The sequence below is a fragment of the Rattus norvegicus genome, chromosome 8 (genome assembly GCF_036323735.1).
Source record: "Rattus norvegicus strain BN/NHsdMcwi chromosome 8, GRCr8, whole genome shotgun sequence".
Taxonomy (NCBI): Eukaryota; Metazoa; Chordata; class Mammalia; order Rodentia; family Muridae; genus Rattus; species Rattus norvegicus.
In genome coordinates this window covers 8,614,518-8,686,606 of record NC_086026.1, presented here as the reverse complement: position 1 = coordinate 8,686,606, position 72,089 = coordinate 8,614,518, and the positions used below count along the sequence as shown (strand labels likewise).

General features: G+C 37.6%; 1 pseudogene; it reads left to right on the top strand.

Moving 5' to 3' along the window:
* Positions 1–37,859: 37,859 nt before the first annotated feature.
* Positions 37,860–63,124, top strand: Vmn2r116l-ps31 (vomeronasal 2, receptor 116 like, pseudogene 31; annotated as a pseudogene).
* Positions 63,125–72,089: the final 8,965 nt, after the last annotated feature.

Here is a 72,089-nt window from a genome sequence, read left to right as displayed (position 1 = left end):
TCCCAACCTAAGAGATTCCTACAAACATACAAGAAGCTCATAGAACACTAGACTAGGTCAGAAAGGAAAATATCCCTGTCACATAATAATCAAAACATAAAATCTATAGGACAAGAAAGAATATTAAAAGTAGCAAGAAAAAAGGGAAAGGTAACATACAGAGGCAGACCTATTAGAATTATACCTGACTTTTCAAGATAAACTCTACTATCTAGAAGAGCATGGAAAACACAGAGGCAAAATTCTAATTCATTCTACATGGATTAAACAAGATATTTCTCAAAAAATCCAAATTCAAACAATATCTATATACAAATCCAGCCCCACAGAAAACACTGTAAAGAAAACTCTAACTAAAGAATGATAGCAGTGTTCAAGGAAACACAGAAAATAAATTATTCCATACCAGCCAAGAAACAAGTAGGAGTAGCTATTCTAATATCAAAGAAAATAACCTTTCAACCAAAATTAACCAAAAAAAAAATACAGGGGTGAACACTTCCTACTTATGGAAGGAAAAATCTACCAAGATGATATCTCAATTTTGATCACTTGCCCCAAACATAAATAAGGGCATACACATTTGTAAAAGAAATATTCCTAAAGCTTAAATCACAATTCAAACCCCACACATTAATAATGGAAGACATCAACACTCCATTCTCACCAATTAACAGGTCATCCAGACAAAAACAAAGCAGAAATAATGAAACTAATATACAATATAAATGAAATGGAACTAACAGAAAACTATAGAATATTTTGCCGAGACACAAATATAGAAACATACAAATATATATCTTCTTCTCAGCATCTTAAGGATACTTCTAGAAAATTAAATATATAATGAATCACAAAGCAATTCTCAACAAGTTTAAGAAAATTGAAACAATGCCTTGTATCTTATCAAATCACCATGAATTAAAGTTAGACTTCAACAACTGCAGAAACATCAGAAAGCATAAAGACTCTACTCAATGATTATTGGATCAGGGAAGAAATAAAGAAATTAAGACTTTCTACAATTCAGTGAAAACAAAATCACAATATATCACACAAGTTTATGGGAAACAATTAAGGCAGTGCTAAGAGAAATATTTATAGCACTAAGTCCATCCATAAAAAAATCACAAAGTTTTCATACTAGGAATTTTTTAAAGTGTGCATAAAAGCTCTAGAAGAAAATGCAAGCACACCAAATAGGAATAGACGGCAAGAAATAATCAATATGAGGGCTGAAATAAATCAATTACAAACAAAGAAAATAATATACAGAATCAAGAAAAGCAGCAAGATAGACAAACCTTAGTTAAAGTAACCAAAAAACAAAGAGACAGTTTGCAAAAAGTATCAGAAATGAAAGGTGAGGCATAACAATAAACACTGAAGAAATTCAAAGATTCATAATGTCTTACTTGAAAGGCCTATTTTCCATAAAACCATAAAATCATAATGACACTGGCAATTTTCTAGACAGATTCCACTTTCCAAAGTTAAATCAAGAACAGGCAACTATATGAGAAGACCTATAACCCCTAAATATATAGAAGCAGTCATTAAAAGTCAAAAAAGCTCAGATCCAGATTGTTTTGCTGTAGAATTCTCCCGGACTTTCCAAGAAAAGTTAACTCCGATAATCCTCAAACTATTCCACAAAATAGAAAAAGAGGAACACTGCCAAAATCATTCTGAAGCCATAGTTACTCTGATGCCTAATGTACACAAAGACTTAACAAAGAAAGATCACTTTAGACTGATTTCTCTTATGAACTTTGGTGTAAAACTCCTCAGTGTAATACTCAAAAACCAAATGCAGGACCACATCATCATCCATCATGATCGAGTTGGCTTCATACATCAAATGCAGGGATGGTTCTATATATTATATTCCATCAATATAAACCACCATGTAAACAGCCTGAAAAAATCACATGACCAGCTCTATAGATGTTGGAAAACCTTTTGACAAAATCCAATACCCCTTCATGTTAAAAGTGTTATGGAGATCAGGGATACAAAGCACATATCAAAAAATTAAGGCAATATAGGGGACGCTAATAGCCAACATTAACTTAAACTGATAGAAATTTAAAACAACGTTACTTAAATCAGTGCAAAGACTAGGCTACCTATTCTCTCCCTATTTATTCAATATATTACTTGAAGTTGTAGTTAGAGCAATAAAACAACTAAAGAAGAGACACTGGCCGGATTTGAAGAGACCCAGTCAACAGCTTCCTGCACCCAATTCCTATGGGAGGGAGAGCTAAACCTTCAGAGGGGCAAACACACCTGGGAAGCCAGAAGACACTACACTCTGCCCACATTTCTGACTCCAGAGGAAAACAACTAATGCAATATGGACCCCTCTGCACAGGGACCCGGGAAAAGGTGAGCCAGGGCCTTCTGGTTGCCGTCCTCATGGAGAGCTGAAACACAGCCCCCCAGGAGCAACTTCAGGCCCAGGAACACAGGTAAGAACAACTTTTCTGCTCCAAGTGACCTGCATGGTGGACTCAGGACACACAGAGGCAAAATTCCTCTGGGACCAGATATTTCCAGTTTTTAGCTGGACCCAAACCTCGCTGATTTTGGCCCACAGTTCCCTGTTCCCAAACCCCATGGGATAGAGAACTCACTGCCCAGATTTCCACTTTTCCCAAGACTGCAGAGTGGAAGATACCACCAATACCACCCACCTTGCCCACATCCCTGGCCCAAGAAGAAATTGTATAGGGCCTCTGGGAACAGGAAGATAGGGACACTCAAGTGGCAGGTTCCCTGCAGTCCAGACACCACCCAGATCTGAAGGGACCCAGGCAACAGAACCCTGCACCCAAATCCCGTGGGCGGGAGACCTAAACCTTCAGAGGGGCAGACACTCCTGGAAAGCCAGAAGAGACTACACTTTGCCCACATTTCTGACTCTAGAGGAAAACACCTAATGCCATCTGGGACCCCTGTGCACAGGGGACCGAGAATAGGCGAGGCAGGCACTTCTGATTGCTGCCGTCATGGAGAGCTCATATGCAGCCCTCCAGGAGCAACTTCAGGCCCAGGACCATAGATAAAACCAACTTCTCTGCTCCAAGTGACCTCCCTGGTGGACTCAGGACACACGCCTACAGGAACAGCTGAAGACCAGTAGACAGGAACAACTATACAACTAAAAGGAGAACATTCTGTTCCCATAACTGATTGAAAGAGAACATGAAAACAGGTGCAAAGCACTCCTGATACACAGGACTATAGGACAGTCTAACCACTGTCAGAAAAAGCAGAACAAGGTAACACCAGTGCAGGAACCCAAGCAACAGAAACCAAGACTACATGGCATCATCAGAGCCCAATTCTCCCACCAAAGCAAACACTGAATATCCAAACACAATAGAAAAGTAAGATCTAGATTTTAAATCACATTTGATTATGATGATGGAGGACTTCAAAAAAGACATAAAGAACTCCCTTAGAGAAACACAGGAAAACATAAATAAACAAGTAGAAGCCTAGATAGAGGAATCACAAAAATCCCTGAAAGAATTCCAGGAAAACACAATCAAACAGGTGAAGTAATTAAAAATCGAAATAGAAGCAATAAAGAAAGCACAAAGGGAAACAACCGTGGATATAGAAAACCAAAGGAAGAGACAAGGAGGCGTAGATACACACATAACCAACAGCATATAAGAGATAGAAGAGAGAATCTCAGGAGCAGATGATTCCACAAAAATCATCAACACAACTGTCAAAGTTAATGTAAAACAGAAAAAGCTACTGGTCCAAAACATACAGGAAGTCCCGGACTCAATGAAAAGATCAAATCTAAGGATAATAGGTATAGAAGAGAGTGAAGACTCCCAGCTTAAAGGACCAGTAAATATCTTCAACAAAATCATAGAAGAAAACTTCCCTAACCTAAAGAAAGAAATGCCCATAAACATACAAGAAGCCTACAGAACTCCAAATAGACTGGACCAGAAAAAAACTATTCCCATCACATAAGAGTCAAAACACAAAATGCAGAAAACAAAGAGAGAATATTAAAAGCAGTAAGAGAAAAAGGTCAAGTAACATACAAAGGCAGACATATCACAATCACACCAGACTTCGCACCAGAAACAATGAAGGCAGAAGATCTTGGACAGATATCATACAGAACCTAAGAGAATACAAATGCAGCCCAGGTTACTGTATCCAGCAAAACTTAACATAGATGGAGAAACCAAGACATTCCATGACAAAACCAAATTTACTCAATATATTTCTACAAATTCAGCCCTACAAAGAATAATAAATGGTAAAGCCCAACACAAGGAGTCAAGGTACACCCTAGAAAAAGCAAGAAACTAATCATCTTGGCAGCAAAACAAAGAGAAGTAAAGCACAAAAACATAATCTCACATCCACATATACAAGTATAACAGGAAGCAACAATCACTATTCCTTAATATCTCTCAACATCAATGGACTCAACTCTCCAATAAAAAGACATAGATTAACAAACTGTAAGACTCTGCAGTTTGTTGTAGTTATGTCTCCCTTTTCATTTCTGATTTTTTTAATTTGGACACACTCTCTGTGTCCACTCATTAGTCTGGCTAATGGTTTATCTATCTCATTGATTTTCTCAAAGCACCAACTTTTGGTTCTGTTGTTTCTTTATATGGTCCTTTTTGTTTCTACTTGGTTGATTTTAGCTCTGAGTTTGATTATTCCCTGCCTTCTACTCCTCCTGGCATAAAAGGACCCTGCATTCTGCTGCCTACAGGAAACACACCTCAGAGACAAAGCCAGACACTACCTCAGAGTGAAAGGCTGGAAAACAACTTTCCAAGCAAATGGTCTGAATAAGCAAGATGGAGTAGCCATTCTAATAGCGAGCAAAATCGATTTTCAACCAAAAGTCATCAAAAGAGATAAGGAAGGACACTTCACATTCATCAAAAGAAAAATCCACCAAGATGTCCTCCCAATCCTAAATATCTAGGCTCCAAATACAAGGCCACCTACAAACATAAAAGAAACCGTACTAAAGCTCAAAGCACACATTGCACCTCAGAAAATAGTACTAGGAGATTTCAACACCCAACTCTCATCAATTGACAGATCATGGAACCAGAAATTAAACAGAGACACAGACAAAGAGAAGTCATAAAACAAATGGACATAAAATATATACTTTCTCTATAATTGGCCATATAATTGATCATGAAACAGGCCTCAATAGATACAGAAAGATAGAAATAATCCCATGCGTCCTATAAGATCACCACAGGCTAAAGCTGGTCTTCAACAACAGTAAAGGAAGAACGCTCACATATACATGGAAGTGGAACAATACTCCACTCAGTGATAACCAGGTCAAGGAAGAAATAAAGAAAGAAATTAAAGACTTCTTAGAATTTAATAAAAATGAAGGTACAACATACCCAAACTTATGGGACACAATGAAAGTTGTGCTAAGAGGAAATCTCAAGGCTCTGGTGCCTGCAGAAAGAAACAGGAGAGAGCACATATAAGCAGCTTGACAGCACACCTAAAAGCTCTAGAACAAAAAGAAGCAAATCTACCCAGGAGGAGTAGAAGTCAGGAAATAATCGAACTCAGACCTGAAATCAACCAAGTAGAAACAAAAAGGACTATATAAAGAAACAACAGAACCAAAAGTTCACTGTTTCAGAACATCAACAAGATAGATTAACCATTAGCCAGACTAAAGAGAGGACACAGAGATTGTGTCAAAATTAACAAAATCAGAAATGAAAAGGGAGACAAAACTACAGAATCAGAGGAAATTCAAAATCATCAGATCCTACAAAAGCCTATATTCTACAAAATTTGAATATCTGGAGGAAATGGACAATTTCCTAGACAGAAACCAGGTAACAAAGTTATATCAGGAACAGATAAACCATTTAAAAAACCCCATGGCTCCTAAAGAAATAGCAGCAGACATTAAAGGTCTCTCAACCAACAACAGCCCATGTGCAGATGGGTTCAGTGCAGAATTCTATCAGACTTTCATAGAAGATCTCATACCAATACTATCCAAACTATTCCACAAAATTGAAACAGATGGAGCGCTACAGAATTCCTTCTATGAAGCCACAATTACTCTTACACCTAAACCACACAAAGACCCAACAAAGAAAGAGAACATCAGAACAATTTCCCTTATTAATATTGACGTACAGATACTCAATAAAATTCTTACAGACCGAATCTAAGAGCACATCAAAACAATCATCCAACATCATCAAGAAGGCTTAATCCCAGGCATGCAAGGATGGTATAATATATGGAAAACCATGAACGTAATCCACTATATAAACAAACTGAAAGATAAAAACCACATGATCATTTCTTTAGATGCTGAGAAAGCATTTGACAAAATTCAACACCCCTTCATGAAAAAAGTCCTGGAAAGAATAGGAATTCAAGGCCCATACCTAAACATAGTAACAGACATATACAGCAAACCAGTTGCTAACATTAAACTAAATGGAGAGAAACTTGAAGCAATCCCACTAAAATCAGGGACCAGACAAGACAGCCCACTCCTCCCTACTTATTCAATATAGTTCTTGAAGTTCTATCCAGAGCAATCAGACAACAAAAGGAGATCAAAGGGATACAGATTGGAAAAGAAGAAGTCAAAATATCACTATTTGCAGATCGTATGATAGTATGTTTAACAGATCCCAAAAGTTCCACCAGAGAACTACTAAGCCTGATAAACATCTTCAGCAAAGTGACTAGATATAAAATTAACTCAAATAAATCAATAACCTTCCTCTACACAGAAGAGAAAGAAGCCGAGAAAGAAATTAGGCAAATGACACCATTCCTAATAGTCCCAAATAATATAAGATACCTCGGTGTGACTTTAACCAACCAAGTGAAAGATCTTTATGATAAGAACTTCAAGCATCTAAAGAAAGAAATTGAAGATCTCAGAAGACGCAAACATCTCCCATTTTCATGAGTCGACAGGATTAATATAGTAAAAAGAGACATTTTACCAAAAGACATCTACAGATTCAATGCCATCCCCATCAAAATACCAATCTAATTCATCAGAGAGTTAGATGGAACAATTTGCAAAATCATCTGGAATAACAAAAAATCCAGGATAGCTAAAACAATCCTCAACAATAAAAGGACTTCCAGGGGAATTACTATCCCTGAACTCAAGCAGTATTACCGAGCAATAGTGATAAAAACTACATGATATTGGTACAGAGACAGACAGATAGCCCAGTGGAATAGAATTGCAGACCCACAAATGAACCTACACACCAATGGTCACTTGATTTTTGACAATGGAGCCAAAACCATCCAGTGTAAAATGATAGCATTTTCAGCAAATGGTGCTGGTTCAACTGGAGGTCAGCATGTAGAAGAATGCACATCAATCCATGCTTATCACCCTGTACAAAGTTTAAGTCCAAATGGATCAAGGACCTCCACATCAAACCAGATACACTCAAACTATTTGAAGAGAACATGGGGAAGAATCTGGAACACATCTGCACTGGGCATAATTTCCTGAACAAAACACCAATGGCTTATGCTCTAAGATCAAGAATGGACAAATGGGATCTCATAAAACTGCAAAGCTTCTGTAAGGGGAAGCACACTCTTGTTAGGACAAAACAGCAACCAACAGATTGGGAAAAGATCTTTACCCATCCTACAACTGATAGAGGGCTCATATCCAAAATATACAAAGAACTCAAGAAGTTAGACTTCAGGGGGACAAATAACCCTATTAAAATGGGGTTCAGAGCTAAACAAAGAATTCACAGCTGAGGAATGCCGAATGGCTGAGCAACACCTAAAGAAATGTTCAACATCTTCAGTCATAAGGGGAATGCAAATCAAAACAACCCTGAGATTTCACCTTACTCCTGTGAGAATGGCTAAGATCAAAAACTCAGGTGACAGCAGATGCTGGCGAGGATGCGGAGAAAGAGGAACACTCCTCCATTTTTGGTGGGATTTCAGACTGGTACAAACATTCTGGAAATCAGCCAGGAGGTTCCTCAGAAAATTGGACATTGAACTACCTGAGGACGCAGCTATACCTCTCTTGGGCATATTCCCAAAAGATGCCCCAACCTATAACAAAAACACGTACTCCACCTTGTTCATAGCAGACTTGTTTATAATAGCCAGAAGCTGGAAAGAACCCAGATGCCCTTCAACAGAGGAATGGATACAGAAAATGTGGTACATCTATACAATGGAATATTACTCAGATATCAAAATCAATGACTTTATGAAATCCATAGGCAAATGGATGGAAGTGGAAAATATCATCCTGAGTGAGGTAACCCAATCACAGAAAACCACAGATGGTTTGAACTCATTGATAAGTGAATATTAGCCCAAATGCTCGAATTACCTTAGATGAACAGAACACATGAAACTCAAGAAGGATGATCAAAATGAGAATGCTTTACTCCTTCTTTAAAAGGGGAACAAGAATATCCTTGGGAGGGTATAGGGAGGCAAAGTTTAGAACAGAGGCAGAAGGAAGATGCATTCAGAGCCTGCCCCACATGTGGCCCATACATATACAGCCACCAAACTAGATAAGATGGATGAAGCAAAGAAGTACAGGGTGACAGGAACCAGATATAGATCTCTCCTAAGAGACACAGCCAGAACACTGCAAATATATAGGTGAATGCCATCATTAAATCACTGAACTGAGAACGGGACCCCCGTTGAAGGAATCTTAGAAAGGACTGAAAGAGCTTGAAGGGGCTCGAGACCCCATATGAACAATGCCAACCAACCAGAGCTTCCAGGGACTAAGCCACTATCCAAAGACTATACATGGACTGACCCTGGTCTTCAACTGTATACGTAGCAATGAATAACCTAGTAAGAGCACCAGTGGAAGGGGCAGCCCTTGGTCCTGCCAAGACTGAACACCCTGCTCAAGACTGAGCCTAGAAAGACTGACCACTGTGGCCATTCAGTAACCACAGTGGAGTGATAGGGACACCAATCCATCCTGAAAACTTTTGACCTATAATTTATCCTGTCTACAACAAATGCAGGGGTTAGGGATGAAGGTGGTGATTGTTGCAGGGAGGGTGGTAATGGGGGGAGGATGGTGAGGGGGAGAGTTTAGGGGGATGTTGGCCAGGAAACCTTGAAAGGGAATAATTGAAATGTAAGTAAGAAATATCCAAGTCAATAAAGACGAAGAAAAAAGAACGTATGGCAAGGAGCAAGGAGAACACTGCTCCATTTATGTTGGGAGTGCAAACTTGTGTAATGATATTGGACATTAATTTGACATTTTGTCAGAAAACTGACAAGAGTTTTACCTTTAAATCTAGCTGTACTATTCAGGGGCATGTATCCAAAAGATGCTTCATTATCCCACAAAGATACTTGCTCAGCTCATATATGTTCATAATACCTTATTTGCAATACCAAAACTGGAAACAACCTAAGTGTCCCTCAACTAAAGAATGTTCTTAAAAATGTGGTAATTTATGCAATGCAATATTACTTAGCTATCAAAAACAAAAAAATCATGATTTTTTTGACAAATAGGTGGAAATTGTGTCTATCATCTTGTGTTAGATAATCCAATCCCCAAAAGACATGCATACTATGTACTTCCTTGTATATGGATATTAGCCATAAAATACAGGATGCCCATGCTACACTCCGCAGCTCCAAGGATTCTGGACAAGAAGGAGGGCAGAAGGAAGGTTGCTTGAGTCTCACTTGGAGGAAGGGATAGACTGGTCATGGAAGGCAGATGGAGGGAGGGAACTGCATAGGAGTACATAAGGGGTCTGGCATGAGGAAGGGAAAGGAAAATGGCCAGATGGCCATGAGAATAAATGGAAACCTTTAACTGATTGGGAATAGGAGATAGCAGTCATTTCTAGGAAGAGACAAGGACCTTGATTAGGGCTGGTGCCCAAGTATCAGTGTGGATGTCCTTAGTTGTTACTAATAGTATTGGGGATATGGAGCCTAGAAAGACTGACCACTGTGGCCATTCAGTAACCGCAATGGAGTGATATGGACACCAATCCATCCAGAAAACTTTGGACCTATAATTTATCCTGTCTACAACAAATGCAGGGGTTGGGGATGAAGCAAAGACTGAGGGAATGGCCAACAATTAATCAGGCCAACTTAAGACCCATAGCATGGGTAAACAACAATCCCTGACTATTAAGGATAATTTGTTATGCTTGCAGACAGATGTCTAGCATGGCAGTCCTCTGAGAGGCTCCACACACTAACTGACTCAGGCAGATGCAAACACCCACAGACAAATACTGGATGGAGCTTGGGGACTCTTACAGAGGAATAGGAAGAAGGGTTGAAGCTCCTAAGGGGATAGGAAATCCTGAGGAAAACCAACAGAATCAACAAACCGGAATCTTTGGGACTCTCAATAACTGAACCGCCAAACAAAGAACATACATTAGCTGTACCTAGCCCTCCTCAAACATATGTACTAGATTTGCACCTTTGTCTCCATATGGGTCCCAAACAACTGGAGAATGGCGCTATACAAAATGCTGTTATCTGTATATGAGATATGTTCTTCTAGCTGGGCTGCCTAACCTAGCCTCAGTGTCAGAAAAAGTAGCCACAGAATGAAAAGGTGCACAGAAACTTAAAGTGCTAGCATAGGGGGAATACCTAGGGTGGAGAGGAACAGCTGCTGAGAAGAGAATAGGAGAGGGGGATAGATAAAGGACTGTGGGCAGAGGTGAACTGGAAGTGGGTGCACTGAGTAGAATGCAAAGTAAATAAAAAAGCAAACCAAATAATTCAAAAGGGTGCAATTTTAAAATATATAAATTTAGTTTTTTTAATAAGTAGTAAAATTATTCATGTATAAGAGTCTTTTTGTCGCCCCCTTTGCTAAGCACTTTTGAAAACACTTAAACAGTGTCAACCTTAGACAGAAATGTGCCTTATTTAATAATGTTGTGGTAGTAACTCAGATCAAAGTAAAATTTCACACAAATCAAAAAATTCTGGGTGCATAAATTGTTATCTCACAGAGAGTTGCAAAGTAGATTTTCAGGATTTCTCACATTTCTATAATCTTTATTTTACATATGGTAGAAACTTTAAATTATTTTCAATAAAATAATATACCCAGGAAATTTTTATTACTACTCTAAATCAGTGTCAGCTTGGAGATATGTAAAGTAGCAAATCGTCAAAATCCTCATGTTTTGTCCATTTATACTTCAGTCACAGACCATACAAATGATCTTTTCTCCCTATCCCAGTGGAATGCAAAGCATGTTTTTAAATCACAGAGATGGGTTGGGGAGAGATATGGCATAGATTTGAATCCATAGAGATAAGAGAAGGAAGATAAAGGAAGAGATATTTATAATAAAGAAAGGCATTTTAAATTTTGATATAAAAACAGATAAATGTTACATTACTTCAATATTTAAACCTGAAAGCAACAACATACCTTGTAAGGACAAGGAATAGTGTTTTAATACCATAAGAAGTGGTTTTAAATTTTTTTCTCCCTTTCAATTACTGTCTAAGAGAAGGGTTACCAGATCTGAGTCATCTGTTATCTTTCATATCATATGTGATATATATCAAGATGACCAGAAAGTTTAAAGATGTTTATTGTAGTAATATTTAATCCCAATCCAGGTTTTTTAACCTGCCTATGAGTATTTAGTTCCTGGATAAAAAACTCATACAACCTTAATATTTATAAGAAGCCTTAAATAGCAGTGAAGTTCGTCAAATTATCTACCATCTATACTACTAGAATCTACTTTCCTATCAATAACCCTGAGATACTATGTTCTATGTTTCATCTGGACTGCTCTTCAATATATTTGGCCAGCACTCAGGACCATGTTTTCTAGACTCTTAATCCATGGTGTTTCTGCCCGATTCACCTTCATCTCCTCCCCCCCAACCCCCATGCTCTTTTCCAATCCCCAGCCTTGAAACCACTGTCAGCATCTTTATTGACTGTCCTACCTGGAAATTCATCCGATATACAGACACCAAAACCAGTCACAATGGCAAATAACAAGTAGTGCTTGCGAATAGGAGCCTGATATAGCTATCTCCTAAGAGACTCCAAAAGTAGCAAACAAACCCTCAAAGAGTAGAAGGGAGGAAATAATCAAACACAATGCTGAATTCATTGAAATAGAAACACAGAGAAAGATACAAAGAGTCAACAAAACCAAGAACTTGTTTTTTGAAAAACTCAGTATGATAGAGAAACCTTTAAACTAACCTTTAAACTTTAAAAGGTCTGGTGATTGTATCCAAACTAACAAAATCAGTAAGGGAAAGGATAAAATAGCAACAGAAAATGAGAACATTCAAAAAGTCATGTCTCAGTAGAAAAGCTTATACTCAACAGAACTGGGAAACCAAAAAATATGAAATTATAGACAAATACCATGTATAAAGTTAAATCAATTCACTAAGTCTCTAATGTGGAAGGAGAGTGTACAAAATATTTTTGAAGCCTTAAAGACAGATGATTTGGATCCAATCCTAGAACTTCTATATGTCTCCAAACATTTTCATCCGTATGATAATAAAAGAAATGTTACTACGAAATGTGTCTAACCACTCACTGTAGTGACATGAAATTGCTGTATAATGTACCTTTCCAAGTGAATGAACACTGCAGCATCAGACTGGCCCACTTCTAAGAGCTGCGGTTGCTACCACTATTAGAGAAATTAATTCTGGGTCAGAAATTTAAACTCATATAACACCATGCTGTTGAGACTCTCCTCAAAGGAACAAAAGAACATTGGATTTTTATTGCATGTGTGAAAGAATAGCAGGTTCTATTCCTGAACCATCCTGGAATCTGGATTGAAAACCCACTGCCATCAATCCTGCTACGCTCTTACCTGATGTTGACACAAACTTGCTCATCAATGATTATATGATGAAACCAACATGGTCTAAATAATCTGTCTAGATGTAATGGACAACGTACATCCTATGAAAGGTTCAAATGCAATGCTCTACATGGACGTTAACAATTTCATTAAATATGGAACCAGGTACAAATTGGCTTTGGCAGGTTACTGCAAATGAAATGATACTCAAGAGTTAGAGACAGAATACAAGGTAAAAATGAATACCTGTCATTGCATGCAAAAACGTCACTATCCTTTTGTTACTCCCCATGTGCATGGTATAATCTAAAGGTAAAGAGGTGTCTTCACAGCTTCCAGAAGGACATTAAAATCAAAGAGTAATTCTTAGCTTTCCTGGTGAATATATGCATTCCTCCATGAGTTCCTTGGTTTCAGGGCTTAGGATAACAAGTTTTTGTCTGCATAGAGGCCAAAGGGTAATATGGCACTGACTTGTCCCAAAGAACAGCGGAATGTACTGACACTGTGCTGACATACTGTGACCCACGGTTGCCTGAGACTCCATAGTATAACTTTAGGAAAATTGAGAATGTACAAAGAACAAAAGGAGAGCTTGAACCCAAAGATTTTTGGTAGACACCACAGGAAGGATCACTGTTCCAGAAAATATTGGCAGGGCTCTGGTAACTAACCTTCACCAGGCTCCCTGTCTGAGGTCCAAAATACTGAGTTGCTCACACTTAAATATGTTGTAACTAGACTTGATAAGCAATGTGTCAGGTTTGTAGTAATGTAAATCTAAAACAGTGATACTTCTTTCAGAAGTGGGCAGATATGAGGGGCTGAAACTATGGTCAAGACTGGAAAACTGACTTTACTGATATCTGCCAGATAGGGGAGCTTAACAGTACATGATCGTTTTTAATGAAGCCTTTTCTGTGTGGAAAGATGCTCAAAAAATAGCTACAAGTTCGTCCAGGTACTGTTCCAAGCATTTTACCACTCCCTCAAGATTGTTTCAGATACTAGCTGAATGTTCATAGTCAAAATTGATTAATTAAAGATAATGATAAATGTATAGATAATTAATTGTGCATGCAGACTTCAGAAGTCTGTTCCCATGAAAATAAAGAAAAGGACATTACAGGCTACAGTACAAAACTCTCACTACTGTCCAAGAAAGGGTGCATAGGCCTTCTACTTACCTTGGGCCTATTGTACCATATACAAGGAAGGATTCATTCATATACTTTTATGTTTGAAATAGCTCCTTCATTGTTTCTCAGGCTCATAGGTAAGAAGTTGGCCAAAATCAATAACCAGTTCTCTTTCACTATCCAGGCCCTCTAGTTCTCCATAAAGGCTATTCATCAAAGTATTTCAGAGATCTATTGGATTTCTGACTTCCCCCAAATCCCCCCAGTTCCCATTTTGAGCCTTGTCATTGTGATACTACCTGCTCAAGTGGGTAGCCAAAGGTAATTAAATCAGTTTGGAAAGGATTTACATAATTTTTCCATTCTTACATCTGTGTGGTTCAGCAGCATTTTACCATGGCTTCTACAGACCCTTGTCAAGAAGGCAGAAGCCCCAGATGACAGTGTCTAAGGGACTCCCTCAGGCACTTAAGAGCACATGAAAATTGAGGTTTCACTAGATCTGAGGCTTTTTCATTCCCTATCGATCCTTGTTAGTCTTAGCTATATTATGAATACAGGATCATGGTCCAACTCCCAATTAACTCTGGTCTGGACCTGGGAAATCAGAAAGGTAGATATTGGAGAAGTGATAGTTGATGAGACCACACAGCAGCAAACAATTTCTGTTGAACTTTGCTCACTGATGTCTACTTTAATTTTCTGGTTGCATGGGAGATTGTGAGGATGTGGGACTTTAACTTTTTTTTTCTTACTTATGCAAAGATAAATTTACTAAGATAAAAAAGACAATGAAACAGGGAAAAACATGGAATCTGTTGGTTGTGTCTGCTCATGTATAATCTCAGCACTTAGCCTGAGTGAGTTCCAGGCAACCTTGCTTAGCTCCATAGTGAATTCTAGCTCAGCATTTGCTAAAATCTATAACCCAAACCAATTAAACAAAAGCCACAGGCTAAAAACAAAATGACAACCATTTTCTTGAGTAACAAGGCTAATTATAATTATTTAGTGTGGTTCCAATTTATACTCCTGGTGATTATAATATCATTTAAGTGTTCATGGACTTCTTGAGATATTGTTTCTCTGGGTCTTTGCATTTATAGATGTTATCAGGTGGAACCCATGCAGATTCCTGCACTTGAGGCATAAAAATAGCCATCAGAACAGTGGTGGCCAGATTCCTGAGAAGGCCTTCATATGGTTTTCTCTCCTGAACTGATGTTCAGACATGGCAACTTGATATATATGGAAGATTGGAGTAATGTGATGTTCACATTTCAGTTTTTAGCAGTTTTTAACAGCTCAGATAGATCTTGAACATGAGAGAATGACCTCAGCTGAAAGGTCATACTGGGTTATCTGGCTGAATAGTGCTGTTTTGGGTTGGATAACTGACATGGCAGGTCCCCTCCAGGTTTTTTCCTCCTTTAGTTCTGAAATACTCCAACAGAAGCTTGCACAGTTCACAGACCAGAACTACAGCTCTCAGAGACAGAACTGTCCACTGGGAGCACCGAGTGTGCAAATAATGTCAACAACTCGCCATTTCAGTCCTAATAACCATGGCAATCTTAGGCTCCAGTTTGTTCCTTTACTTTGGTTTCCTACGTGTAACAAGGCCTTTATTTTGTCTAGTATGTGGCCCTGCAAGGGTCATTTTGGAGGTTTTCAGAGGACTGCTGAAGGACATCAAGGACTACTGGGCATCCAGGAGGAGTCTTAGAGTGACAATTTTTGCTAGTCCTGATGGGTCATCCAGTCTAATTTCATGGAGCTCAGTCATGCAAATTTAAAAGACCTTGAGATATCCCCTGTAACATGTCTCATGCTTAACCTTGGGAGGAATTGTCCATCAACAACCAACCACCCCGAATAAGGCATGTCTACATTCATCTTGAAGAGATTATTACCATTTTGCCTGCCTTTTTGTTATGTTTGCAAGGCCAGCAACAGGCTGTAAGTATATGTGCAAAATATGCAGCAATTGAATGCTGCTTAACTTATACGTTTTATTTGTGTTGAAGTTTTATTGCTTTATGTGTTTGGTTTTGTTTGTTTTCATTTGAAATTTTGTTATTTATTTACCTTTTATTGTAATTAATTTGCTATATTCTTAAGGATATATACATTGAACTCATTGTAAGATGTTGAATAAATTAATATGTGCATATAAATAAAAATATAATCTCTAAACCTTCAATCATAAGAACCTCCTGTATTTATGTGAGGTTCTCTGTCCTATAACAGCACAAGCATCAGGCAACAATGGTTTTCTGCAAGTCTCATTCAGCTTAGGCTTCATAATCATTTCACAGCCAGCCAGACTCACATAGGAAACTGTGCTCTCAATGTGCACAATGTGTTGTACTCTGTTCTTCCCAAATTCATGATGAAAATGTATCCTTGTGCTCATAAATTTAGTTACCCTTATAATGTACTACTGTGTAGATACTCATGTTGGACAAACAAAGGAGAAACACAGCAGTATTTCTGTAATACATTTCAGGAAATAAAAACGTTCAGTTAGGGAGTATAAATGAAATCAAGAAACACAGAATTGTTTGCCTCTGGTTTTCTTGAAATATAGCATCAGCTATAACTAGAGAACAAAGATAATGAATTCCAACACCCTTGGCAAGACAAATATTTTTATTATCATTGTTGGTGGTGGTTTGTTTGTTGTTCTTCTTGATAATGATAATTTTGTGCCACACTCTTCTCAATATATTTGATAGATTCTTTTTTCAGAGGCATAGTGGGAGATTTTTGTTTAGGTTTTTGCATTATTTATTTTTACTTCTTTATTTCATATTCAATCCTTTCTTTATCTACATTTTAAATATTATCCCCCTTCCCCATTACCATCAGGAAATTTCCTATCCTATCCCTCTAACCCCGCCTCCATGAGGGTGGTCCCCAACCATCCCACCCATATTCTCCCAACTCTGCATGTTTGTTTTCTTGCATTACCACCAGAGGCCAGCAGAAGTCACTGGATTTCTCCTGCAACTGAAATGACAGAGGATTGTAAATTACCCTTCAGGTTCTCTGGGATTTAAATATTTTTTTTAATAAAATTTACTTTATTGGGTATGTTTTTATTTATTTACATTTCAAATATTATCCCCTTTCCCAGTTTCCCATCAATAAACCCCCTATCCCATCTCCCCTCTCCCTTATTCTATGAGGGTGTTCCCCACCAAACCAGCCACCCCTATCTACCTCCCTGCTTTCACATTCCCTAGACTGAAGGGTGCATCCTTGGCAAGATCAAATGTTTCATTTCTCATTAGTATTGAACAAGGCCATCCTCTGCTACATATTCTCCTGAGGCATGGGTGTGCCATATGTACACTTTGGTTGGTGGTTTATTCCCGGGGAGCTCTGGTTGGTTGGTATTGTTGTCCTTATTGGGATGTGAACCACTTTAGTTCCTACAGTCCTTCCTCTAACTCCTCCAATGAGGACACTTTTCTCAGTTCAATGGTTGGCTACAAGATTCTACCTCTGTATTTGTCATGCTCTGGCAGAGACTCTCAGAAGACATCAATATCAGACTCCAGTCAGCATGTACCTCTTGGCATCCCCAATAGTAACTGGGTTTGGTGGCTTTATGTATGTAGGCTGGATCCCAATGTGGGCCAGGCTTTGAATGGTCATTCCTTCAGTCTGTGATCCAAACTTTTTCTCCATATTGTCTCTAATTAATATTTTCCCCTTCTATGAAGGACTGAAATATCTGCACTTTGATCATCCTTCTTCTAGAGTTTCATATGGTCTTTGGATTGTATATTCGGTACTCTGACTTTTTGGATGAATATTCACTTATCAATGTGTGGGGTTTTTTTTTGTGATTGGGTTACCTCACTTAGGAAGATATTTCTTTGTTTGTAAAAACTGAGTAGTACTCCTTTGTGTAGATGTAACACATTTTCTTTATCCATTTCTCTGTTGAGGGACATCTGGGTTCCTTCCAACTCCTAGTATAAATAAGGGTGCTATGAACATACTGATGCATGTGTCCTTGTCATATGTTGGACCATCTTTTGGGTATATACCCAGGAGTGGTATAGCTTGGTCCTCAGGAAGTACTATGTCCAATTTTCTGAGGAGGAGCCAGAGTTATTTCCAGAGTGTTTATACCAGTTTGCAATCCCACAAACAATGGAGGACTGTTCTTCTTTCTCCACATTCTTGCCACCATCTGAGGTCACCTGAGTATTTGATCTTAGCCACTCTGACTAGTGTGAGGTAGAATCTCAGGGTTGTTTTGTTTGCATTTTCTGATGACTAAAGATGCTGAACATTTTTTTAGGTGCTTCACAGCTATTCAATATTTTTTTCAGGTGAAAATTCTTTGCTTAGCTCTTTACCCCATTTTTAATTGGATTATTCAGCTCTCTGGAGTCTAACTAAATCCAAGAATACAACAAAATGAACATTCAACATGATTAAGTAGGCTTCATACCAGGAATGGAGGAGGGATCATTCAAAATATGGAAATTCAACTGCATGAACCACTATATAAACAAAGTCAATGAAAAAAATAAATGATCATCATATTAAATGTAGAAAAAGCATTTGAAAAAATTCAACACCCTTTCAGGTTAAGTCTTGGAACATCAGGATGTTGTCTCCTGGGAGGTTTTGCAAGAACGTGGCCAGTAGAATGAAATGCTCATAGCCAATCTTTGTACCCAAATGGAGGAGTTCGGGAAAGTACTAGAGGAGCTGAAGGAGTTTGTAACACTATAGAGAGAACAAAAATATTAGCCAATCAGACCCTCAAGTTCTACCAGGGACTAAACTGCCTATCAATGAATACACATGGAGGGAACTATGGTTCTGGCTGCATAAGTAGCAGAGGATTGCCTTATCTTGCCTCAATGGGAGGAAAGACCCTTGGTCCTGTGAAGGCTCAGTGCCCTAGTATAGGGGAATTCTAGTGAGGTGAGGATGGAGTTTGAGACTGGATGAGACCACACTCTCATAAAAGCATGGGGGAGGGAGGACAGTATGGGGAGTTTGTGGAGAGGAAACAAAGAAGGTATATAACATTTGAAATGTAAATAAATAACATATCCAACAATAGAAAAAACATTTCTAAGCGGATTGCCCTTCCTGACCTCAAGCAATACAACAGAGCAATAGTGACAGAAAAACTGCTTGATATTTTTACATAGATAGACGAGTTGATCAATGGAATAGAGTTTAAGACCTAGAAACACAGCCAGACTCTTATGGACACTTAATTGTTGACAAAGAGACCAAAAATATGCAATGCAAGAAAAGATCAGTAAATGGTACTGATCAAACCTGCAGTCAATATGTAGAAAAAGGAAAACAGATCCATATCTGTCATCTTGCACAAAGTTCAAGTCCAAGTGAAACAAGGACCTCAACATAAAACCAGATACCCTGAATCTAATAGAAGAGAAAGTAGGAAAGAGCCTCAAACTTATTGACACAGCAGAAATTTACTAAACAGAACTCCAATGGCTTACTCTCCAATATCAAGAATTGATAAATGGGATCTCATGAAACTGAAAAGCTATTTTATTGGATATTTTTACTTACATTTCAAATATTATTCCCTTTTCTGGTTTCCCATCCATAGATCCCCCAACCAATTTCTCTCCCCCTTCTTTAATAAGGGTGTTCCCCTTTCCCAACCAACCTTCTTCATGCCTCTGTGTCCTGAGATTCCACTACACTGGGGCAGATCCAAAGGTATTTTTAAGTCAAGGAACTTAGTCAATAGGGCAAATTGGCAACCTACACGTTGGCCAAAAATGTCATTAACCCTACATCTGATAGAAAGCTAATATCCAAAATATATAAAGACATCAAGAAGCTAGCATCCAAAACAAGCAGAAAAACCACCAAAAATGAGTGAATTCACAATAGAGGAATCTAGAATGTCTGAGAAGCATATAAAGAATTTCAAAGTACTTAGTGATTAGGAAAATGCAAGTCAAAACAATGCATTGCAAATCAAATGCAAGCCTGTGATTATACCTTATACCAATCAGAATGGCTAAGATCATAAATTCAGGGGATGGCAGGTGCTGGTTGGAATGTGGAGAAAGAGGAACACTCCTCCATTCCTGGTAGGATTGCAAACTGGTACAACCATTTTGGAAATAAATCTGGAGGTTTCTCAGAAAATTGGACATAGACCTACCTTAAAACCCAGCTATATCACTCTTAGGCATATACCCAAAAGAAGCTCCACAATCCCACAGGGGTATGTCCTTCACTATATCCATAGCAGCTTTATTTGTTATAGCCAAAAGCTAGAAAAAACCCAGATGTCCCACAAAGGAAGAATAAAGAAATAAAGAATAAAGATAAATAAAGATAAACCACAATTATGTGGTTCATTTTCACAATTGAATACTATTGAGCTATAAAGAACAGGGACATCATTAGTTTTGCAAGCAAATGGATGAAATTAGAAAATATCATCCTTGAGTGAGGAACTCAGACCCAAAAGAACATGAAAGGTGTATATTCCCTAAAGTGGATATTAGTCAAAATCCTACAGAATATCTAGTAATACAGTATCTAGAGAATTCAAGAAGGTTAACAAGCCAACAGGCCAAAGTGCGTATGTTTCAATCCTACTTGGAGGAAGATGTAAACAATCACGGGAGGAAAGGGGAGAAATGGACTTGACTTGGAGAGAGAACAGAAAGGGGAAAGGAGTATTTTGGAGTCATAACCAGAACAAAGCCCTGAAGGCCAGCAGAAAGAATGAAAACAGGCAACTTCAAGAGGTAGGATTTGGGGCAACCCTCTAGAATTCACCAGAGAACTTGGAATTGATAAAGGCTCAGGATTCAAAGGGAAATATCTTAGCAGAAATGCCCAACTTGGGGAAAGAGTAGAGTCCATCTCCATTAGAAAGACATAGCCTCTGGAAGTCCCACACCGGCGGATCCCGACCTGAAGCAGCTCTCTGCTCCCAAACCCCGTGGGAGAGAGACCCCACGGCCTGGTCAGGTGGGCACTCCTGAGGCTGCAGAGCGGAGGAGACCACCAACACTGCCCACCACTGCCCACATCCCTGGCCCAAGAGGAATCTGTATAAGGACTCTGGGTTCCTGTAGGGGAGGGCCCAGGAGCGGCAGGACCCCTCCACCTGAGACACTGCCGGAACCTGAAGGAAAAAGACCGGATAAACAGTTCTCTGCACCCAAATCCCGTGGGAGGGAGAGCAAAACCTTCAGAGAGGCAGACACACCTGGGAAACCAGAAGAGACTGCACTCTGCGCACATCCAGACGCCAGAGGAAAACACCAAACGCCATCTGGAACCCTGGTGCACGGAGGCTCCCGAAAAGAGCGGCGCAGATCTTCCCGGTTGCTGCCCCAGCGGAGAGGACTTAGGCGGTACCCCACGAGCAAACTTGAGCCTTGGAACCACAGGTAGGACCAACTTTTCCCCTGCAAGAAACCTGCCTGGTGAACTCAGGACACACAGAGGCAAAATTCCTCTAGGACCGGGCACTTCCTGTGTTTACCGGAAGTCCCACACCGGCAGATCCCGGCCCGCAGCAGCTCTCTGCTCCCAAACCCCGTGGGAGAGAGACCTCACCGCCTGGTCAGGTGGGCACTCCTGAGGCTGCAGAGCGGAGGAGACCACCAACACTGCCCACCCCTGCCCACATCCCTGGCCCAAGAGGAAACTGTATAAGGACTCTGGGTTCACGTAGGGGAGGGGCAAGGAGCGGCAGGACCCCAGCACCTGAGACACCGCCGGAACCTGAAGGAAACAGACCAGATAAACAGTTCTCTGCACCCAAATCCCGTGGGAGGGAGAGCTAAACCTTCAGAGAGGCAGACACGCCTGGGAAACCAGAAGATACTGCACTCTGCGCACATCCAGACGCCAGAGGAAAACACCCAACGCCATCTGGAACCCTGGTGCACGGAGGCTCCCATAAAGAGCTGTACAGATCTTCCCGGTTGCTGCCGCCGCAGAGAGGAATTAGGCAGTACCGCACAAGCAAACTTGAGCCTCCGGACCACAGTTAGGACCAACTTTTCTGCTGCAAGTGACCTGCCTGTTGAACTCCAGACACAGGCCCACAGGAACAGCTGAAGACCTGTAGATAGGAAAAACTACATGCCCGAAAGCAGAACACTCTGCCCCCATAACTGGCTGAAAGAAAACAGGAAAACAGGTCTACAGCACTTCTGACACACAGGCTTATAGGACAGTCTAGCCACTGTCAGAAATAGCAGAAAAAAGTAACAATAGAGATAATCTGATGGCGAGAGGCAAGCGCAGGAACCCAAGCAACAGAAACCAAGACTACATGGCGTCATCAGAGCCCAATTCTCCCACCAAAATAAACACGGAATATCCAAACACACCAGAAAAGCAAGATCTAGTTTCAAAATCATATTTGATCATGATGCTGGAGGACTTCAAGAAAGACGTGAAGAAGTCCCTTAGAGAACAAGTAGAAGCCTACAGAGAGGAATCGCAAAAATGCCTGAAAGAATTCCAGGAAAACATAAATAAACAAGTAGAAACCCATAGAGAGGAGACACAAAAATCCCTGAAAGAATTCCAAGAAAATACAATCAAACAGTTGAAGGAATTAAAAATGGAAATAGAAGCAATCAAGAAAGAACACATGGAAACAACCCTGGATGTAGAAAATCAAAAGAAGAGACAAGGAGCTGTAGATACAAGCTTCACCAACAGAATACAAGAGATGGAAGAGAGAATCTCGGGAGCAGAAGATTCAATAGAAATCATTGACTCAACTGTCAAAGATAATGTAAAGCGGAAAAAGCTACTGGTCCAAAACATACAGGAAATCCAGGACTCAATGAGAAGATCAAACCTAAGGATAATAGGTATAAAAGAGATTGAAGACTCCCAGCTCAAAGGACCAGTAAATATCTTCAACAAAATCATAGAAGAAAACTTCCCTAACCTAAAAAAAGAGATACCCATAGGCATACAAGAAGCCTACAGAACTCCAAATAGATTGGACCAGAAAAGAAACACCTCCCGTCACATAATAGTCAAAACACCAAACACACAAAATAAAGAAAGAATATTGAAAGCAGTAAGGGAGAAGGGTCAAGTAACAAATAAAGGTAGACCTATCAGAATCACACCAGACTTTTCGCCAGAAACTATGAAGGCCAGAAGATCCTGGACTGATGTCATACAGACTGTGTCATAAGAGAACACAAATGCCAGCCCAGGTTACTGTATCCTGCAAAACTCTCAATTAACATAGATGGAGAAACCAAGATATTCCACGACAAAACCAAATTTACACAATATCTTTCTACAAATCCATCACTACAAAGGATAATAAAGGGTAAAGCCCAACATAAGGAGGCAAGCTATACCTAGAAGAAGCAAGAAACTAATCGTCTTGGCAACAAAACAAAGAGAATGAAAGCACACAAACATAACCTCACATCCAAATATGAATATAACAGGAAGCAATAATCACTATTCCTTAATATCTCTCAACATCAATGGCCTCAACTCCCCAATAAAAAGACATAGATTAACAAACTGGATACGCAACGAGGACCCTGCATTCTGCTGCCTACAGGAAACACACCTCAGAGACAAAGACAGACACTACCTCAGAGTGAAAGGCTGGAAAACAACTTTCCAAGAAAACGGTCAGAAGAAGCAAGCTGGAGTAGCCATTCTAATATCAAATAAAATCAATTTTCAATTAAAAGTCATCAAAAAAGATAAGGAAGGACACTTCATATTCATCAAAGGAAAAATCCACCAAGATGAACTCTCAATCCTAAATATCTATGCCCCAAATACAAGGGCACCTACATACGTAAAAGAAACCTTACTAAAGCTCAAAACACACATTGCACCTCACACAATAATAGTGGGAGATTTCAACACCCCACTCTCATCAATGGACATATCATGGAAACAGAAATTAAACAGAGATGTAGACAGACTAAGAGAAGTCATGAGCCAAATGGACTTAACAGATATTTATAGAACATTCTATCCTAAAGCAAAAGGATATACCTTCTTCTCAGATCCTCATGGTACTTTCTCCAAAATTGACCATATACTTGGTCAAAAAACGGGCCTCAACAGGTACAGAAAGATAGAAATAATCCAATGCGTGCTATCAGACCACCACGGCCTAAAACTGGTCTTCAATAACAATAAGGGAAGAATGCCCACATATACGTGGAAATTGAACAATGCTCTACTTAATGATAACCCAGTCAAGGAAGAAATAAAGAAAGAAATTAAAAACTTTTTAGAATTTAATGAAAATGAAGGTACAACATACCCAAACTTATGGGACACAATGAAAGCTGTGCTAAGAGGAAAACTCATACCGCTGTGTGCCTGCAGAAAGAAACAGGAAAGAGCATATGTCAGCAGCTTGACAGGACACCTAAAAGCTCTAGAAGAAAAAGAAGCAAATTCACCCAGGAGGAGTAGAAGGCAGGAAATAATCAAACTCAGAGCTGAAATCAACCAAGTAGAAACAAAAAGGACCATAGAAAGAATCAACAGAATCAAAATTTGGTTCTTTGAGAAAATCAACAAGATAGATAAACCCTTAGCCAGACTAACGAGAGGACCCAGAAAGTGTGTCCAAATTAACAAAATCAGAAATGAAAAGGGAGACATAACTAGAGATTCAGAGGAAATTCAAAAAATCATCAGATCTTACTATGAAAGCCTATATTCAACAAAACTTGAAAATCTGGAGGAAATGGACAAATTCCTAGACAGATTCCAGGTACCGAAGTTAAATCAGGAACAGATAATCCAGTTAAACAACCCCATAACTCCTAAGGAAATAGAAGCAGTCATTAAAGGTCTCCCAACCAAAAAGAGCCCAGGTCCAGATGGGTTTAGTGCAGAATTCTATCAAACATTCATAGAAGACCTCATACCAATATTATCCAAACTATTCCAGAAAATTGAAACAGATGGATCACTCCCGAATTCCTTCTATGAAGCCACAATTACTTTTATACCTAAACCCAACAAAGACCCAACAAAGAAAGAGAACTTCAGACCAATTTCCCTTATGAATATCGACGCAAAAATACTCAATAAAATTCTGGCAAACCGAGTCCAAGAGCACATCAAAACAATCATCCACCATGATCAAGTAGGCTTCATCCCAGGCATGCAGGGATGGTTTAATATACGGAAAACCATCAACGTGGTCCATTATGTAAACAAACTGAAAGAACAAAACCACATGATCATTTCATTAGATGCTGAGAAAGCATTTGACAAAATTCAACACCCCTTCATGATAAAAGTCCTGGAAAGAATAGGAATTCAAGGCCCATACCTAAACATAGTAAAAGCCATATACAGCAAACCAGTTGCTAACATTACACTAAATGGAGAGAAACTTGAAGCAATCCCACTAAAATCAGGGACTAGACAAGGCTGCCCACTGTCTCCCTACTTATTCAATATAGTTCTTGAAGTTCTAGCCAGAGCAATCAGACAACAAAAGGAGGTCAAGGGGATACAGATCGGAAAAGAAGAAGTCAAAATATCACTATTTGCAGATGATATGATAGTTTATTTAAGTGATCCCAAAAGCTCCACCAGAGAACTACTAAACTCAGTAGGTTAAATTTTTTCTAGTAGTCTTTGAATTAAAATTTATACGTGATAAACATCATTCTAAAATCATCTCTACTCCATTTATATGTTCATCTCTCTGGACAGAGACAAAACAATTTTCAGACTTTTTCAACAAAACCATACTTTTGTTATGCCTCAAAACTATGAATTTATTCTAGCTGATCTTCAGATAATACATAGAAGCCTTTTGTACATCAAGAATTTCAATGTAGTTTCCAAAAATGGTAATATAAACTTCAGGGAGTAAAATAATTTCTAAACTTTGGATCCTCTTACCCCCCAACTTTCAAATTGACTACAAATTAGCACTTGGACTCTTTATTCTGCTTTCTTGTGTGGAATACTCCAATTATAAGAATTTCCTTTTTAAAATTTTAAATTTAACTTCTACCTCTAGTTTTTTTCGTTCATCAACAAATTCTACACAGTTGATAGAAATGAAGTAATTTCTACAAAGATGCTCTATACTATGCCAGCCCCAGTTAGGATTCCTACACCAGAAACCCCCAACTTTGTAAAAACTGATGTAATTGAGTATCATTGATGTAAATATTCTCAGTCTATTCAAATGGGATAGCAAACCAAATGCTTCTGATGAAAGCCATATAGTTTTTATTTCTCCCTAATATTGCCTAGTATACTATTTAGAGACCAAGACAGTGAAGGAGAAAGCATCACCATTGGTTCTCAACAAACTGCTAGAATATTATATACAATACAAAACCAAACCAAACCAAACCAAAGCAAAACAAAACTCTCTGGCAAATGGATAATATAACTAAATATATTACCTATTTTTATACAAAGATTAAAATAGTATGTTCTTCTTATTCTAGCCAAGCCATCAAAATTTATACATGCCTCCTTTTATGAATTACAAGTTTTTATCCCTTCCCATTTAAAGAATTCTGAGACCATATCAAAAATTTCAGGAGGACATATAAGAAAAACTGGGAATGCAGAATCACTCTTCCTCCATCTTAGTCTTCAAAGACATCTTATTGTAAAGACAAACCGAGTTTACTCTTCTTTATGATAAACCTGTCTCTTTAAAGAATTGATTTATGCCTCACTTGTAGTCTTAACTGCAAATATTTTTATCCTTCTTGTTCCAGGAAATGACAAACATGACTTTGCTTCAAAATAAAATAACACTCTCTCAACTGTAATTTTATTTCAAAAGCTGTTATGACTATTTTATGATAACCTTGCAATTAGGCATTTGATTCAGGAGGTCATTATGATCAACATTACTTACGTTTTTCTCATGTACTTCCACCTATATTGCTGACCAAAAATTTCAGTAAATGGTTTATATTCTTCTTTCTTAGGGATTAAAATAAAGCATTCATCTCCCACCCAGAAAATAGTTATCATATTCAACCAAGAATATTTACCTTGAAACTTCTATATAACAGAAAGTATATAATATTCATGCCAATCATTGTACTTTCCTGGTTTATATACCAGAAAATTATAATGCTATTTGTAGCTTATAACTTAGAAATTCCCACATAATATTTAACAGGACAGAGCTTCAGCTTTTTCTCCAATGATACTGTACACTGAAGCATTGTAAATGAAATACAAGAAATGTATATCAAGCAAATACAAACAAAATATGTGTTATACATCATGAATACACTTAGAAACAGTACAGTATAGAGCAGCAGTGATTGCATCATTTATGGATTAACGTATATAGGAATGCATGTCCCTAAAATAGAACATGTAACAATGACAGCGCCAATTATTTTAGTGACATAATGCATAATTATGAAAAAGCTAATAAAGAAATTTCATATTTGTATTGCTTTTAAGGACTGAATAAATTTTCTTACTATATGATTTGGACTCTAACTTTCTGTTGTCCTGTTGTCTCATGTTCTCAATATGTGGGATGAATTCCTAGACATTACATGGAAAATCTAATATTTTATGGAAAAATATAGCCTAGAAATTAAAATAATTTTACGTTATGAAATGGTTAAGTTGGTGAATTCTTGGCCTTGGACATGTAATGGCCTGAGTTGAACCTCTACAATTCAGCACAAAAGAGGACTCTTCACCTAAGTACTAGAATAGAAAGTAAAGAAGAACAACAGGTCTCCCTGACAGGTCAGCTTAGAATATTCAGAAAGTTCCAGAGAGTTAAAACTTTGTCTAAAATGTATAAGGATAATATTATTAAAATATAAAATTGACCAGAAGAAAAAGGGCAGTTGTCCCTAAACACACACACAATGTTCACGATTACTTCTGTATTTGAACATAGGCAGTCACACACACACACACACACACACACACACACACACACACACACACACACACACATACACAAACATATGAGAAAATTGAATTATTATTAATTGATATTTACATGCTTATATTTACTAAATTCTTAATATATCACACAGATAATTAATCAGGATTTTGGAAAAAATAAAATGCAAGATACTTATAGAATCTGTGAAGTCAAGGTTTGCATTGTATATGTTTCCAATTTCAGAATTAAATTTTCCATGTAAAATCTTTACTCAGACTTTCCTTCTTAGATGTACATACAGAAAATAAAAACTGCTCACCTGACTCATTCTTTGTGCCAAAACTTCAGCTCAGTGAGTACTTTATGATGTCCTCAAGTTTCAGAAATCCAGCATTAGCAAGAGAGGAACATTTCAACTCTAACTGAAGGACAATATTTTATGACCTCATCCCACTTAAAAACTGCAGTTTCATTACATCTTCTGTGGCAAAGATACCCCTTGTTTTGGGAGACAATAACTTTCCAGGGATGTTTTTTGATAGCTAACTACCAAAGCTCATCATTTAATTCATGTGATTGTCTCCAAAGAGACATTCTAAATTGTTTGAAGTAGCTCCAAACAATTAAATTCTCATGACCCCTAAAGATAAACCATTTCAGAGTATATCAAGCATATTAAGGTCTTTGAGAGAATTTTGCAATGAAGTTTCTGTGATTTACTCTACTCCAAACATCTCTTAATTCTACTATAGAAATGTTAGTCTACTATCAATTATCATATTCCAGTACCACCCACTGTTATCACATTGGTCCAATATAATCACTCAGAAATTCAGGAATAACTGCTGAAATGTTTGTGGTAATAATTTGCACCAAAAATCATTCTGAAGCCACATTTAAAACTGCTTACAAATTAAATTGAATAATAATAAGGAAGCATCAACCTGGCACTGACAAAAACTTTGAACATGATCCTATTCATCATAGAATTTACATGCAAGTATCTACCCTTCACACACAAAAAAAAAAAACCTTTCTTCTTTAAACAATAGGTATGTCATGGATGTGTTTTTAATAAAATTTTATTTAGGGGTCCTAGAGTATTCACAATTAATATTGATGAAAAATATTTTGAACATAATTTTTGTCTTAAGTAAGAATAGATAGTGGATAATGTAGTAAATTAATATTTACATTTCTGTGAGTCCTTAAAGACACAAGAGTTACTAAAGCAGTATAGTCCACATCAGACATCCAGGCTTTCCATTAATTATAGGTTCAGTTCCCAGAATTCTCTGAATTTCAAGATTCAATTCAATACATTACAAATGTAGAAAATTGATCTGGCCTTGTCAAGGTTTCCTGGATGGATAATGTGTTGATTTGAATGAGAAATACCACCACTGACAAAAAGAAAAAAAAATAAAATCTGTTGCCTGAAGTGCAAACTTATAGATCCTTGGGAAAATTGATTGTGTTGAATGGGGTTTTGTTGGGATAAATATGAAGTAACATTTGGTTGAAGCAAACATAGGTGAAAAGCTAGGGTAGTCTTGTGAAGGAGTGTGTGGCTGTAGCAGACATAGCTGAAAGGATGTTCTGTTAAAACAGACATGTAAAAGTACAAGTGATGAGGTTTTTTCATGAAAAACACACATATTTGGTTTCTTTTGTATTGTATGGTTGAGGTCCATTGGTCAGGACTCTACAGCAAGAAAACATAAACTGTCTTCTGGTGGTTTTCTGACATTTTTTTTCTTTTGTGGAATTGGACTAATTGGCAATGTTGTCAGTTGAGAAAGACATACATGTTTAAGCATGACACAAGGTAAGGCAAGATCCGTGAAAGACACCTGATGTTTAGAGGTGGTATAAGTAGGACTCCATGAATGGTTACAGACCTGAGCTTGGCTGGTTTATCTATGTAAAGTTTGTTGGTCATGTGTTTTTGTTGTTATTTGTTTTGAAAGAGAATCATAGCCAAGAAATTTTCTGGGTATTCTTGTTGGCCATGGTCTCTCCTGCTGCTTGACTTGTGTAGGGGATGAATTCTGGCTCTCTCTGCTAGGTAGTATCACTGTTGTTGACTTGTGTTTTTTCACAGCTCTACTGAACTGAACTGATGAAATAACTGTGAAGTATATAGGAATGAGCAGGCTGGCTTTGTAGATGGATGAAATTAACTCCTAATTTCTTTGTGTGTGTGTGTGTGTGTGTGTGTGTGTGTGTGTGTGTGTGTGTATTTGTATTTTCTTTTTTCTTTTCTTTTATTGTAAATTTTCCTTTTTTATATTTCAAATATTATCCCATTTCATGGATTACTGTCTGGAAGTACATGCATCCTATCCCCCCCCCACCGGCTACATGAGAGAACTCCCCACATCCCATGCGTTCCCTGACACCTCCCCACCCTGGAAAACCCCTACACTGATGAATCAAGCTCTCACATTTTTTTTATTAACTTGAGTATTTCTTATATACATTTCGAGTGTTATTCCCTTTCCTGGTTTCTCTGCAAACATCCCCCTAATCCCTCCCCCTCCCCTTCTGGATGGGTGTTCCCCTCCCAACCCTCCCCCCATTGCCGCCCTCCCCCGCCAGTCTAGTTCGCCGGGGGTTCAGTCTTAGCAGGACCCAGGGCTTCCCCTTCCACTGGTGCTCTTACTAGGATATTCATTGCTACCTATGAGGTCAGAGTCCAGGGTCAGTCCATGTATAGTCTTTAGGTAGTGGCTTAGTCCCTGGAAGTTCTGGTTGCTTGGCATTGTTGTACATATGGGGTCTCCAGCCCCTTCAAGCTCTTCCAGTTCTTTCTCTGATTCCTTCAACGGGGGTCCTATTCTCAGTTCAGTGGTTTGCTGCTGGTATTCGCCTCTGTATTGGCTGTGTCTCTCAGGAGCGATCTACATCCGGCTCCTGTCGGTCTGCAATTCTTTGCTTCATCCATCTTGTCTAATTGGGTGGCTGTATATGTATGGGCCACATGTGGGGCAGGCTCTGAATGGGTGTTCCTTCAGTCTCTGTTTTAATCTTTGCCTCTCTCTTCCCTGCCAAGGGTATTCTTGTTCCCCTTTTAAAGAAGGAGTGAAGCATTCACATTTTGATCATCCGTCTTGAGTTTCATTTGTTCTAGGCATCTAGGGTAATTCAACCATTTGGGCTAATAGCCACTTATCAATGAGTGCATACCATGTATGTCTTTCTGTGATTGGGTTAGCTCACTCAGGATGATATTTTCCAGTTCCAACCATTTGCCTACGAATTTCATAAAGTCGTTGTTTTTGATAGCTGAGTAATATTCCATTGTGTAGATGTACCACATTTTCTGTATCCATTCCTCTGTTGAAGGGCATCTGGGTTCTTTCCAGCTTCTGGCTATTATAAATAAGGCTGCAATAAACATAGTGGAGCACGTGTCTTTTTTATATGTTGGGGCATCTTTTGGGTATATGCCCAAGAGAGGTATAGCTGGATCCTCAGGCAGTTCAATGTCCAATTTTCTGAGGATCCTCCAGACTGATTTCCAGAATGGTTGTACTAGCGTGCAATCCCACCAACAATGGAGGAGTGTTCCTCTTTCTGCACATCCTCGCCAGCATCTGTTGTCCCCTGTGTTTTTGATCTTAGCCATTCTCACTGGTGTGAGGGGAAATCTCAGGGTTGTTTTGATTTGCATTTCCCTTATGACTAAAGATGTTGAACATTTCTTTAGGTGTTTCTCAGCCATTCGGCATTCCTCAGCTGTGAATTCTTTGTTTAGCTCTGAACCCCATTTTTTAATAGGATTATTTGTTTCCCTGCGGTCTAACTTCTTGAGTTCTTTGTATATTTTGGATATAAGGCCTCTATCAGTTGTTGGATTTTTAAAGATCTTTTCTCAATCTGTTGGTTGCCGTTCTGTCCTACCAATTGTGTCATTTGCTTTATGGTCTGAGGTTTCTTTCTTTGTTGGGTCTTTGTGTGGTTTAGGTATAAGAGTAATTGTGTATTCATAGAAGGAATTCGGTAGTGCTCCATCTGTTTCAATTTTGTAGAATAGTTTGGATAATATTGGTATGAGGTCTTCTATGAAGGTCTGATAAAATTCTGCACTAAACCCGTCTGGACCTGGGCTCTTTTTGGTTGGGAAACCTTTAATGACTGTTTCTATTTCATTAGGAATTCTGGGTTTGTTTAACTGGTTTATCTGTTCCTGATTTAACTTCGATACCTGGTATCTGTCTAGGAAATTGTCCATTTCCTGAAGATTTTCAAGTTTTGTTGAATATAGGTTATTATAGTAAGATCTGATGATTTTTTGAATTTCCTATGAATCTATACTTATGTCTTCCTTTTCATTTCTGATTTTGTTAATTTGGACACACTCTCTGTGTCCTCTCGTTAGTCTGGCTAAGGGTTTATCTATCTTGTTGATTTTCTCAAAAAACCAACTTTTGTTTCTGTTGATTCTTTCTATGGTCCCTTTTGCTTCTACTTTTTTGATTTCAGCTCTGAATTTGATTATTTCCTGCCTTCTACTCCTCCTGGGTGTATTTGCATCTTTTTGTTCTAGAGCTTTTAGGTGTGCTGTCAAGCTGATGACATATGCTCTTTCCTCTTTCTTACTGCAGGCACTCAGAGCTATGAGTTTTCCTCTTAGCACAGCTTTCATTGTGTCCCATAAGTTTGGGTATGTTGTACATTCATTTTCATTAAATTCTAAAAAGTTTTTAATTTCTTTCTTTATTTCTTCCTTGACCAGGTTATCGTTGAGTAGAGCATTGTTCAACTTCCACATATATGAGGGCATTCTTCCCTTATTGTTATTGAAGACCAGCTTTAGGCCGTGGTGGTCTGATAGTACGCATGGGACTATTTCTATCTTTCTGTACCTGTTGAGACCCATTTTTTGACCAGTTATATGGTCAATTTTGGAGAATGTACCATGAGGATCTGAGAAGAAGGTATATCCTTTTGCTTTAGGATAGAATGTTCTATAAATATCTGTTAAGTCCATTTGGTTCATGACTTCCCTTAGTCTGTCTACATCTCTGTTTAATTTCTGTTTCCATGATCTATCCATTGATGAGAGTGGGGTGTTGAAATTTCCTACTATTATTGTGTGAGGGGCAATGTGTGTTTTGAGCTTTAGTAAGGTTTCTTTTATGTATGTAGGTGCCCTTGTATTTGGGGCATAGATATTTAGGATTGAGAGTTCTTCTTGCTGGATTTTTCCTTTGATGAATATAAAGTGTCCTTCCTTATCTTTTTTGATGTTGAAAATTGATTTTATTTGATATTAGAATGGCTACTCCAGCTTGCTTCTTCCAACCATTTGCTTGGAAAGTCGTTTTCCACCCTTTGTTTCTGAGGTTTATTTCCTGTAGGCAGCAGAATGCAGGGTCCTCGGTGCGTATCCAGTTTGTTAATCTATGTCTTTTTATTGGGGTGTTGAGGCCATTGATGTTGAGAGATATTAAGGAATAGTGATTATTGCTTCCAGTTATATTCATATTTGGATATGAGGTTATGTTTGTGTGCTTTTCTTCTCTTTGTTTTCTTGCCAAGACGATTAGTTTCTTGCTTTTTCTAGGGTATAGCTTGCCTCCTTATATTGGGCTTTACCATTTATTATACTTTGCAGCGCTGGATTTGTAGAAAGATATTGTGTAAATTTGGTTTTGTCATGGAATATCTTGGTTTCTCCATCTATGTTAATTGAGAGTTTTGCAGGATACAGTAACCTGGGCTGGCATTTGTGTTCTCTTAGACATCTGTATGTGTTCTCTGTATGACATCTGTCCTGGATCTTCTGGCTTTCATAGTCTCTGGCGAAAAGTCTGGTGTGATTCTGATAGGTCTGCCTTTATATGTTACTTGACCTTTTTCCCTTACTGCTTTTAATATTTTTTCTTTACTTTGTGCATTTGGTGTTTTGACTATTATGTGTCAGGAGGTGTTTCTTTTCTGGTCTTATCTATTTGGAGTTCTGTAGGCTTCTTGAAGCCTATGGGTATCTCTTTTTTTAGGCTAGGGAAGTTTGCTTCTATGATTTTCTTGAAGATATTTACTGGTCCTTTGAGCTGGGAGTCTTCACTCTCCTCTATACCTATTATCCTTAGGTTTGATCTTCTCATTGAGTCCTGGATTTCCTGTATGTTTTGGACCAGTAGCTTTTTCTGCTTTACCTTATCTTTGACAGTTGAGTTGATGGTTTCTGTGGAATCTTCTGCTCGTGAGATTCTCTCTTCTATCTCTTGTATTCTGTTGGTGATGCTTGTATCTATGGCTCCTTGTCTCATCCTTTGGTTTTCTATATCCAGAGTTGTCTCCCGTTGTGCTTTCGTTATCGCTTCTTTTTCCATTTTTAATTCCTTCACCTGTCTCATTGTGTTTTCCTGGAATACTTTCAGGGATTTTTGTGTCTCCTCTCTGTAGGCTTCTACTTGTTTATTTATGTTTTCCTGTGTTTCTCTAAGGGAGTTCTTCATGTCTTTCTTGAAGTCCTCCAGCATCATGATCAAATATGATTTTGAAACTAGATCTTGCTTTTCTGGTGTGTTTGGATATTCTGTGTTTGTTTGGTCGGAGATTTGGGCTCCGATGATGCCATGTAGTCTTGGTTCCTGTTGCTTGGGTTCCTGCGCTTGCCTTTCGCCATCAGATTATCTCTAGTGTTACTTTGTTCTGCTATTTCTGACAGTGGCTAGACTGTCCTATAAGCCTGTGTGTCAGGAGTGCTGTAGACCTGTTTTCCTGTTTTCTTTCAGCCCATTATGGGGACAGAGTGTTCTGCTTTCGGGCATGTAGTTTTTCCTATCTACAGGTCTTCAGCTGTTCCTGTAGGCCTGTGTCTTGAGTTCACCAGGCAGGTCACTTGCAGCAGAAAAGTTGGTCTTACCTGCGGTCCTGTGGCTCAAGTTTGCTCATGGGGTGTTGCTTTTGAGCTCTCCGAGGCTGCAGCAACCAGGAAGATCTGTGCTGCCCTTTCTGGGAGCTTCCGTGCACCAGGGTTCCAGATGGGGTTTGGTGTTTTCCTCTGGCGTCAGAGATGTGTGCAGAGTGCAGTCTCTTCTGGTTTCCCAGGCGTGTCTGCCTCTCTGAAGGTTTAGCTCTCCCTCCCATAGGATTTGGGTGCAGAGAACTGTTTATCCGGTCGGTCCCTTCAGGTTCCGGTGGTGTCTCAGACGCAGCGAAATTTCTGCTCCTGTGCCTTATCCAAGGGAACCCAGAGACTGTATACAGTTTCCTCTTGGGCCAGGGATGTGGGCAGGTGTGGACAGTGTTGGTGGTCTCTTCACCTCTGCAGTCTCAGGAGTGCCCACCTGTCTCGGCGGTGAGCTCTCTCTCCCTTTATGTGTTTGTTTGTTTAGAGATATATTGATATTGAATTTGGTTTAGGAAAACATTTAAATGCTTGAAGTGTTGGTTAATAAACCATTCTAAAAGGAAAATGAAAAAAGTGGGGTTTAGTGTGACTTGAACTTTGAATTCCTGCAAAAACTGGTTTCACAGGAGACTAATGTTCATGTTTCCAAGAGACTGTTCTTGTGATATTTTGTCAATGAATGTTGCCACTTTTTGGTCTTAAAACAAAAGAATCTGACTGAATCTAAAGTGAATAGTTATAAATTAATCCCCTTTGCTGGAAGAAATCTAAACACAAACTGGTATTGACTCTGTTGTCTGTTTATTAATGTTCACTCTTATGAAGATTTAAAATGAAGAATAGAAAGTTAAGGAAGAAAATCACAAAATGTACAGACTAAGAAATGGAATGCAGCTAAATCCTATGTTCAAATAAATAAAGTGATTAACTGAAAGCACTGTGTTAAATGGAATAAAGAAAGTTGGGACCTCAGGGCAAGATTCTACCTAGTTAAGCTACCAACTTGTATAAATGGATTAGAGGAAAACTTAGAGCTGGGTATGGGGGTTTATAACTTTAATTCCTGCTCTTGCATCTCTCAGGTTAGGGACATCCTGGAATACAGATTGAGGTTCAGGATATACAAATGTAGTCAGAAAAACACTGCAGTAAAAACAACAAAAACAAAGCAAACAATAAAATTAATGCTGATCAATATTTAATTGAATACATGGGGTATCATTTTAAGCCATGTGGTCCTGAAATTAGAGTCAAGGGATAGAAGGAAGAGATTATGATATCTTTCTTTCTTTCTTTCTTTCTTTCTTTCTTTCTTCCTTTCTTTCTTTCTTCCTTTCCTTCCTTCATTTCTTTCTTTCTTTTTTGTGGCTCAGCAAAGTTTTTGAATCCAGGAGTGTAAAAGGGATGTTCATGAATGGAGACTCAGAGAAGCCATTATAAGTTCCAAAGGACGGGGCTGGGGATTTAGCTCAGTGGTAGAGCGCTGATCTAGGAAGCGCAAGGCCCTGGGTTCGGTCCCCAGCTCCGAAAAAAAAGAACCAAAAAAAAAAAAAAATAAGTTCCAAAGGACAACCCTGCATTGCCTTGGAGATCTCATAATGTTGAAGGTGATTGATCTCTGGCCTGCTTGCCAAGGAGCATTGCCAAAATGGAATGGAGCCCAAGAGAAAGCTGTGTTTAGCAGTCAATAAAAATGAAATGAATTAGTGACCTGAGAACCATGTTGCCATCCTGCTGGGAGATTGACTGGCCTATAATGGGCTGAAGTGGTACACAGTACTGGACTTAGGTCAGAAAACAGATGATCCCTGGCCTTTAAGTGCACCAACTATACTGGGTGCTGAAACTGATGGCTTCTAAAATTCTAAAATCTTTTTTTTAGTATTTTGAGATTCAAAGCACCTAGCTTTCCCTGTTGCTAAACAGCAGGGGATTAAGTAAAACAGTCCTTTGTTCTTTTTCCACAGTTCATCTGCATACAGTGCCCCAAGGTTAGGAGTTTGTTTAACTCCTTGTTAGCTAGAGAAAGCCATTCACAGGAAAAAATAAAAGTCACTTTGAAATGAGGGTCTAATCATGATTTCTAAGAAAAAGTAAGGGACGGGGGCGGGAGGGGGGACCTAGGAGTCTATTTGCTAATTTATTCTTGTTATTCTCAGTTCTCATTTTCTCAGAATACATGCTGACATTTTATTTATTTCAAAGTTTCACCACAAGTTTAAACATAAATTCAAATAATAATTGAATAAGAAGTTTACAACACAGACTTTACATGTGTTTCTATTAAGGTTAGATATCTAGGTTCATTATCTCTGACTAGCACCACAGCTCCATTGAGAATATAAAAACATAATACTTATATCTAAGTTAACATGGAAGTTTTGCATATATAAACCCTGTCAATATTTTATTTTCTGTCCTTGCACCTAAAATAAATCCTTCATTCTCAGTTCATGATCTTTAGCTAGTTGTTTTACAACCTAAACAACTGTTATAAATGCCTGCTTTCTGTATCAGAAGCAATTTACTCCTGCAATGTGAAGATTGGTGGAGTTCCAATTGCAGCTTTCATATCAGAGGGACGTCTAATATGAAATCATAATTACAAAGGGCTGAATATTTACCAGTATAATTTTAGAAATTCTTGTAGAATTATTAAGAATTTAAAAATCATCATATAGCAAGATGGTGCAAATTCATTGATCTATAAAAAATATGCCCGCCCTGTACAAGAGATCATAAGATTACTTTTTTAAAGAAAGGAAAGTCGTATCTGTTGCAAAAATCAAATCCTGAGATTTGTCATTCAGGCCCCCCCGAAAGAGCTGATTCATTGGCGCTCCATAAAGAGAGATCTCTGAAAGATCATCTGCTAGCCTGTAGCATCTCCTAGATGGTCCCAATACCATGACAATGCAGAGTTTGGAGTTTACTCAGCTTGTTTTTGTTTTTGTTTTTTGTTTGTTTGTTTTTAATTTTTTGATCTGGTATTTCTTGCTATCTTTTCTTTCTTCTAATTTGTAATGGTAATGTATACTGTGTGCCATTCTACATTGGAAGTAAGTGATCTACTTTTGTAATTTGATTTTATAGGGAATAATATATAAGAAATTGCATGAATCTCAGAAAAAACTTTGATCTTTGGACTTTAAATAAATTCGAGGGTGTTTTAGACCATGGGAACTTTTGAAGTTGGACTAAATTTACTTTGAATTCTGTATCACTACAAGCATATGAGAGTCAAGGTATTGAATGCAGTGGTTTGGACAGGAATGACCCCAATAGAGTATTGTGTTTAAAAGTCTTGCCCAGAGTGAGTCACTATTAGTAGGTGTAGCCTTGTTGATGTAGGTGTGGATATACTAGAGGAAATCTGTCACTGTGTTTGCAGGATTAAATGTCTAGAAAACTCAGGTCTGTCCAATGTCTCTCGGATTCCCATTTTGGTGCCATTGGTTAAGAAGCAGACCTCTCAGGTCCATGTTGAATTACTTTTCTGTCTGTATACTTCTATGCATCTTACCATGACAATGTTAAGTTAAATCTTTTAAATCATGAGCTAGCCTTCAATTAAGTGTTTTCCTTTTTGAGAACAACCATGAATATTATGTCTCTTTACAGCAGCAATCTCTAGCTAAATATAATATTTCTCAGCCAGAGGTTTGATTTTGTGTCTACCTCAATTATTCATGCTGGTGTTTTGTATCATTAGAGCATACTCAGATGATTGTAGGTTTTTTTTTCAATGAAATTATAAGTATAATGCTCCTGTCATATTGAGAAATCATGTTTTTCCCTGACATTATTCAGAACATCTGATTATTAGCATCTTTCCACTGTTCTTCTTCAAACTTCTTTTTAATTTTTTAATTTATAATTATATTTTTTATCAGTGCTGAGAACAATGTTTTATGTAGCAATTTACATGTAATACAAAATGGTAGAAATATATTTAGGACCATTTGAGAATTGCTGAAAATTCTGTTCTTCACCCAAACCCAAATTCACTGAGTGATTTTATGAAACTCAAGTAAAAAAACCTCAGACATAATTTGTAAATTCAAATGTTATAAAACAATACAAAGAGATGCTAACTTGATGCATAATGTTCTGAAAAATGATAGTAGAAGATGAAGCAGTTAAGTTATATTTTCTATGATTATATCATTGTTCTAAGAGTAGAAAAACTTGTGCCTCAGATATACCTAGAATTCTTAACATAAACTGACCACGAGAGTCTTAGCAGTGCTCTGTGTTCCATGGCATGACTATGTGAACAGGGCAAAGTTCCCATGTTGTGCATTCAGTCAACACTGCAGTGATGCCTCATGACACAGGAAGGGGAAGTGATGTTGGACACATCAAATATGTTTGATGTTCCCCCACTTTGGCTTGCAACTTTTTTTTTCACCTTTATTGACTTGAGTATTTCTTATTTCTATTTCGATAGTTATTCCCCTTCCTGGTTTCTGGGCCAACATCCCCCTCACCCCTCCCTGTCACCTTCTTTACAGGTGTTCTCCTCCCCATCCTCCCCTCATTACCGCCCTCCCACCAACAATCACCACGTTCACTGGGGGTTCAGTCTTGGCAGGACCAAGGACTTCCCCTTCCATTAGTTCTCCTACTAGGCTATTCATTGATATGTATACAGTTGGAGTCCAGGGTCAGTCCATGTATACTCTTTGAGTAGTGGCTTAGTCCCTGGAAGTTCTGGTTGGTTGGTATTGTTGTTCCTATGGGGTCTCAAGGCCCTTCAAGCTCTTTCAGTCCTTTCTAAGATTCCTTCAATGGGGGTTCCGTTCTCAGTTCAGTGGTTTAATGATTCCATTTGGCTATGTATTAGCTGTATTTTGACTGTGTCTCTGAGGAGAGATCTACATCAGGTCCCTGTCAGCCTGCATTTCTTTGCTTCATCCATCTTATCTACTTTGGTGGCTGTATATGTATGGGCCATATGTGGGGCAGGCTCTGAATGGTTGTTCCTTCTGCCTATGTTCTAAACTTTGCTTCCTATCCCATCCCAAGGGTATTCTTGTTCCCCTTTTAAAGAAGGAGTGAAGCATTTTCATTTTGGTTATCTTTCTTGATTTTCACGTGTTCTGTGTATCTAGGGTAATTCAAGCATTTGGGCTAATATCCACATATCAATAGGTGCATACCATGTGTATTTTTCTGTGGTTGGATTACCTCACTCAAGATGATATTTTTCATTTCCAAACATTTGCCTATGAACTTCATAAAATCATTGTGTTTGATAGATGAACAATATTGCATTGTGTAGACATACTATACTTTCTGTATCCATTCCTCTGTTGAAGGGCATCTGGGTTCTTTCCAGCTTCTGGCTATTATAAATAAGGCTGCTATGAACATAATGGAACACGTGTCTTTTTTATATGTTGGGGCATCTTTTGGGTATATGCCCAAGAGAGGTATAGCTGGGTCCTCAGGTAGATCAATGTCCAATTTTCGGGGTAACCTCCACACTGATTTCCAGATTGGTTTTACCAGTTTCCAGTCCCACCAGCAATGGAGAAGTGTTCCTCTTTGCCCACATCCTCGCCAGCATCTGCTGTCACCTGAGTTTTTCATCTTAGCCATTCTCACTGGTGTGAGGTGAAATCTCAGGGTTGTTTTGATTTGCATTTCCCTTATGACAAAAGATGTTGAACATTTCTTTAGGTGTTTCTCAGCCATTCGGCATTCCTCAGCTGTGAATTCTTTGTTTGGCTCTGAACCTCATTTTTAAGAGTGTTATTTGTCTCCCTGCGGTCTAACTTCTTGAGTTCCTTGTGTATTTTGGCTATAAGGCCTCTATCTGTTGTAGGATTGGTAAAGATCTTTTCCCAATCTGATGGTTGCTGTTTTGTCCTAACAACAGTGTCCTGTGCCTTACAGAAGCTTTGCAGTTTTATGAGATCCCATTTGTCGATTCTTGATCTTAGAGCATAAGCCATTGGTGTTTTGTTCAGGAAATTGTCTCCAGTGCCCATGTGTTTGAGATGCTTCCCTAACTTTTCTTCTATTAGTTTGAGTGTATTTGGTTTGATGTGGCAGTCCTTGATCCACTTGGACTTAAGCTTTGTACAGGGTGATAAGCATAGATCTATATGCACTCTTCTACATGTTGACCTCCAGTTGAACCACCATCATTTGCTGAAAATGCTATCTTTTTTCACTGGATGGTTTTGGCTACTTTGTCAAAAATTAAGTAATCACAGGTGTGTGGATTCATTTGTGGGCCTTTAATTCTATTCCACTGGTCTATCTGTCTGTCTCTGTACCATTACAATGCAGTTTTTTTTCACTGTTGCTCTGTAATACTGCTTGAGTTCAGGGATAGTGATTCCCCCCGGAAGTCCTTTTATTTTTGAGTATAGTTTTACCTATCCTGGGTTTTTTCTTATTCCAGATGAATTTGCAAATTGTTCTGTCAAACTCTATGAAAAATTGGATTGGAATTTCATGGGGATTGCATTGAATCTGTAGGCTTCCTTTTGTAAAATGGCCATTTTTACTATATTAATCCTACCAATCATGAGCATGGGAGATCTTTCCATCTTCTGAGATCTTCTTCAATTTCTTTCTTCAAAGGCTTGAAGTTCTTATCATACAGATCTTTCACTTGCTTGGATAAAGTCACACCATGGTATTTTATATTATTTGGGTCTATTATGGAGGGTGTTGTTTCCCTAATTTCTTTCTCGGCTTGTTTCCCTTTAGTGTAGACAAATGCTACTGATTTATTTGAATTAATTTTATATCCAGCCACTTTGTTGTAAATGGACAATTTCCTAAACAGATACCACGTACTGAAGTTAAATCAGGAACAGATAAACCATTTAAACAACCCCATAACTCCTAAAGAAATAGAAGCAGTCATTAAAGGTCTCCCAACCAAAAAGATCCCAGGTCCAGACAGGTTTAGTGCAGAATTCTATCAGACCTTCATAGAAGACCTCATACAAATACTATCCAAGCTATTCCACAAAATTGAAACAGATGGAGCACTGCCGAATTCCTTCTATGAAGCCACAATTACTCTTATACCTAAACCACACAAAGACCCAACAAAGAAAGAGAACTTCAGAACAATTTCCCTTATGAATATCAACGCAAAAATACTCAATAAAATCTGGCAAACCGAATCCAAGAGCACATCAAAACAATCATTCACCACGATCAAGTAGGCTTCATCCCAGGCATGCAGGGATGGTTTAATATACCGAAAACCATCAATATTATCCATTATATAAACAAACTGAAAGATAAAAACCATATGATCATTTCCTTAGATGCTGAGAAAGCATTTGACAAAATTCAACACCCCTTCATGATAAAAGTCCTGGAAAGAATAGGAATTCAAGGCCCATACCTAAACATAGTAAAAGCCATATTCAGCAAACCAGTAGCTAACATTAAACTAAATGGAGAGAAACTTGAAGCAATCCCACTAAAATCAGGGACTACACAAGGTTGCCACTCTCTCCCTACTTATTCAATATAGTTCTTGAAGTTCTAGCCAGAACAATCAGACAACAAAAAGAGATTAAAGGGATACAGATTGGAAAAGAAGTCAAAATATCAATATTTGCAGTTGATATTTAGTATATTAGTATATTTAAATTTCCCAAAAGTTCCATCAGAGAACTACTAAAGCTGATAAACAACTTCAGCAAAGTGGCTAGGTATAAAATTAATTTTTTAAATATTATTTTATGTATTTAAATACCAAATGTCCCCTCCTCATCTCCCTTCACACAGTTCTTTCCTTAATGTTGCACCATATTTGCCTCAGAGATGGTATCCCCTGGAATCTCCCCTCCCTGGAGTCTCAGTTCTTTACAGGGTTAGGTCACATAAGGCAGTCCTCTAGTACATATATATGAATATTCTCAGACCAGCCCATTTATGTTCTTTAGTTTGTATTTTAGTCTCTGGGAGCTCCTAGGAAATCTTGTTAGTTAACAGTATTAGTGTTCCTACAAAGTTGCCATCTGCTTCAGTTTCTTCATTTGTTCCCCAAAATCTTTCATAAGGGTCACTACCTCAGAAAAGTGCTTGGCTGTATCTGTATCTGTCTCAGTCAGCTGCTGGTCAAGTATCTCATAAGATAGCCATGCCAGGCTCCTGTCTGTAAGCATGACATAGCATCATTAGTAGTATTTTTCCAATACTCCTGAATACCTGCAAGTCCCCATTTGCATTCATTCTCCTGGCTTTCTGGGCTTCTCTTTTATTTCCATGCTTACCTAATTGTATCCCCTCCCCCCTCTCATCAACCACCATGTTCATCCCTCATTCTGTCTCCCATGATTATTTTGTTCCTTCTCCTTTGTAGGATTGAAGCATCCTCCTTTGAGCCTTATTTCCTGTTTAAATTCTCAGGGTTGGTGGGGTTTATCATGGGCTTTCCTGTATTTTAGGTTAATATCCACTTATTAGTACATGCCAGGAATGTCCTTTTGAGTCTGGGTTACCTCACTCAGGATGATATTTTCTAGTACCATCCACTTGCCTGCAAAATTCATGATGCTCTTGCTGAATAGTATTTCATTGTGTAAATGACCACATTTTTTATATACATTCTTTGGTTAAGGGACATCTGGCTGCTTCTATTTTCTATCTATTACAAATACGACTTTTATGAACATAGTGAAGCATGTGCCCTTATCATATTGTATTGCATCCCAGGAGTGTTATAGCTGGAACTTCAGATAGAACTATTTCAATTTTCTGTGGAACCACCAGAAATCCAAGAACTCCTATTACATTCCAGCAGATCTCCTATTATGAATGAAAATAATTCCTAATTTGTAGACAGTTTTCATTAGACCTGCTTATAAAAGATAAATAAATTATGCTTTACACAAGTGCAATTAGAGAATGGTAATTCTAGATTATCTTTTCTAATTCTAATACATTTCCCCAATCTAGTTCCAAATACTCATGGTGAAGAAATTAAATTATATATTTCATAGAAAATAGATGAACAAAGTTTGCTATACAAACATACAAGCATATGAGGTAAAGGTAACATTTCTTTTGTGCATTTTATGCCATTTCCACAAGTATAATTTCAAGAACTACCAGTATATTCTGGCTCTGATATTTGTGATTGAGGAGATCAATGGAAACCCCAATCTTTTATCCAATATATCTCTTGGATTTTATTTCTACAATGTCAGATTCACTGAGAAGGACACACTTATGAATGTCTGTATTTGGCTCACAGTACATGGAGAGATATGTTTTACCTAATTACAAATGTGAATAAAAGCATTTTACTGCTGCACTCACAGGAACATCATGGACTACATCTGCCCAAATGGGCACATTATTTCAACTCTTTAAATTTCCCCAGGTGAGAAAACCTGGAGTTTAGCAACTGGGAATTAGGAGTGCTTTGTCGATGTTTTATATGTCTTTAAAATTAAAAAAGAGATACTTGAATTATTCAAACATCAAAGCATGTACTCAAACACATGGAGATCAACCCACATTTCTCCTGCTTGCAGGAGAACATATGGTGAAATGAAGACAGGTAGGTACTTGAAACTAACAGGCTAGCCAATGATTTTTGTAAAATTCTGGAAGTGCAATCTTCTTTTAAAATTAGGGAAAATATCTTTTTCTTATTCTCATCTTTTGATTAGGGAAAGAAATATTGCTTGATATCATTACTTTTCCTCTTCTTTCTCAATTTGTTTCAGCTTTCCTTTGGCCCATATGATCATATTTTGAGTGACCAAAATCAGTATTCTTCTCTCTACCAAATGGTCCTCATGACCTCATCTCATTCACTTGGCATTGTCTCTTTGGTGGTTCATTTTAGGTTGTCCTGGGTTGGTCTCATTCTCCCAGATGACCACAAAGGCAATACAGTTCTATCAGATTTCAGAAATGAGATAGAGAGAAAAGGAGTCTGCATAGCTTTTGTGAAAAGGATCCCTGCCACTTGGATTTCACATTTTAACAAATCCTGGAAAAATATGGATGAGACAAATGTCAATATTATTTATGGTGACATTGATTCTCTAGAAGGTCTAATGAGAAATATTGGGCAAAGGTTATTGACATGGCAAGTCTGGGTCAAAAATATTGAACCCCATGTTATTGCTGATTATTTCATGTTAGACTCATTCTTTGGGAGCCTTATTTTTACACACTATTATACAGTAAGAATTGAGTTTACTAATTTTGTTCAAACAGTTAATCCATACAAATACCCAGAAGATATTTATCTTCCTAAGTTGTGGACTTTGTTTTCACGTGCTCATTTTCAGATATTGATTGTCAACTTTTGAACAACTGTCAATTCAATGTATCTTTGGATGTATTGCCTCGTCACATATTTGTTGTGTTCATGAGTGATGAGAGTATCAGCATATACAATGCTGTGTATGCTGTGGCTCACAGTCTCCATGAGATGAGACATCAGCAAGTACAAATGCAATCATATGAAAATGGGGACGAAATCATGTTTTCTGAGAAAGGTAATATCCTTTCTACTTTATTGTAATGTCAGCATTCTGTTGTATGAGATTTGCTGTAACATTTAATTTGGTATTGAAATTTTAGTTTAGGTTGTCCCCAATTACAAGAAATTTTGTGTTTCTTTCTGTTTTAATTAATTCATTCATATTTAATTATTTTTACAATCCAGATTTTATTCACCTCCCAGTCCACCCCCCAAGAGTTCCACATTCCATACCTCTTTCCCAATCCCTGTATTCCCCACATACCCCAGTCTGCACAAGAATGTGCCCAACCCACCCACCCCACAAGACCTCCAAACTTCTGGGGGCCTCCAGTCTTTTGAGGGTTAGATGCATCTTCTCTAACTGAATCCAGACCCAGGAGTCCTCTGCTGTATGTGTTGGAGGCCTCATCTCAGTTGGTGTATATTGCCTGGTTGGTGATCCAGTGTCTAAGAGATCTCAGTGGTCCAGGATAATTGAGAGTGCTGGTCCTCCTACAGGGTTGCCCTCGTCAGATTCCCCCAGCTTTTCCCTAACTCAACCAGAGGGTTCAGCAGCTTCTGTTCATTGGTAGGGTGCACAAATCTGCATCTGACTCTTTTAGTTGCTTGTTGGGTCTTTTGGAGTACAGTCATGGTAGGTATCTTTTTGTGAATGCCCCATAGTGTGAGGAGCTGTCCGAGGAGCTGTCCTCACAGATGTGAGGAGCTGTCCGAGGAGCTGTCCTCACATATGTGAGGAGCTGTCCTCACAAACTCCATTACAAGATGGCACCGGCATCCGGCAGAACGCACCTAGTAAAAAGGGCAATACGCAGGCGCCTGGTAACTTCCCTACTCAAAGGGACACGTACGTTTTGGTACGTCATCTGGCATAATTGGCAGCGACCAGTCAGAGAGTGACACGTCCTAGGCGAGGATAGTTTCCTATATAAGGGACAGTTATTCCTCACTCGGCGTCTCCGCATTGTAAGCTTATGCTCTCCCTCTCAAGACGCATTAAAGCTTTTCTGCAGTAGGATCCTGTGTGTGCCGCGTCGTTCCTGCTGCCGAGACGAAGCGCGGGACATCATAGCTTCACTAATGGTATCATGTCTTGGGACCCCCCCTTGAGTTGGATCCCACTTTGGGTGGGTCCTGGACCTTCTTTTCTCCAGTCTCTTCTCCATTTCCATCCCTGTATTTCTTTCAGACAGGAAGCATTATGATGTCTTTCTGATGACTGTTCCCTTTCTGACTGTAGAGTATTTCATTTTTCATTTCATATTTTTCTAAATGTTTTGGTGTTTGATAATTTCATAGAATGTATTTTTATCATAGTCAGCACTCTCAGACTTCTGATAGATTTACTACCCTCTTCCATATATACCAAAAATTTTGTAATTAACATATTTAATATAGTCTGTGATACTCATTTACACTTGGGTATATGGATGTCACTTGTAGGTTGTCAACCAACAAGGTAGGTGTTGAATGCTAATAAAGAAAACAGACACTCCTACAAATAGCTATCAACTGTCAATATCTAATTTTCTGGGTATGTTTCTTCACAAATACCTCCATTTTCTATGCTATAATTTTGTCTAACTTAAGTTACTGACATCTAGTGCATTGTCTCATGTATTATGAATACATTGGTCCATCTACATTATGTATTAAGAAAACACCATTTTCTGTAGTCATCGCCAGACTTTGTTAACCTCTGCTCTCTCTTAGGCAAGGTTTTTACAAAATGTTTTACACTGTTAATGGCATTTTATGGAAATGTTAGGGTGTGTAGTCTTTTAGGGTGAGGTTTGTCATTATGGGCAAGTTTTGACATTTAAAATATACAAGTGACAACTGACCGGTCTCTTTACATCTTGCCTTCAAATTAGTATGACAGAATTCACGTAGTACTCGAGTCCTGGCTGCTTCCATTACTATGAAAGAAATGGAAAAATATTCTAAAAGTATAAACACCCCAAATAAATAATTTTTATAAGCTTGGTTCATGTTGTCCTTTCATAACAAAAGAATAGTAACTAAGATAGTGTAACCTCATAACTCCTTAAATGCTTTAGAATCCTTTACTTATAAAGTATCTGCTGATAATAATCAAGACATGATAGCTACTGTCATTACCACTGACATTGTTGTGATTATTATTTATTGTATTTTTCTATTTTATGCAGCTGTATATGTATGCTACATTTGATTTTTTAAAATAAAATAGATCCACGTGTGTCACAATTCAAATATCAGAGTAAATGTTGTGCTTGTGTTTGTGTAGTGAGTTTTGTTTTTTTTACATTTTTATATTTCAGAACACAGAAAATGTGTATGAAAGGAACACATAATCTTTCAATTCTCAACTCTTGTAATTAATGATATGCTTCCAATAGTATTGCATAAATTGATGAGTTTGCAACTATGAGCCAATACTCTGCTATGAGACACACATTTCAAATTTTTTTCCTTTTAAAAATAAATATCTAACACATGAATTAAAGTTATAGAAATGACCCACAGGTACATACACATATGATAAGCATGTGTGCAGATAGATAGATAGATAGATAGATAGATAGATAGATAGATAGATAGATAGATGATAGATAGGTGGAGAATGAGAAATAGACAGATAAATAAAAACAAAATAAAAATTTGCCATTCCAATAAGAAATCAAATTTTATATCAGTTATTTAAAACTGCCATTGCTGAATTCCATGATGAATTGCTTTAAATATGCTGAATTTTATTTGTATTGAATAATAAAATCAGAGTGAAATTCATTAACTTCCACTATAATTTTATTGTGAAACATGGAGCAATATTTTCTTAAAGGTTAGATATGTTCAATTAAGTACGAGCTAGTAAAGTTTTACTGTCAGTTTGAATGTGATAAACAATGCATCATAGTAATACACAGAATCTGAACCAATGAAACTGTACAACATGTCTTGGGTGATTAGACTGGAAACTGTCATAATAATTTCCTCTAACACTTCTTAGTAAAAGTTTCTTATTTCACCATTCCCAATTCTTTTTTTTTATTATTATTATTAACTTGAGTATTTCTTATTTACATTTCGAGTGTTATTCTCTTTCCTGGTTTCGGGGCAAACATCCCCCTAATCCCTCCCCCTCCCCTTCTTGATGGGTGTTCCCCTCCCACCCTCTCCCCATTGCCGCCCTCCCCCCAACAATCACGCTCACTGGGGGTTCAGTCTTAGCAGGACCAAGGGCTTCCCCTTCCACTGGTGATCTTACCAGAATATTCATTGCTGCCTATGAGACCATTCCCAATTCTTAATAGCTTGCATTTAACTAAATAAAAATTGGTCCCCCTGAGGAGATATATTTTTTCCTTTTGAAAGATGTACTCTAACCTTCCTTGTTATTGCAATTGTGACTGCATTCTATACAGTGGGATATTTGGTAAACATTGATCTGCAAGGCATGATTTTGGATATCATTTTACAGCCTTAAAGAATTTTTTCAATGTAGTACCTTTATTCACTTAAACAGTTCTCCTTTTCATGTACAGTTTGGATTATATTTAGAATTTAAACACAATAACTGCAACTGGCATAAAACTGAAATGGTATATGTGGTTTCATGATCCCCTTCAATGTCATATCTTCTGACTTCCAGATACATAAGACCTCCTACTGAAAAACAGTCTTGAATACTTCAGTACTTATTAAAGTACATCCTTTAAACTTGGTTAAATGTTAGGAAAAACTTAAAAGTCAAAAAACATCCAAACACATCCAAGATACAACAACTGTACATATTAGATCCTTAAATAACTCCAAGAGATTTATATGCTGAAAATATTAGGATATTCAGGAAAGTCACCTAATACTTAGCCAAAATAAACCTTAGACAAACTAATTAAAAGACACAGAGACTGTATTCAAATTAACAGAGTCAGAAAGAAAAAGTGAGACATAATAACAGAAACTGAGGAAATTCAAAAAAATCATCAGATCTTACTATAAAATTTTATCCTCCACTAAACTGAAAAATTTAGATGAAATGGGTGACTTTTCTAGAAAGATACCATGTACAAAAGGTAAATCAAGATCAGGTAAAATATCTAAACAGTTCCCAAACCCTAAGAAAATAAAAGCAGTCATAAAAACCCTCCCAACCAATAAAAGTGCCCAGAACTAATGGTTTCAATATATAACTTTACCAGATTTTCAATGAAGAGTTATTACCAATACTGTTCAAACTATTCCACAAAATAGAAACAAAGGAACACTAGCTGATGTATTCTATGGAACCACAGTTACTCTGAAACCTAAACCAAACAATATACAACAAAGAATGAGAATTTCAATACAAATTCAGTTATGAATATTGATGCAAGAATAGTTTATAAATTTTCTGAAAATGATTCCAAAAGCACAGAAAAAATTAGTCTCTGTGAACAAGAATGCTTCCTTCCAAGAATCAAAAAATAGAAAAAATTCATTTGTAATATACAATGTAAATAAACAAAATGAAAAGAAAATCACATGATCTTCTCATTAGATGATGAGAAAGCATTTGTCAAAATACAACATGACTTCATGTTAAAAGTTGTGGATAGATGAGGAAATTTTGGCACATACTTAAACCTAATAAAAAGCAATATATAGCAAACCAATAGAAAAGGTCAAATTAAATGGACAGAAACTATAAGCAATCCCACTAAGAAACAAGCATAAGCCAGGGTGGACCCTATCTCCCTATCTATTCAATAAAGTACTCGAAGTTCAATAAAGAGAAATAACACAACAAAAGGAGATCAAGGGGATACAAACTGGAAAGGAAGAAGGCAGTCTATCACTATTTGCAGATATGATAGTATATATAAGTGACCTCGAATTTTTCCCAGAGATCAGCTGATAAACAACTTCAGTAAAGTGGCTGGATATAAAATTAACTCAAACAAACCAGTAGTTTTCCTTTACACAACAGATAAACAGGCTGAGAAAGAAATTAGGGAACCAACTCCCCTCACAAGAACCACGAATAGTATAAAATATCTTGGTGTAACTCTTACCAAGCAAGTCAAAAATCTGGTCTGGGGGTTGGGGATTTAGCTCAGTGGTAGAGTGCTTGCCTAGCAAGTACAAGGCCCTGGGTTCAGTCCTCAGCTCCGAAAAAAAAAAATCTGGTCTGGTCTAAATGGTGATCTGCATGTAGAAGAATGCAAATTGATGCACATTTACTAACTTATGCAAAGCTTAATTCCAAGTGGATCAAGGACCTCAACATATATATATATATATATATATATATATATATATATATATATATATATATACTGAAACTAATAGAAGAGAAAATGGGAAGTAGCTTTGAGCATGTTGGCACAGGAAAAATTTTCCTAAACAGAAAACCAATGTCTCAGGCTATAAAATCAACAGTTGTTTAATGGAATGTCATAAAACTTAAAAGCTCCTTTCAGATAAAATAAGATAAAATAAAATAAAATAAATATTAAAAAGAACAAATTGACAACCTACAAAATATTTAAAATCTAAAGCAGTTAGAATCCCCAAAAACCAAATAAACTAATTAAAAATGGGATAGGGATCTAAACAGAGAATCTTAACAGAGGAATCTTGAATGACCAAGAAGTAACTAATGAAATGTTCAAAGTCCCTAGTCATTAGGAATATGCAAATCAAAACGACCCTGAGATTTCACCTTACACCAAGAGAATGTCTGAGATCAAAACCTCAAGTGACATCACTTGCTAATGAGGATATGAAGGCAGAACAACACTCCTTCGTTTTTGGTGTGATTGTATACTGTGACAACCACTGTGGAAATCAATCTGGAATTTTCTCAGAAAACTGGAAATAGTTCTACCTAAAGAACCAGCTAATACCACTCCTGGGCATATACCCAATAGATGCTCCACCACATCAAAAAGGCACATGCTCCACTACATTCCTAGCACCCTTAGTGGTAGCAGCCAGAAGCTAGAAACAACTCAGATGTCCCTCCACCAAAATATGGGTACTAAAAATTTAGGCTATTTACACAATAGAATACTATCCAACTATTAAAAATGAGGATATCATGAATTTGGCATACAAATAGATGGAACTAGAAAATAATCATCCTGAGTTCGGTAACCCAGACATAAAAACATGCACGGGATGTACTCACTGATAATTAGATAAACAGTACAGAATAACCAAGCTGTAACAAGTTTATCAACCCACAGACTTTAAGAAGTTTAAGAGGAGAAAACACCCAAGTGACAATGCTTCAAACCCACTTCAAAGAGTGAGAAAAATGATCACAGGAGGCATATTGAGGAAGAGATCTGGGTGGAAGAGGGGAAGGAGAGGAAAAATGGGGAGCAGAACTAGGTTTCAGAAACCTAGTTCTCAAGTTGGGAAATATGAGACAAGCCCAGAGGTACAGGAGAATGAATGGAAATATGCAGATTCTGGGGATGGGAACTGGTGGACCATCTAAAAAGTCCCAGAATCCCAGGATATGAGATACTCCAGGGCTCAAAAGGGATGACCTTAGCCAAAATGCACCAAGAGGAAGAGGGAAAATGAAGAAACCACCTACAGATAATAGAGAGGGCCTCAAGTGGAGGAACGGGATTACTAGCCCACAGTAATAGAAAACCAGCTGTCTCAACAGATTCTGAAGCCTAGGAGTTCCCAGAGACTGAGCCTAAAATGAGGGAGCATACAGGCACTGATCTGATTCTACACCAACACTCATGTATAGCAGAGAACTGCCTTGTCTGGCCTCAGTGGGCAAGAATGTGACTAATAAAGACATGAGATCCCAGGGAAGGGGGATACCAGGAAGAGCATCCTCTGAGGAGCAAAGGGGAGGAGAAATGGGAAGGGGAATTGTGGAAGGGGGGATGAGAATAAAGGATGAGTTCTGAAATGTAAATAAGTAAAGTAACTAATTTTAAAAAGCTGAAAAATTAGCCAAAGACGTCCAAGGTATAGCAGATGAATGTATTTGATCCTTGCATAATACCTAAAATTTTTTATGCAGAAGATATTAGGATACAATATTTCAAGAATGTCACCTAACTTGCCTTAAGTTCAATATCTAGTGTTTTAATACAAAACACTACAAAGAAGTGATATTCTAACATTCTTAAGTGAACTTGGATAATGAATAATTATTAATTTAATGCTCTAGCAGTTGTAAACTTAACTACATTAATTTCTATCTCATTTCTTTTTTCTTTATAAATTCTTTTTTTCTATCTTTATTTGATTTTTAACTTACATTTCAAATGTTATACCTTTTTTCCAACCTTTTTCATAAAGTCCCTACCCCATACCCCACCTCTTTCTTCTACGAGGGTGTTCCATCACACAATGAACCACCCCTTCTTTCCTCCCCACCCTGTCATTCCCCTATACTGTGGGGTCCAGCTTTGTCAAAACCAAGGGCTTGTCCTCCCATTGGTGCCCCAAAAGGCCATCCTCTGCTACATATGTAACTGGAGCCATGGGTCTGTCCACGTGTACTCTTTGGATGGTGATTTAGTCCCTGGGAGCTATGGTTGGTTGGAATTGTTGTTCTTATGGGGTTGCAAACACTAGGATTTCCTTTAATTCTTTCTCTACCTCCTCCAATAGGGACCCAGTCCTCAGTTCAGTGGTTTGCTGTTAGCATTCGCCTCTGTGTTTTGCTTGCTTGGGCAGATCTTTTCAGGAGACAGCTATATCAGGCTCCTGACATCATGCACTTCTTGGCATCAGGAATATTGTCAGGATTTGGTAGCTGTAGTTATGAGGGCTGGATCTCCAGATGGGGCAGGCTCTGAATGGCCATTTCGTCAGTCTCTGCCCCAAAATTTGTCTCCATATCTCCTATGAATAATTTTGCTCCCCCTTCTAAGAAGGACTGAAATATCTGCACTTTGTTCATCCTCCTTCTTGAGGTTCATGTGATCTGTGGATTGTATCTAAGGTAATCTGAGCTATTGGGTACATATCCACTTATCAATAAGTGCATACCATAGGTGGTTTCCTGTGAATTGGTTACTTCATGAATTCCATGAAGTAATTGTTTTTAATAGGTGAATAGTACTCCATTGTATTAGATTTACCACATTTCCTGTATCCGTTCCTCTGATGAAAGGCATCTGGGTTCTTTCCAGCTTCTGGCTATTATAAATAAGACTGCTATGAACATAATGGAGCATGCATACTAGTTATATGTTAGAGCATCTTTGTGGGTATACGCCCAGGAGTGGTATAGCTGGGTCTGCAGTTAGTACTATGTCTAATTTTCAGGAAACTACAGACTTATGCCCAGAGTGGTCACACCAGCTTGTAATCCCACCAACAATGGAGTCCCTCTGTCGCCACATCTTCGCCAGCATCTGTGGTCACCAGAGTTTTTGATCTTAGCCATTCTGTGGTGTGACATGGAATCTTAGGGTTGTTTTGATTTGCATTTCCCTGATGACTAAGGATGTTGAACATTTCTTTAGGTGCTTCTCAGCCATTTGCGATTACTCAGTTGAAAATTCTTTAGATCTGTACCACACTTTTTAATAGGGATATTTGGTTCTCAGAAGTCTACTTTCTTGTGTTCTTTGTATGTATTGAATATAAACCCTTTATTGGATGTAGGATTGTAAAGATCTTTTTACAATCTGTTGGTTGCCATTTTGTCATAATGACAGTGTCCTTTGCCTTACAGATGCTTTGCAATTTTAGGAGGTCCCATTAGTCAATTCTTGATCTCAGAGCATAAGCTATTTGGTGTTCTGTTCAGGAAATTTTGCCCAGTGCCACTGTTTTCGAGGCTCTTCCCCACTTTTTCTTCTATTAGTTTGAGTGTATCTGATTTTATGTGGAGATCTTTGACCCACTTGTTTTTTAGCTTTGTACAGGGTGATAAGAATGGATTGATTTGCATTCTTCTATATACTGAAGTCAAGTTGAACAAGGATCATCTGTTGAAAATGCTGTCTTTTCCCCCCTTGATGGTTTTAGCAGCTTCATCAATGAACCCATAGTTGTGTGGGTTCATTTCTGGGTCTTCGATTCTATTCCACTGATCTTCCTGGCTGTTTCTATTCAAATATAATACAGTTTTTTTAATCAGTATTACTCTGTAATATTGCTTGAGGTCAGGGATGGTAATTCCCCTAGTTTTTTTATTGTTGAGGATAGTTTTCCTTTTCCTGAGCTTTTTTTATTCCAAATGAATTTGCCAATTGCTCAATCTAACTCAATATAGAATTGAATTGGAATTTTGATAGGGATTGCATTCAATATTTACATTGCTTTTGGCAAGATGGACGTTTTTTTTTTTTGGTTTTTTTTTCTTTTTTCTTTTTTTTATTATTAACTTGAGTACTTCTTATTTACATTTCGAATGTTATTTCCTTTCCTGGTTTCTGGGCCAACATCCCCCTAACCCCTCCCCCTCCCTTCTTTATGGGTGTTTCTCTCCCCATCCTCCCCCCATTGTCGCCCTCACTCCAACAATCATGTTCACTGAAGGTTCAGTGTTAGCAGGACCCAAGGCTTCCCCTTACACTGGTGATTTTACTAGGATATTCAGTGCTACCTATGAGGTCAGAGTCCAGGTTCAGTCCATGTATAGTCTTTAGGTAGTGGCTTAGTCCCTGGAAGCCCTGGTTGCTTGGCATTGTTGTTCACATGGGGTCTCGAGCCCCTTCAAGCTTTCCAGTTCTTTCTCTGATTCCTTCAATGAGGGTCCTGTTCTCAGTTCGGTGGTTTGCTGCTGGCATTCGCCTCTGTATTTGCTGTATTCTGGCTGTATCTTTCAGGAGAGATCTACATCCAGCTCCTGTCTGCCTGCACTTCTTTGCATCATCCATCTTGTCTAATTGGGTGGCTGTATATGTATGGGCCACATGTGGGGCAGGCTCGAATGGGTGTTCCTTCTGTCTCTGTTTTAATCTTTGCCTCTCTATTCCCTGCCAAGGGTATTCTTGTTCCCCTTTTAAAGAAGGAGTGAAGCATTCACATTTTGATCATCCGTCTAGAGTTTCATGTATTCAAGGCATCTAGGGTAATTCAAGCATTTGGGCTAATACCACTTATCAATGAGTGCATACCATGTGTGTTTTTCTGTGATTGGATTACCTCACTCAGGATGATATTTTCCAGTTCCAAACATTTGCCTACAAATTTAATAAAGTCGTTGATTTTGATAGCTGAGTAATATTCCATTGTGTAGATGTACCACGTTTTCTGTATCCATTCCTCTGTTGAAGGGCATCTGGGTTCTTTCCAGCTTCTGGCTATTATAAATAAGGCTGCTATGAACATAGTGGAGCACGTGTCTTTTTTATATGTTGGGGCATCTTTTGGGTATATGCCCAAGAGAGGTATAGCTGGATCCTCAGGCAGTTCAATGTCCAATTTTCTGAGGAACCTCCAGACTGATTTCCAGAATGGTTGTACCAGTCTTCAATCCCACTAACAATGGAGGAGAGTTCCTCTTTCTCCACATCCTCACCAGCATTTGCTGTCACCTGAGTTTTTGATCTTAGCCATTCTCACTGGTGTGAGGTGAAATCTCAGGGTTGTTTTAATTTGCATTTCCCTTATGACTAAAGATGTTGAACATTTCTTTGGGTGTTTCTCACCATTCGGCCTTCCTCAGCTGTGAAATCTGTGTTTAGTTCTGAACCCCATTTTTTAATAGGGTTATTTGTCTCCCTTCAGTCTAACTGCTTGAGTTCTTTGTATATTTTGGATAAAAGGCCTCTATCTGTTGTAGGATCGGTAAAGATCTTTTCCCAATCTGTTGGTTGCCATTTTGTCCTAACCACAGTGTCCTTTGCCGTACAGAAGCTTTGCAGTTTAATGAGATCCCATTTGTCAATTCTTGATCTTAGAGCATAAGCCATTGGTGTTTTGTTTAGGAAATTTTTTCCAGTGCCCATGTGTTCGAGATGCTGCCCTAGTTTTTCATCTCTTAGGTTGAGTGCATCTGGTTTGATGTGGAGGTCCTTGATCCACTTGGACTTAAGCTTTGTACAGGGTGATAAGCATGGATCGATCTGCATTCTTTTTTTTTGTTATTTATTTATTTTTTTATTAACTTGAGAATTTCTTATATACATTTCAAGTGTTATTCCCTTTCCCGGTTTCCGGGCAAACATCCCCCTCCCCCCTCCCCTTCCTTATGGGTGTTCCCCTCCCAACCCTCCCCCCATTGCCGCCCTCCCCCCATAGTCTAGTTCACTGGGGGTTCAGACTTAGCAGGACCCACGGCTTCCCTTCCACTGGTGCTCTTACTAGGATATTCATTGCTACCTATGGGGTCAGAGTCCAGGGTCAGTCCATGTATAGTCTTTAGGTAGTGGCTTAGTCCCTGGAAGCTCTGGTTGCTTGACATTGTTGTACTTTTGGGGTCTCGAGCCCCTTCAAGCTCTTCCAGTTCTTTCTCTGATTCCTTCAACGGGGGACTTATTCTCAGTTCAGTGGTTTGCTGCTGGCATTCGCCACTGTATTTGCTGTATTCTGGCTGTGTCTCTCAGGAGCGATCTACATCCGGCTCCTGTCGGTCTGCACTTCTTTGCTTCATCCATCTTGTCTAATTGGGTGGCTGTATATGTATGGGCCACATGTGGGGCAGGCTCTGAATGGGTGTTCCTTCAGTCTCTGTTTTAATCTTTGCCTCTCCCTTCCCTGCCAAGGGTATTCTTTTTCCTCATTTAACGAAGGAGTGAAGCATTCACATTTTGATCATCCGTCTTGAGTTTCGTTTGTTCTAGGGATCTAGGGTAATTCAAGCATTTGGGCTAAAAGCCACTTATCAATGAGTGCATACCATGTATGTCTTTCTGTGATTGGGTTAGCTCACTCAGGATGATATTTTCCAGTTCCAACCATTTGCCTACGAATTTCATAAACTCGTTGTTTTTGATAGCTGAGTAATATTCCATTGTGTAGATGTACCACATTTTCTGTATCCATTCCTCTGTTGAAGGGCATCTGGGTTCTTTCCAGTTTCTGGCTATTATAAATAAGGCTGCAATGAACATAGTGGAGCACGTGTCTCTTTTATATGTTGAGGCATCTTTTGGGTATATGCCCAAGAGAGGTATAGCTGGATCCTCAGGCAGTTCAATGTCCAATTTTCTGAGGAACCTCCAGACTGATTTCGATCTGCATTCTTCTACATGTTGGCATGCAGTTGAATCAGCACCATTTGTTGAAAATGCTATCTTTTTTCCATTGGATGGTTTTGGCTCCTTTGTCAAAAATCAAGTGCCCATAGGTGTGTGGGTTCATTTCAGGGTCTTGAATTCTATTCTATTGGTCTATCTGTCTGTCTCTGTACCAATATCATGCAGTTTTTATCACTATTGCTCTGTAATACTGCTTGAGTTCAGATATAGTGATTCCCCCTGAAGTCCTTTTATTGTTGAGGATAGTTTTAGCTATCCTGGGTTTTTTGTTATTCCAGATGAATTTGCAAACTGTTCTGTCTAACTCTTTGGAGAAATGGATTGGTATTTTGATGGGGATTGCACTGAATCTGTAGATCATTTTTGGTAAAATGGCGATTTTTACTCTATTAATCCTGCCAATCCATGAGCATGGGAGATCTTTTCATCTTCTGAGGTCTTCTTCAATTTCTTCCTTCAGAGTCTTGAAGTTCTTATTGTACAGATCTTTTACTTGCTTGGTTAAAGTCACACCAAGGTACTTTATGTTATTTTGGGATCACTTAAATATACTATCATATCATCTGCAAATAGTGATATTTTGACTTCTTCTTTTCCAATCTATATTCCCTTGACCTCCTTTTGTTGTCTGATTGCTCTGGCTAGAACTTCAAGAACTATATTGAATAAGTAGGGAGACAGTGGGCAGCCTTGTCTAGTTCCTGATTTTAGTGGGATTGCTTCAAGTTTCTCTCCATTTAGTTTAATGTTAGCAACTGGTTTGCTGTATATGGCTTTTACTATGTTTAGGTATGGGCCTTGAATTCCTATTCTTTCCAGGACTTTTATCATGAAGGGGTGTTGAATTTTCTCAAATGCTTTCTCAGCGTCTAATGAAATGATCCTGTGGTTTTGTTCTTTCAGTTTGTTTATGTAATGGGTCACGTTGTTGGTTTTCCGTTTAAACCATCCCTGCATGCCTGGGATGAAGCCTACTTGATCATGGTGGATGATTGTTTTGATGTGCTCTAGGATTCAGTTTGCCAGAATTTTTTTGAGTATTTTTGTGTCGATATTCATAAGGGAAATTGGTCTGAAGTTTTCTTTCTTTGTTGGGTCTTTGTGTGGTTTAGGTATAAGAGGAATTGTGGCTTCATAGAAGGAATTTGGTAGTGCTCCATCTGTTTCAATTTTGTGGAATAGTTTGGATAATATTGGTATGAGGTCTTCTATGAAGGTTTGATAGAATTCTGCACTAAACCCGTCTGGACCTGAGCTCTTTTTGGTTGGGAGACCTTTAATGACTGCTTCTATTTCCTTAGGAGTTTTGGGGTTGTTTAACTGCTTTATCTGTTCCTGATTTAACTTCGGTACCTTGTATCTGTCTAGGAAATTGTCCATTTATTGCAGATTTTCAAGTTTTGTTGAATATAGGCTTTTATAGTAAGATCTGATGATTTTTTGAATTTCCTATGAATCTATACTTATGTCTCCCTTTTCATTTCTGATTTTGTTAATTTGGACACACTCTCAGTGTCTTCTCATTAGTCTGGCTAAGGGTTTATCTATCTTGTTGATTTTCTCAAAGAACCAACTTTTGGTTCTGTTGATTCTTTCTATTGTCCTTTTTATTTCTACTTGTTTGATTTCAGCTGTGAGTTTGATTATTTCCTGCCTTCTACTCCTCCTGGGTGTATTTGCTTCTTTTTGTTCTAGAGCTTTTAGGTGTGCTGTCAAGCTGGTGACATATGCTCTTTCCCCTTTCTTTCTGCAGGCACTCAGAGCTCTGAGTTTTCCTCTTAGCACAGCTTTCATTGTGTCCCGTATGTTTGGGTATGTTGTACCTTCATTTTCATTAAATTCTAAAACGTCTTTAATTTCTTTCTTTATTCCGTCCTTGACCAGGTTATCGCTGAGTAGAGCATTGTTCAATTTCCATGTATATGTGGGCATTCTTTCCTTATTGTTATTGAAGACCAGCTTTAGGCCGTGGTGGTCAGATACTATCATATCATCTTCCGCTAGTGATATTTTGACTTCTTCCTTTTCAGTTTGTATTCTTTGACCTCCTTTTGTTGTTTGATTCCTTTCACTAGGACTTTGAGTTCTATATTGAATAAGTAGTAAGAGAATGGGCAGCATTGTCTAGTCCCTGATTTTAGTAGTATTGCTTCAAGTTTTTCTTCATTTGGTTTGATGTTTGTTACTGGTTTTCTGTATATTGCTTTTAAGAGGCTGGAGAGATGGTTCAGTGGTTAAGAGCACTGAGAGCTCTTCCAGAAGTCCTGAGTTCAATTCCCAGCAACCATCTGTTGGCTCACAACCATTCCTAATGGACATCCAATGCTGTCTTCTTGTGTTTCTGAAGACAGTGACAGTGTATGCACATATATGAAATAAATAAATCTATCCCATTTCAATACAAGGACCCAAATGTGTGATTTCTCCATTATATTTACTTTCTACTCTAATTGAATATTTACATTTTCTTAATGTGTAAGATTCCTTTCATGTTCCCCAGCTATATGTAGTAAAAATATTATTTGCAACTATAATCTCAAGGCATCATGAACAGTCTTTAATATAGAAATGTACCAAGTTTTAAGAGATGTTATGGAATTTATAATCTGGACCAAGAAGAATAGATAATGAGCAAATTTATGGCATTTTCAACACACACACACAAATTAGCATTCTGTGTTTCTATATCTAGTAAAACTAAGTCTTGGTTGTATTAATATGGAAAAATTTCAAATTCTATTTATTTTTGTCATAATCCAATATGTTATATTTGATAATATTCATGTCCACAAAATCATAAGGACCACAACTCTACCTCTTCACTTATTTTAAGTTTTCTTTTCTCTACTAATTTTTAATTTTTTCTCTCCAATTTGTCCTACATATATGTTTGAATGTGATACCTGAACTATAGAAACCTATACTTTCTATTGGTCACAATTATGAAGAATATTGATTCTCCCATTTTTACCAAAAAATAAATTATTATAGCTCCTCAGGTAAAGGTGAGACTTCATGTTAATCTTCCATCCATTATGATTATTTGTCATACATGAGCTTGTACCTATCATGTATATGCTGTCACAGCCATAAGTTTGTATGTAGAAGTGTCATGAAGTTTTTGGATAATACTGATTCTTTAGTTTTCGTAGGTTCCTGATTATTATGAAGTTTCTACACTGTCTTTTATAAATACCATCATTCTTTAATAGTAAATCTTACTATCAACCTTTAGCCAAAAATGCATATGTATTATACATATAGTAAATAATGTGACTAAATATTCATATAAATACACAAATCTATACAAATACACACATATTTATGTATCATTTTTGGGTTGTGTGTGTATATATGTAGTCATGTGTGTTACCAAGTCAGTTTGGGAATGTATTCTGTGTATAGATAATAACAGTGTATCACTCAAAAAGACCAAATCAGACAGGAGTTGTGTTTAATAACTCTACTGTACATCATTACACAGCTCAAAGAAATGCAAAGCACTGCATACTTAAAAATATTGCTGATTAACAAATATACATTAAAGTAATACTTTTTAAAAGTTGAGATATAATATTATTAAAGTAAATTGATATTAGTAAAATAAAATTTAAAGTCTATTGATCAATTCACATAAGGACTTTAGAGACATTTGGAGCTAGTGATAATGTGACGCACAAGTCTTGGCATATATATTTTATGTTAATCATCATTTTTACAAAATTAGAAGAGCATAGAATGATAAAACTGTTTTCTAAAGTCTTTCAAATCATGTAATAATTTCCTATTCATTTGAAAAAGCTCCTTTTCTAAAATGTGATGAAATCATTATATTGAGTGCTTTTTGAGCTTTTACTAATGTGATATTAAATGTAATGGAATAGGCTCTCTTGAATAAACTCCAGCAGAGAATAAAAACAATTAAAAACAAAACAAAGAATTTTAAGAAGAAAAGTGAATTTAAGACTCATATATATTTTTTAAAAAGCATTAATTAAAAAGTACTGCAAAAATACTGTCTCTGTAATAAGTTTTGCATGTATAATTAAAAAAGCCTATTTTATTTATGAGGTCATATCTGGGTACATTTATTCAATATAACTTACTATTCTAGTTACTTCCAAAAGGTATATACCAATCTCAGGAGAGGCAGAGAAAATTTGTAAGAGAGGAATACCATTAGGCTAGTTCAATTTAAATAACTGTAATGAACATGGATTATTGAAGAAGTTCCTGGAAGTACTTGCAATACAAAGGGAAGCATCACATTTCTTTAACAGTGTAGACCCTGAATGTCTGTTGTCCAACTGAAGCCATACCCAGCAATATATCCACTAGTAAGAGAGAGAGAGAGAGAGAGAGAGAGAGAGAGAGAGAGAGAGAAATACAGAGAGCGACAAAGACAGACAGAGATAGACAGAGAACACACTATGTTGGGAGGAAAAAATGAGGGAAGGAATAAACATTAACAATAGAAAAGAGAGATGGATTGGATCAAAACATTTTATGTGAACATAAATATGAAAAGAAATATATAAGAAAGGAGGGTTACTTATGAATATGCAATTGGATACAACAATGTGCTTATTACTTTGTCTCTGAGAGAGCAAAGAAAAGTAACATCAGTAAGAGTGCAGGTATTAAACAATGTCTCAGAAATAAAGCATCAATCCAGCCTGAATTCATAGTCTCATGATATCCTATATTTCTGACCAGATGTGGATCAGTGTCTGAAGTGTCCAGAAAGTCATTTCGCAAGTACGGAGAAGACCCATTGCCTCCAGAAAGCTGTGAGCTTTCTGGCCTATCAAGATCCCTTGGGGATGACTCTTGCCAGCATAGCTCTGTGTTTATCTACACTCACAGCCTTTGTTATTGGCATTTTTGTGAAATACAGAGATACTCCTATTGTGAAACCAATAACCAAACTCTCAGTTCCATTTTGCTTATCGTAGTTACTTTCAGTTTTCTTTTTTCTTTGACTTTCATTGGCCAGCCAAACAAAGACACCTGCATCCTGCAGCAGATCATATTTTGAGTTGTATTCACTGTGGCTCTTGCCACTGTGTTAGCCAAAGCTATTACTGTGGTCATTGCATTCAAGGCCACTTTTCCAGTGAGAATGATAAGGTGGCTAATGAAATCGATAGCCCCAAACTACATCATTCCTATCTGCACCCTAATCCAAGTGGGGAATTTTTGTGGAATAAGGATGGCAAACTCTCCTCCATTTATCAACAAATATTTTCATACTGAACATGGGCACATCGTCATATTTTGTAACCAGCGTTCATCTGTTGCCTTCCACTGTACGCTGGAATAACTCTGCCTCTTGGCACTTGGGGGTTATACCATGGCCTTTTTGTCTAGAATTCTGCCTCATACATTCAACGAATCCAAATTTCTGTCATTCAGCTTGCTGGTGTTCTTTTGTGTCTGGATCACCTTTCTTCCCGTCTACCATAGCACTATGGGAAAATTCATGGTTGCTACAGAAATATTCTTTATCTTGGCTTCCAGCACAGCACTCCTTTGCTTCACATTTGCCCCTAAGTGTTACATTATCTGTTTCACACCAGATGAGAATACATTTAATTATATCAGAGACAAAATGAATTCTAGAAGAAACAAGTCTTTTAAAACATAGTTCCAAAAACAAATTAACTTTCATGTTAATAGCTTTATAAAGGTTTTATTGCATTCCATATATTTTTCTAAGAATGTGCTCTAAAATTATAATGTGCATTAAATTCTGTTAGGTTATTTTCTTTATCCAATTGTATTACAATGTTCTTGTATGAGAGCCTTTTTGTTTTGTTTTGTTTTCTAGTTTTGAAAACCACATCTACTTTCCAAGCCTCCACTGTTTCTAGTCTACAAATTGGTGGTGTCATATTGGAACATGTTGAATTTCTGTGTCTTTCTTTGATATAAACTTTCTTTTCACTTTTTTTATTTGCCTTTGAATTTGATAGATAGTTTTTCTCTACCTGAATTAGAAACAGAATTGGAATATCATTTTTTTATTTTTTATTTGTAACATTCTAGCCATTGCCCTTTTCCCAGTTCCCCCTCCCATACTTTCTCATCCTATTCGTCCTCAGCCTTACCTCTGAAAGAATGACCCCCTTCATGCCCCCTTAGGTTTTCTTGTACCCTAGGGCCCCAAGTCTATCAAGAATTAGATGCATCTTTTCCCACTGAGGTTCAGACCAGACAATCCCCTGCTATAAATGTACCAGAGGCCTCAGACCAGCCTGGCTGGTAACTCAGTCTCTGGGATATCCCATGGGTCAAGGTTAGTTGAGAGTACAGGTCTTCCTTTGGGGTTGCCCTCTCCTTTAGCTTCTTCAATCCTTGACTTAATTCAACCATAGGGATCCCCAACTTCAGTCCAATAGTTGGGTATAAGTAACTACATCTTCTTCATTCAGATGTTTGTTGGGAGCTATGCTTTTAAAACCCTCCATTATTTATGTTAACATTATAGTTAGAGTTAAATAAGATAAAATGGAAAGGTGCTAAAATGAAAATATGATGACTGGGTTCATTAAGAAGTCAGGACAATGGAAAATCCCCAGTCAGCTGCAGATGCTAATACAAATATGGTGGTCAGGTTGCCTAATGATATGATAAACTTGTAACATTTCTGAGAAACCAACATCCTGTTGACGTCAGCTGATTACCTGACAACAAGAGCACAGTGTCCTTGGCTTGTGTAAATTTTTCCCGCCTCCCTCTATTACCCCTGCTAAATTCAGTCTTGGGAAAAAATAAAATTGGTCGGCTTGATCAGACTCCTGTCTTGGAGTCCTTCTTCGTGTCTCTTGTCCTCCATTCTCTCCTAGGTAGTTCCCAACCTCCTCTGACTGCCCTGCCCATTGGGGCAGATGTTGATACGGCCTCTCAGAGGGCAGCCAGGCTAGGCTCCTTTATATAAGAACATAATAGCATCAGTAAGATTATCTGGCCTTGGTGCCCCTCCTTTTAAATGTATTGGGTCTTGGAAAGAAGTACACAATTACCAGTAAACTGAAAGAATATTGGTACAGTGATATCTTATAGGAACAGCAAATGTCATAAAACCAGCATATTTTTTTAACAAAGATCCAGCAAATCTGAATTGCATGTTAAAATTACCCTTATATTCTCTTCAAAATTTTATCTTGATCTCCTGGTATTGCAGGTTTGGGGAAAAATTAATATTTCTAAAACATGAGGATATTGGAAGGATGGGAAATTTCTGATGTATCAATTATGACTTCTTTTCAGAATACTTTTTATAATGTTCTGCAGGTCTGTCCTGAGGATATTTCCCCTCCTGCTTTTAGAAAAATGTCATTATCTGTACACATGAAGATACCAGAATTCTCCCTATGAGGGTCTGTCTCCAGGATATTTTTGGAAGTTCTGCCCCTGTATTTACAAAGAGACAAGATAATCAGAACAAAGAAAACTTTTAAAAAATCATTAAGATATTTTGTGCTAGATGAGTTGGCAGCAGATCTTATTACAAGGTTCTTCTAGTATATACTCCTGTACACTTAGCGGATTGGGGGCCACATATGCTATGTTCCTCAAGGAAAAAAATACAGCAACAAATGTAAATTTATTAGAATTATCTCTGCCCTTAATAGGGCTTTACCAAGGAACAAATAATGCAGTGAAAGAATGATGAAGGAAAGAAGTATCACAACTCCTCTTTCTTAGAAATGGTTGCTTGTACAGGGTCACTGTGGTATCTGTTGAGCAAGGAACAAAAGAATACAGAAGTTAGGCATACAAATAAATTCTATTAAGATATAAAATTTAAGCATCATATATCATTATATCAGAGATTGAATAAAAAGTGTAGCACCTTTGGCTTGTAAATTTGTCTTGATCTTAATGACAATTGGATTTCTGACCAATAACAGTTGATTGGGATATGTCATCATCCCAGGCATTCTCAGAGATTTTTGGTCTCATAAACTTGAAACTGCAAGAGTTGCCAGCCTGTTGATGGATTGTCTTGCTTTGGCAAAATATGCTTCTAGGTCCTTAAAATTTCAACTTTGGGGATGAGAAAAAAGTTTTAAAAAAGATATCTCTGTTCTATCTATTATTAATGATGACAAAATCTATAACCCCATACATCTCTGTAAAGGATAACTGTTTTGTCATGGTTTATTACTGGTGGTGTGTATATGATGAAGAAGAAGTTAAATCACATATCTTATGAGAGAAAATATATCACCTATGCTATTTAAAACCTTATTTTATCCCTGCTAACTAAGATCTATATGAATAAAAAGCACTATGACTGCCAGTCATAGAAAGTTACAAGATTCTATTGACCACGTTGCCTGACTCACTACTTATTTGTCTAATCCTTACCTCCTCTCTGGAATATCTCAACCACTGGTGTTGGACCTTTTCACAACATATCCCGTAAACATTCTAAATAGTTATGCTCATAAACAAACATAATTCTTGTCCCAGCCTTCATCAAGGAAACTTCTCTTTGCAACAGATAGAAGTTATTAAAGTGATCCAAACTCAATCAAAATCCAGTATTGTGGAGATCAGTTGAAACTCACAGGTTACCAACCAAATGCTGAGGGTTGATTGGCAAAAAGAAGACAGAAAACTTTAAAAGCCATTTAATAAAGGAATTTGCTGAGGTATAATGATTCTGGTCTGCAAGTAACTACCCATAAATACCTATAACATCTTACCAGCATGACTGCTTAAACATGACCTCAAGAAGAGCAGCAATATATGCATGCTGATGTCAATGGCAACAGCTCATGAGGCATTTACCCTACTCTAAGAACTACAAAAAACCCTAAAGAATGCTGAGAAATATATATATATATACAAATATATATGCATATATATATGGAGAGAGACAAGAAAATATATATTAATATCTGTCACCTACATAATTATCCAATATATTTAATACCTATTTTATCAATCTCTTTTATATTATTTATATATCACACACTACCATTTATCTCTTTTTTTGTGTTCCCCCTATTGATATATTGGAGCATAAGACATATAGCTGAGAGATAAAGTTACTAATTCTTTGACACTAAAATGTTGTTTGAACGCTAAGTTGGAAAATATACAAACACACACACAAATATATATATATATGTATATATATATGTATATTCTGTATAATTATATCATTATTGTAATAAAATTCAGTTACTATATCAATGGAGGTTCAAATGAGTTTCCCAAGAATGAATTAATTGTTCTATATTTTCATTACTTACTATAGTCTTGGTTGTGAGAATGGTTCTTAGATGAAACACTTAAAAGAAATAAGTATTATTTGGAGTATTATTTTTCAATGGTTTTAGGTAGATTTAAGTCTATTATGGCCAAAACCAAATAATAGCAGGATCACAGTAATGAGAGTATTTCTACTCCTCAAATAATAAGGAATAAGTGAGTAGATAATATACGATACAACCAAGAGTATTTAAAGTGTCAAAGGTTTATGACTAATGATTTCACTTCCAACCAACAGTCTAATCTCTCAAAATTTCTATATAATTTTAAATAGTGACAAATGTTGGAGACAATGATGACTTAAGGGCAGAAAATACAGCACGTATCAGGGCATATAAAACTAGCAAAGAGAGGCTTCATTTCACATCCCTAATTATCCCCTTTATTACATAAAATAGTACATCTCTCATGATCAATATTCATTCTTACATACTGTTTTCCTCAGATGAACATTGCCTACATGGCATGTCTATCAAGAACACTTTTAGGCATATATATTTCACACATATTACCTGAAAGAGTATCACTCAGATATCCTGATTTACCATCCGTATTCCTCTCAATATGACCTCATTTACTACTGTCGACTACCACCTTGATGAAATTCTTTCCAAAACTTCTGGCAATTCAAACCATGCCTGATGTTGTGCACTAAATTTGCTGTGGATTGTTTGTGACAATCCATAAAAATATATTCTTCATTACTTTTCCCAAGAAAGTTAGCCTTTAATCATCATTTAGTTCTTACACTCTTCTTTTAAGAAAGTGGATTTTTACTTTCTTGAGCATTCAATGTGTGGTGGTCTACCATCATAGGGCATTTGCTAATGACCCTATATTTAATATGATTATATTTTAATTTTTATATCTTATTTTACACTCCAGAATTTATCCCCCTCTTAGTCTACCCTCTGAATGTTCCTTATTCCATACCTCCTCCCTATCCCTTGTCTCTATAAGGATATCCCCACCCCCACAGCCCACACCCCACCAGACCTCTTGACTTCCTGTCACTCCCAGAGTTAGGTGCATCTTCTCTGACTAAACCCAGACCCAGCAGTCCTCTGCTGCATACGTGTTGGGGGCCTCATACCAGCTGGTGTATGCTGTCTGGTTGGTGGTCCAGTATCTGAGATATCTCAGGAGTCCAGGTTAATCTAGATTGCTGTTCCTTCTACAGCGTTACCCTCATCATCATTTTCTTCTTTCAGTTTTTCCCTAATTCAACCACCAGGGTCAGCAGCTTCTGCCCATTGCTTGGGTCTAAATATCTGCATCTGACTCTTTCAGCTGCTTTTTGGGTCTTTCAGAAGATAGGCATGATAGGTCCATTTTGTGAGAACTCTGTAACTTCTGTCATAGTGCCAGGCCTTGGGACCTCCCCTTGAACAATATAATTTTTTAAGTGGTGTCAATTTCTGTCACATTCAAAAGTGATTTGACAGAAACATTGCTTGCAATTCTGAAATTCTTCGCTTTCTTTTTCTCATCACTTTTCTGTATTTTTGCCATTCATGGCCATTTATTTCCTTTGTCTGTAGTACTGAATAAGAACAGTCAGCAGCAATCATTATCTGTCTATAGTGCTTGATTTGTTAGTTCCTTTTTCAATTGTTTGGAGTTCAATGTCATAAGGCTTTTCAGGACAAGAGCTGCATGCACAGTAACCTATCCAATAATGTAACATGAATGCTCTGGATGTGTTCCATCAGTTGAGGTCCTTAATATGAAAGTTGGAAAAGTTGGGTTCTACCCACAGAGCCCATATAAGCATCTAGGAAGATACTAGTATCAACATCATTGTCAATTAACTTCTAAGTGTGTCCTGTGCACACAGTCAAAAAGACATATCATGGAGATTTATGCAGAATGAAATGTAAGTATGATGTAGGCATAGATTTTGCACCTCTACATGGCTCATTTGACTTAGAAATACCACAGATTCTGTCAACAGCAAGTCAGAGAACAAGTACTTCATCTAGGATTCCTGTATCTTTTCTTAAAGATCTGTTCACTGTTTCTTTCTGAGTCTTCAGATGTCTGGCATGGATGCAATATTCATGGTACAAGCAAATATTTTTCTATAGAATTTTCTGTCCCAGAGACTAATCAAAAAATACCAACTTTGTTCAGCAGCACACATTTTCTTCCAGAGTTACGAAAGGAGTTCAACAGATTATGAAAAGAATCATACATCCTGTCACTGATAAGAGCTCTTTTCTTCTAGATCATGTTTGGGATTCTATGATATCATCCCTGCTTCCAGGATAAAATTTCTAGAACATCTATGTGACCCAGAGTTCCAAGTAGAGCTTTTAAACGCCTCATTTTATCTCTACATCCTTTAAGGATTTCACAAAGAATTACTAACTTAATTATCCACAGTTCCTCCTGCTCTAATTCTTAAGATATATTCTTGAGAAATATAGTTTTCTGGAATTCAGGGACTCTGCTCCTCGTCTCCAAACTAGATAAATTCTCCACTGTTCAATATTGTACCACGTGTCTACCAGGGAATTGCTAACTAAGCAAACTTTCATTGAGAGACCCTATCCCAAAATACTTGTGAGCAGATCCAGTCACCATGTTTTTATGAAGAAATAAGGAAGAGACAGTGCTGGAACGTCTCTGTTCTACAGTAACTGGCAACTGTTCATCCACCTGCAGAATGAAATCACTGGTGTATCTCTTGCACAATACCTACAAAAATTCTAATTGTATTACAGGAATTCATTCAAAACCTGTAACATTGAAAATTTGAGAAGAAAACAAATAAAGTGCCCTTGAATTAAAAATAAATTCTACAATGAAGATATCAAAATTTTCAAACCATCAACAATTGAGACTATATGAAGTGAGTTTCTTTGCAGCACAAGAAACTGTTCTCAAGGAGACCAAGCAGTAAATGGTATTGGAGAAAATCATTGCAAAGTATATCCAAGACAGTGTTGGATATCAAGAATGTATAATGAAATATACAAGCAAACACCTTATAAACAAGCTTGCCAGTCAATAAATGGTCTAATTAAATAATAAGACAGTCTCAAAAGAAGAAACACAAAGGTCAATAGATATTTTTGTCTACCCAACATATATAGCTATTAAATAAAAGTGAATTAAAAAGCATTTTAATATATCATATAATCCAATAAAAACATGAATAGTAGGTTTTTTGAAAAGAAGAACACTTATTTGCTCTTTATGACCTAAATAACTAAAGAATCTCTGAAGAAATCTGTGTGGGATGTCCTAAAAATATAAAACAGGATCACCAGCTTTATAATTTCTGGGTATATATCCAAAGGACTCTTATCCAACTACATAAATTGGATAATGTATGTTGCTATAATATTTCTACTTATGAATAAACAAATGAGGGCCAGAGCAGATATTCATAAATATTTGAATAAAAAATAAAATGCAATATATTTACACAATGAAATTTTTGTTAAAGTGTTAAAATGAATTAATGGGTTCTAATTCTTGGACTCCTTGTTTCAGCCCACAAAACTAGGTGCTTTTCTGGAGGCCAGGCTTACACTATAGACCACAGGTAAATGCCTTTTGTAAGCAATCTTACCTTGAACTACACAAAACAACCAGAAACTGCTATCTATTACCTGGACTTTATATTTAAGTTGACAATTCCAATTGCTTTCCCAGAAGCCTCATCAACACCAGAAACCCAAGGTAAAACTCTGTTCTCTACACAACAGCTCACCTTCAATGTACACTCAACAGCCCTAAGGTGAACCCCTATCACTTGAGCTCCATATTTTGCTTACATCTTTATCAGAAACCCTATGTATTCCAGGAGGATACACCAAACCTATGGAACCCAGAGGCAGCATTGAGAGGGCATGTAAACTAAAAATAAAAAGATAAATAAATAAATCCCATATGAAGTACCATACTGGACCTGGAGACACAGTGGTAACCACAAGCCCAGGATTGTCAGGCAAAAGGGGAGAGAGAGAGAGAGAGAGAGAGAGAGAGAGAGAGAGAGAGAGAGAGAGAGAGAAACAGAGAAACAGAGAAACAGAGAAACAGAGACACAAAGACACAGACAGAGACAGAAGAAATAGAAACCCAGATAAAACTTGCAAAAAATACCTACCTAGATAAACTCAGAAAAGAGCACATAAATCTATAACCTTAAACCCAGTTCACTACAGGGGAGCATAAGAACACATTTAACAGCAGCCAAGCAAGTCAGGTGGAATCAGAAGAGCAAAGCTATCCTATTAAAGGAGCTGAGAAATTAGAAAAATTACCTTAAAACTAATCTCATATGATTGATAGTTTTAAACACAAAATGGATAAAGTAATGAATGAAAAATAGCCAATCCTGTGAATGAAATTACTAAAATAGTTCAAGACCTGCAATGGAAATAAAAGCAATAAAGAAAACAGTATGTGAGAGAATACTGAAAATGGAACATCTAATTAGATCAATAGGAACTCCAATAGGAAAGTGTCACCAATAGAACACAGGAGAATGCAGAGAAAGTCAAAGGTATAGAAGAAACAATTGAAGAAATTGTTACATTGCTCAAAAAAAATTAAATCTATAAAGATACACAAAACATACAGAAAACTGTGCCACTTTGAAAAAACAAAACCTAAGAGTAATAAGAGTAGAAGAAGGAGAAGCATTTCAACTCTAGGGCACAGAACATAGTATAAACAAAATCATTGAAGAAAAATTTCCAAACCACAGACTTTACGAAGATTAACAAGAAGAAACACCCAAGTGAGAATGCTTCAATCACATTAAGAAGGGGAAGTAAATAATCATGGGAAGCAAAGGAATGGAGGGACCTGAGGGACAAGATCAGGTGTGGGTGGAGACAGGAGAAAACTCCAGGGGCATCAGGAGAATGCCTGGAGATATGCAGCTGAATGGGATGGGGACAGGGGAAACCTCTAGGAAATCCCAGAGAACTGGAAGATGAAAGTCTACCAAGACTCAATGGTGATAACCTCAACTGATATTCCCAACAGTGAGGAGATGGAAACTGAAAAGACAACCTAAAGTTGATGTACAGGGTCCCCAGTGGAGGGAAGAAGTCACCAACCTACCTTCAAAAATTTTAACGCAAAATTGTTCCTGACTAAAGAAAATAAAGAGACAAAAGTGGAACAGGGATCGAAGGAAAGGCCATTCAGTGACCAGCCAAACTTGAGATTTATCCCATGGGCAGTCACCAAACTTGGCACTATTACTGATACCATGTTGTGCTTGAAGACAGGAGATTAGCATGACTGTCCTCTGAGAAACTCAAGCCACAGCTAACTGAGGCAAATTCAGATGTTTATGGCTA